The 72,089-nt window shown below is 37.9% G+C and overlaps 1 protein-coding gene across 1 annotated transcript; it reads right to left on the bottom strand.

Moving 5' to 3' along the window:
* Positions 1-8,268: 8,268 nt before the first annotated feature.
* LOC107633208 (uncharacterized) lies at positions 8,269-9,875 on the bottom strand. Its single transcript, XM_088509936.1, has 3 exons — positions 9,810-9,875; positions 9,356-9,706; positions 8,269-8,349 (listed from the first exon to the last, which is right to left on the bottom strand). Exons 1-3 carry the CDS (start codon positions 9,873-9,875, stop codon positions 8,269-8,271), a joined length of 498 nt encoding a protein of 165 aa, XP_088366062.1.
* Positions 9,876-72,089: the final 62,214 nt, after the last annotated feature.

Genomic DNA, 72,089 nt, shown 5'->3' on the forward strand with positions numbered 1-72,089 from the left:
CCAATCTCCAAGTCATTCATGCCCTATAAAGCCTGAAACACTTAACACACAGATCACGGTATCGAATGGAATAAAGGAGAATCAAAATACATAATTAAAAGTCTCTAGGAAGCAAGTTTTCAACCATGGAGTAATTTTGGGAAGAAATTGTAAATACATGCTAATCATACGAATAAGTGATAAACCCATATTTTATGATGTATTTTGTGCTCAATTTAAGTGATTTATTCAATCCTTCACCCACTTATTCATGTAATTTGCATGGTTTTACTTTTCCTTCCTTATTATGTGATATATGTGAAAAACATGTCTCCTATGCTTTAGAAATATTAAAATTAATCATCCTTTATTACCATTCGATGCCGTGATTTGTGCGTTGAGTGCTTTCAGGCTTTATAGGGTAAGAATGACTTAAAGGATGGAAAGGAAACATACAAAAATGGAAGAAAAGCACAAAAATGGAGTTTTGAAGGAAAGGGCAGCGACGCAAACGCGTGGACGAAGCCGCCGTGTGCCCAGCGCGAAAAGGCAGCGACACAAACCCGTGACTGATGCGGACGCGTGCCTTGAGCAGAACGCAAATGACGCGTACGCGTGCCTGACGCGACTCCGTGAAAGAGCAAAACTCCAGATGACGCGACCGCGTGATCCACGCGGACGCGTGACAGACGCCACGCACCAGAAACTGCAGAAAATCCCCCCAGCAATTTCTGAACCCCTTTTGGCCCAGATCCAAGTCCAGAAAACACAGACTAGAGGTTATAAAGTGGGGGAATGCATCCATTCATAACAGTCCTTCCGATTTTTCACTTTTCATAATTTAGATGTATTTTTTAGAGAGAGGTTCTCTCCTCTCTCTTAGGTTTTAGGATTAGGATTCCTCTTAAAGGAATTAGGATTTCTTATTATTTCAACTTATTATTTCAACTTCCTCTCAGGTTCATTATTTCGTTTACTTTATATTTCTCTTTTACTTTCAGATACTTTAATGCTTTTATTTAATTACTTATGTTGCCAAATTGGCTTATGAACCATTCATGTTAGGATTTTCTTTATTTGATATAAATTGAGGTATTTCAGATTTATGATTCTTATTTAGCTTTTTATATTCTTGGCTTTAATTGATTAACTGGAGGCTCTTGAGTTATCAAACTTATGGTGATCGTTAATTGTTACTTTTGCTAATTGAATTGAATTCCACTATCTCTGGTCTTTCCTTAGGAGTTGGCTAAGACTTGGGGATCTAACTAATTAGTCCACTTGACTTTCCCTTGCTTTTGTAAAGGATAACTAAGTGGGATTAAACTCAATTCTCATAAGGATAACTAGGATAGGACTTCCGAATTTTCATACATTGCCAAGAGTTTTATTAGATATTAATTTATTAATTCCTGCAATTTATTTTCCTTGTTCAAACCTTTCAAAACCCAAAAACACTATTTTCCCTAACTAATAATAAGAACACCTCCCTGCAATTCCTTGAGAAGACGACCCGAGATTTGAATACTTTGGTTTATAAATTTTATTGGGTTTGTTACTTGTGATAACTAAAACGTTTGTAAGAAAGGATGATTGCTTGGTTTAGAAACTATACTTGCAACGGGAATTTATTCTGAATTCTAAACCGTCAAGCATCCGTTCTTCAAAATGGCGCCGTTGCCGGGGAATTGCAAACATGTGCCTTATTATTAGTTATTGTAAATATTTTTTCCATAAGAACTACAGCAGTACACCTCCAAACAGATAAAATAGAGAGGCTGGTTCTTCTTGGAGAAAAACTTGACAGAGGTCAATGCTTCCTGGGTCAGAGAGTTTTACTGCAACTATTTCAAGACTTTCCTGGATGTAGTGCACCTCAGAGGGAAACAGATTTTGGTCACTGAGGAAGCCATTGAGGATATCCTCCACCTTCAGCCTAAATCAGATCATCCTGACGGTTACCAAAAGGCTGAAGAGGATACGCGCTTTATGAGATTTTACTAGGATGTTGTCAAGCAGAGAATAGCCCTTGATCCTACTGTCCCATGGGTCATGAAAAAGAACACAGTGATGCCTAAGGGAATCAAGCTGATGTATCTGATTGATGAGGCTCGGCTCAGGCACTAGATTCTGAGCAACTATGTGATGCCGAGCACTCATGAGACAGAGCTGCCCGCTGCTATGATCACCCTCATCTGGTGTGTGATGGAGGGTAAGAACCTGTATCTTCCACGTTTCATCCAGTATTACATGGCCAGGGTCCATGTGAGAGGCACTCTCCCCTTCCTTTATCTGATCACCCAGCTGCACCGTCGAGCTGACGTGCCTTGGGAGCTTGCTGATGAGAAGCCACCTACTACGGACTGCAAAAAGATTATCCCTCATAGTAGGAAATTTCAGGCTTTAAGTCACAGACCCCCATTCCTCACCGCTTCTGATGAGACCGCCACACCTTCAGCTGCCCCTTCTTCATCCACTGCTGCACCAGCTACCACCACTGCACCTCCACCTGCCTTAGAGCCCATTTACCACCTTCTGCACCGCTTATTCCAACAGCTGGACCAGATGGAGTGCCGCAACCAGCGGCGATATGCGATATCTGAGCGTCGCAATAAGCGACGCTATGAGCACCTCAAGTTGATGATCCGATCCGGCGGCGACATCCCCTCCGAGCCTGACACCCCTTCTGATACATCTGAGATGGAGGAGGATGATCACGAGGAGGAGACACCTACCTAGGCTGAGCAGGCAGGACCAGAGCTAGCTGCACCACAGCATGAGGAGCCACACCAGATTCAGGCCACAGACCCGGAGATCCCTCTACAGTCAGTGCCTCCACTGCAGCAGACAGATCCTCCTACACTTATCCAATCTGCAGACCTTCAGGCCACCACAGAGACTCCAGTAGCCCATCCTTCCGATGATGACACTTCTTCACACCCAGCTTGAGTGAGCATCGAGGACGATTCTGTATTTTAAGTGTGGGGAGGTCGCCATCCCTGGCGTATCTTTTTGGTGAACCACTACAGACTCTTTTTATCTTATTTTGTTTATTTTTCTGTATTTTTATTTTTATCTTTATTTTTATTTTTTATTTTTCAGTACTTGCACATTGTTCTTTTGCTGTATTTTTACTTTATTTCTGTATTTTGCACTTTAGTTTATACCTTAGACATTTAGTTTAGTTTGCAATTCTAAACTTATTAGTTATAGAATATGTGGATTAATTAGTATGGTATACCCTTTTAGCATATAATAGTTTGATCTAATTAAAAATAAAATGGGAGTAAGCTAGAAACTTTAGTAATTTAAAACAATCCACACACCTTGTATATATAGCATTACATGTTAGTTAGTTAACAACATTTCATCAAGGAGGAACACTAAGATTTTAAAAGCCACCCTAATATTTACATTGAGAATAATGGGAACTCTTGATTTCTACTTGCATGACATATATAACTGATATATGATTTTTGAGCTGGAGAACACACAGCCTGTGAGTTTCAATTGTATGGTTACATTCAAACCATAAATTTCATTCCTGTGTGTTTTGCCCTTCTTTTTCACTCTGATGTTCTTTACTTTATTTTAATCTATATGTCCAGTATAGAATATAGATACATACCAAGAGATGATTGAGGCCATCATTTGAATTTTTCCTCACTTATCCCAAATTAGCCTACCTTTTACATTACCCTTGTTAGCCCCTCGAGCTTTTTAATCCCCTCTTGTTCTATAACCACATTACTAGCCTTAAGAAGAAAAATAAAATAAAAGTTCCAAGTTGAATCCTTGGTTAGCTTAAGATAGATATTGTGTACAATTTAAGAGTGGGGAATATTATGGGAACATGGGATGATAGAAACAAAGTAGGAATTTAAAAAGAATAAGTTGTTTCAAAAACAAAATTTGGGAAGCATGGTCATGTGAAATCAAAACAATTGTATTACCATGTGCATAGATTTAAAAAAAAATAATAATTTATATATAATTTGTTTTTAGTATTTAGATAAGGGGATACAAAAAAATTTCCCAAATGCACAATAAAAATCAATGCAGATGGAACAAAATTAAAAATAATGCATGAGCTTGCAATACAAAGTGGGAAAATTTGGGTCAATAGATAAAGGAACTTTTAATTTATATAAAGTATGTATGTTAGGTGAGATCTTAGACTAATCAAGGATTCACTTATTAGCTTACTTAGCCTTATACATATACCCTTACCTTTACCTTGGCCCCATTACAACCTTGAAAAAGACCTCAAGATTTTTGTATGTCTGTATTCCATATTTGTTGATTGGTTAGATGAAGAACAAAGTTTTAGAAAGCAAGGATAGAAAAAGGATAGAGTGAATAACCCAATAAACACTGAGTGACTAGAGAGTAAACACAAAATCCAGTGAGGGTTCAATAGTTCATCACCATATATCTCTGCTTAATTGTTAATTGTCTTGTAAGTTTGTGAAATACTTTTACCCATCTCAATTATAAAAGTGCTTTAACAATATCTAAAGTTTGGCTATGCATATATGATTCCTTGAGGATATGAATTAATTTAACTACATGTAAGTTTTATATACAAGTGAATAAAAACTAGAATTGCATGACTCATTTAGGTAGCTTGCAGTTAGAGTAGATTACATTGCATGAAATTCCACCACCTTACCTTATTCTTTACCTTGGATTTAGCATGAGGACATGATATTGTTTAAGTGTGGGGAGGTTGATAAACCCATATTTTATGATGTATTTTGTGCTCAATTTAAGTGATTTATTCAATCCTTCACCCATTTATTCATGTAATTTGCATGGTTTTACTTTTCCTTCCTTATTATGTGATATATGTGAAAAACATGTTTCCTATGCTTTAGAAATATTAAAATTAATCATCCTTTATTACCATTCGATGCCGTGATTTGTGTGTTGAGTGCTTTCAGGCTTTATAGGGCAGGAATGACTTAAAGGATGGAAAGAAAACATACAAAAATGGAAGGAAAGCACAAAAATGGAGTTTTGAAGGAAAGGGCAGCAACGCGAACGTGTGGACGAAGCGGCCGTGTGCCCAGCGCGAAAAGGCAGCGACGTGAACGCGTGACTAACGCGGATGCGTGCCATGAGCAGAACGCAAATGATGCATACGCGTGCTTGACGCGACCGAGTGAAAGAGTAGAACTCCAGATGACGCGACCGCATGATCCACGCAGACGCATGACAGACGCCACTCACCAGAAACTGCAGAAAATGCCCCCAGCGATTTCTGAACCCCTTTTGACCCAGATCCAAGTCCAGAAAATACAGATTAGAGGTTATAAAGTGGGGGAATGCAACCATTCATAATAGGCATTCCGATTATTCACTTTTCGTAATTTAGATGTAGTTTTTAGAGAGAGAGGTTCTCTCCTCTCTCTTAGGTTTTAGGATTAGGATTCCTCTTAAAGGAATTAAGATTTCTTATTATTTCAACTTATTATTTCAACTTCCTCTCAGGTTCAATATTCATTTTACTTTATATTTCTCTTTTACTTTCAGACACTTTAATGCTTTTATTTAATTACTTATGTTGCCAAATTGGCTTATGAACCATTCATGTTAGGATTTTCTTTATTTGATATAAATTGAGGTATTTCAGATTTATGATTCTTATTTAGCTTTTTATATTCTTGGCTTTAATTGATTAACTGGAGGCTCTTGAGTTATCAAACTTATCGTGATTTTTAATTGTTATTTTTGCTAATTGAATTGAATTCCACTAACTCTAGTCTTTCCTTAGGAGTTGGCTAGGACTTGGGGATCTAACTAATTAGTCCACTTGACTTTCCCTTGCTTTTGTAAAGGATAACTAAGTGGGATTAAACTCAATTCTCATAAGTATAACTAGGATAGGACTTCCGAATTTTCATACCTTGCCAAGAGTTTTATTAGATATTAATTTATTAATTCCTGCAATTTATTTTCCTTGTTAAAACCTTTCAAAACCCAAAAACACTGTTTTCCATAACTAATAATAAGAACACCTCCCTGCAATTCCTTGAGAAGACGACCCAAGGTTTGAATACTTCGGTTTATAAATTTTATTGGGTTTGTTACTTGTGACAACCAAAATATTTGTAAAAAAGGATGATTGCTTGGTTTAGAAACTATACATGCAATGGGAATTTATTCTGAATTCTAAACCGTCAAGCATCCGTTCTTCAATAAGTGGGTAAAGATTTGATAAAACCACACAATTAAACACAATATAAATCATAAAGTAAAGGTTTATCAACCTCTCCACACTTAGACATTAGCATGTTCTCATGCTTAGTTGGAGATAAAATAAATGAGTAGGAACATGTAAAACTCATGCAATGCAATGCAACCTATATATATGAATGCAACTATATGATTCTTGTCCACTTGGTTAAAAGTAAATAAGCTCTTCAAGACAATCACAAATCAAATTCCACTAATTCAATTCTTATACAGTAACAACAGATAAAAATGCAAGAAGGTAGCTCATGAAAGCCGGGAACATAGAATTTAAGCATTGAACCCTCACTGATGATGTATGTATGCTCTAATCTCTCTAGTGTATAAGGTAGTCACTCTATGATTCTCTAATCATGCTTTCTAATTTTTGTTCTTCACCTAACCAATCAACAACATTTAATGTACCAACACAAACATCATGAGGTCTTTTCAAGGTTGTAATGGGGCCAAGGTAAGGGTAAGGGTACATATATGGCTAAGTAAGCTTATAAATTGAATCTTTAATTAACCTAAGCTTTCACCTAACACACATATATATTCTATGTAACTTAAATTTCACACCTAGCTACCTAAAATTTCCCTTTCGCATTCCATACTCATGTATCAACTTTTATTTTAATTTTATCACATGTGCATTGATCCTTGAATTTTAACTTAGCATTGGGGTAATTTTGTCCCCTTATTTATTTATTGAATATTTTTGGATTTTTTTTTAACATGAAAATAAATATAGCTTATCAATGCACATAGAATTTTAATTTTCTTTTATAGTTTCACATGAGTAGGTACCCAAATTCCCATTATATTATCATGACACATTCCCTTATTATCTTTTGTTCCCACAATTTTCCATACTCAATTAACACACAATTCTATCTTAAGCTAACCAAAGATTCAATTGGAATATATAATTATTTTTCCGCTTAAGGCTAGTGATGTGGTAAAGTACAGAACAAATAGGATTTAAAGGCTCAAAGTGGCTAACAAAGGTAACTTAAGGGGTAAGCTTAATTTGGATAAGTGAGCTAAACAAACAATGGCCTCAATCATATGCAAGCATATAAATATATTAAACATTGGACATATAGGATGAAACAAAATATAGATTACGATCATAGAGAAGTAAACACACAAGAATAAAATATTGATGGTTAAATAATGTAACCATGTAACTAAGCTCAAATCTTGCGGGTTGTATGTTCTTAACTTTTTAAACTATGTTCCAAATATAACTCACTACAAAAAAATAGGGTTAAAACGGCAGTTATTTTGGGGAATTATGGCGGTTAGAACCGCCATTATGGCCAAAACTGGTGCCTCCAAGAAATGCCATTATTCTGGGTGCCATTTTGGTTATTACGGCGGTTTTCAGAAAACTGCCGTAATAACCTGTGGATAATACGGCAGTTTTTTGAAGGTTAAAATGGCGGTTTGTAACCGCCATTATTTCCAGATAAAATGGTGGTTTTTTATATTGTTTAAAATGGCGGCTGTAACTGCCATTTTTACCAGGATGTTGAGACATCACTTCTGTTTAAAATGGCGGTTGGAAACCGCCATTTTTACCATTATAACCGCCATTTTTACCAGGTTATAATGGCATCTTTTGTGTTAAAATGGCAATTTCTAGCCGCCGTTTTTACCAGATTATAATGGCATCTTTTGTGTTTAAAATGGCAGTTTTTAACCGCCGTTTCTACCAGCGTATAATCGCATCATTTTCATTTAAAATGGGGTTTCTAACCGCCGTTTGTACCTAATTATGATGACAATTTTATGCTTTTTAAAATAAGATTGAAACTACCAATTTAAAGTGATATTTTCGAAACTTACTTTAAAATCTTGTAATAACCAGAAGGCATAATCATAAATCAAACATCATAAGATGATTTTTAATTCATACATAATCAAAAAGTCATAATCCAAGTCATAATTGAAATGTCATAATTCAAAAACAAAGTATCAAAGTAACATTTTTCAATAATACGTCTTAACATATAATTCTGAATATACGTCTTAACATATTAAGCATGGTCATGCTTCCTTGTTGCTTGCTCCAAATGACCTACTTCCTAACTCTTTTGGTGATGGAATCTCACTCTCCTGATCCAATCCCTATAACAAAAATATAATTATTATGAGCATAAGAAATACAAGAAAAGGGCATATATTGATATACATTTTAAGTCTGATTTAATTTATAAGAAAAGGCATATATAAAAGAACACACATTTGTCAAACTTTAGAGACTAAAAAATATAGTATAAAGTAAAATTAAATCTTTTTTTTTCAGTAACAGCACTCAGCACAACTTTAAAAACCTTTTTTGTACACATGACAACTTGAATAGTAAAAAAACAAGAAAGTTTTGTTCCAACTTATTGATTTCTGGTTTAGTTTTGATCCTTTAGATTTTCTCCATGCAGGGCACAGAAAAGGGATTCTTCATTGATGCCAAATTTAAATGCCAAATTCTTCAATTCTGGGTTTCCCATGCAAGAGATTAAGCCCAGTCTTGGATTTTCTTTGGTTGATGGGCTTGGAAGTAATGGTGGGCAAGTAGAGAATAATGATAATCATAATAATGGGAGGCTTTGGTTCCCTTTTGGAGAAATCAAGCATCACCACCATCATCAGCTTTCAGCGGCAGTAATTAGTTATTGGTGTTGAACTTGACCAAAACAACAAACAACAAGCTGGGAACAATTCAACTGGGTATTGGACTGGTATTATTGGTGAAGGCTCATCATGGTAATTAGTTATTAATTAAGAAGAAAATTAATGATGACAATCATGCAATGCATTCATCTGATCTTCTTAATTATATATAATCTGCTTGAAATTGCTCAGAGAGAAGCTAACACGGTAGGATGTATATGGTTATTATTACTTGCTCTTAATTTGTATACATTTTAGCTCTTGTTTAATTTGCTATTTCAACAATGTGAGGGTTTACTATCACTCTAGCATAAGCTGGCACTACTACTAATTATATCATAAGCAGCAACAAGAAACTATATCAATATTCAACATATTTGTATTCAATAAGAGACTATGAACCTAAGAAAAAAACTGATGAAGATAAAGCAAAGGAAAAAAAAGAGGATAATTGTATTTGTACCTGTGAGATTTGTTGAGTAGGGAACATTCCAGCCAATTGTATTGGAATTTTACCTCCTTCCTTAGAAGCAATATAGGAGACTAGCGCTTGCAATTGCGCTTTAACGGTATCCAACTCTTCTTGCACGTTTGGACCACAAGTAGATGATGTGCCAGCATCATTTGAAGAACCTAAATTTATTTGACTAATCCTTGTAGTGTTGTTCTTGAAAGTAATTGTTGGAACAGCTCCCATACCTAAACCTCGAACACGACCAGGGTGCTCTTTCCCAAAAACTACTCCAAGAGCATCAAGAGGAGAATTAACAGTTAATTCCATCGATTGTTGGCTGCTATGTACTTCAATCTTCTCCTACATATATAAAAAGAAAGAGAAAGAATCAAAAATAGTATTATCTTATAAAAAAGAAAGAAAAAGAAATACAAACAAGTTACTTATTGCACTTTAGTCTTACCGCTATTTCTTCAGCCTTTTCATTAACATAACTTCCATCTATTTTCTTGTGAGTGATGTCCCACATTTGAACCCTACTAACTTCTTTTCCCGTCTCTTCCGTCTAAAATTTAAGAAAAGTAGAAAGACTTGATCAAAAAATAGCAGCCTACTAACTTAGATTAGATATCCAGAAAATTAAGAGATGATGCATGCATTATATTTGAGATAGATTAGATATGCATGCATTAATTGATTACCAATTCAGTCCTTCTTCTTGCAATTGATTTAGCACCTGAAGTATGAGGAATTATTTGTTTTTGCCAAATTTCTTGATTCCTCTTACAAAGTTTCTGCAAGTTAAATTTGGACACAATTATTACATTAGTTTGTTTAGTTAATAATGGAAAACTGAAGTGAATACACACGAACAACTATGATAATAACCACTCTTCAATTGCAGAGGGCAACTAGCATAGAATATAGACGAATTTAGACCAGCTATTAGATGCATCATTCACTTCTGCATGTAAATTTATAGCAATATTCACTTCTGCATGTTAACCGCAAGAACCATCATCTTTCAAAACTGACTTAAATAGGGTAAAGATGTGCACTAACCACAGCAATTTAGGACTAAAATAAACAAAGACTGTACCACTATTTAAGACTGCCCCGCAGCCAATAGTTCAATTGTAAAAATAAAGATCAGAACCTCTAGAAACTTTAGAGACACCCAAAAATCAAAATCACTCTTCAACAACATTGACTAGTTCATATTCAATTATATATATTCCAAAGGCTGTAAAAAAGGACAACATTTAACTAGGAGAGTAATTACTTACCTAAGTTTCAGGCTTCAAACGATATTCTACGAATAAAGCCCATTGATCAGGAGCAATATCTTCTGGTGCATTATTTATGATCTCAGTTTTACTCAACCTCGGATCATAAAAATCATTCCAAAGCTTTATCCTATGTTCGCTCTATTTTTTGCCAAGCGATTGGAGCAAAAATTGTTTGGCCAAGTTATCACTCACTTTGAAGCAAAATCGAGCCTTCAATATTATAAAGAATATATATTAACCAGCAAATATAATTAAATAATGGCAAAGAAATAAGCTTTAGAGTTTGAGTAATCTTCTTACTAGGAAAAAAAATATTCCATTGATTTTCAAAAAAGCTTGCTGGAATGTCTGACCACTTGTCAAAACTGATTGGAAATGCTACACAATCAGTGGCCAATTGTCCACAAACTCCTGCAAGGAGTCCAGCTGCTTCTCCTATTGCTGCATGATGTTTATCAAAATTGACAACTATGCGCAAACCTTCTGTCAAATTATGCACATCCTTCGCTAATAAATGAAGGCGTGTACTATCTTCGTATTCATCTAAAATAGACAAATGAGTATAAATAAATGAGTAAATGAGCGACTAAAGAATAAAATAAATAAAATTCATGTTGTATGTTGGACAGCAACATAAGTAGATAAGGCAACATATATAAAGTGGACAGCAACATTCTTTTCTTCATCATATATAATATAAACTACTTCTAATAATTTCAAGGAACCAGCATGCCAATAACTAGCTAAGGGTATCACAGAATTCAATTTCTATTTTCAATCCTTTCAAACTAATTCATATATAACATCTATACATCTAAAAATACTAATAGAACATCTATACATACCTATGGCATCAATAGTCCAATAATGTTTAGATTCATGTCCACGTTTACGTTTAGGTTCGGATGGATGCTCAGATATAGTTGGAGCAACTGATGATGGCTCAGAAGAATTTGAAGCTGCCGACTTGTCTCGGGAGGAACTTGCAGCTGCTGCCAACTTGTCTTGGGAGGAACTTGCAGCTGCTGCGGACTTGTCTCGAGAGGAACTTGCAGCTGCTGCCGACTTGTCCCGGGAGGAATTTGAAGCTGCCAACTTGTCTCGGGAGGAATTTGAAGCTGCCGACTTGTCTCGGGAGGAATTTGCAGCTGCTGCCGACTTGTCTCGAGAGGAGTTTGCAGCTGCTGCCGACTTGTCTCGGGAGAAATTTGTAGCTGCCAATGTGTCTCGGGAGGAATTTGCAGCTGCTGCGGACTTGACTTGTGATGCATTTGAAGCTGCCGACTTGTCTTGTGATGCATTTGGTCATGGCTTTGTCACTTATTCTATATAAGCACTTTATGTGATACAAACTAATCAAGAAAGACAGTTTTGAATACTTTGTTCACCCTTCATACAGTGGTTCATTACCATCTTCCAACAACTTATAAAATTCTACATTTTCTCCACTATGCTCTTCATCTCCATCTCCATCTCCATCTTCATTCAAGTCAGATCCAGCGACTCCAAACGCGTCATTGAGCATTGTTACCATTGGATGCTGATATGTCGAATCATCTTGTACAATATGACTAGTTTGATAAACTTGTGACCCAACTCTAACTGCTTCTTCACCATACCAATACCAAACTTTGTAGTTTTCTGGAAATGGCTTGACTATTAAATGTTCAAAAACTTTCTCTCTTGTTTGCCACTTGCAAAAACCACACACCGGACAAGGACATTTAATCTGACGACCCGCGAGAGACCGATGCTCAAAAGCAAAATCCAAAAACTTGTTTAAACCATCTTTATACTCATGCGTGGTTCGTGGTTTTCCAATCCACGACTTATTGATTGACATGACTAAGAGGGACTACAAATAGGGATTTAAAAAATTAAAAGTCTATATATATTCTAAAGGTAAGAAAATTATTCTTGTATGTGCAAATTAGATATTAAACAAATACTTAAATAGTATTCTAAAAGAAACTATAAAAAAATTATAATTACCTCTTTCAAATGATAATTTTGTGGCTGTAACAGTGACTTTGTGAATTTTTCCTTCTCAAGTAGTTGTATATATGATCTAAAGAAGATGCTGGGTAAGTTAAGAAGCTAAAGAAGACATTACTCATCAATCTGAAAAACAGAAATAGTATATTAATCTCACATAAAAAATTATTAATTGCCTTTTAATTTTATCATTTAAAAAATGTATTTAAAAAAAAAAAAAGAAGAAGAAACAAATAATAGATTTGGAGGGAAATAAGGAGACTAAGGTACCTGAAATATCAACAACAACAATGAATAGCAAGTAAATCAATGAATGGGGAAAAAAAGTAATAGCATTAACATAGTCTATATTTAAATGAAGTGTTTAATAGTTGGAATGTCATAATTCATAGATTATCTCCTACTGTCTTCTAGAACACAAACTACTACTGTCTCCTGTTGCACATTAATAATGAGAAAAGGAATATATACATATGCATATGCTCATCTGACCCTAATTTTCGAACCTAAACAAATACATACTCTATCTATGATGACTCAGATAGGTAAGGGAGTGAACTGTAACCATATCAAACTTTTGTATGTAAGTGACTTTTTTTATAATTCTCCTTTTGTTTAGTTAATCTGCTAGGCAAAATGTTGTGATTATCTCTAATATATAAAATAGGATTCGAATTTCAAATACTTCACTAATTTAGTAGAGAGATGCTCAAATTAAATAGAATGCACTTTAAAATTGATTAGTTATTAAAATAAGTTAGTTATTTCATTTTTCTTTTTTCCTTTTTACAATATGTCATTTGAAAGTAATCAAGTTGTAGTGAGTTATTAAAATCAGTTTGCAATTGAGTGCAACAACAACAACTATAATCAATGTCAAATTTTGACTAGTTAATAAGCTCAAAAACTGCAGCACAGATTAGATTTCTCATGTACCTAGTAAACTTATTTGTTTATTTGTGTAACAAAATTACATGAAATAGAGGATATTATTTTTGATAAATTAAGTGTAAGAACATAAGGAAAACATTGCCTTTGTACCTTTATGAAAGTTTTAACATTGTGTATCATTTCCTCAATAGGCTGTATCAGTTCAGCAAACTGCAAAGTAGAGAAGGATCATATAAGGAAACTTCAAACCTAAAAGCAAAAGCAAAGCCTGAAGTGATGAGGGAAAGAGGCTCTTTTGCGAGTAAAATCCATACACCAAAAATTATAACTTGGTAATAAGGTGATCTTTCATCTTATAGTTGAAATTACCAGTTAACAAGCTCCATTATACAATGTTTAAATCAATGAGCTCCTATACAATTTAATAGAGAAACTTTTGTAAAAAAAGTATAATTCCCAAATTTCAAAACTGAATTTCTCTACCAAAAAAATTTCAAGAGACAAAAAATTGAAGTACTTAACAGTTTAGTCAGTTGTAGCATGATACTCAGTTTCACTACTTTATATTTTGCACATTAACTACTGAAAATGAATATATTGTCTGGAATTTGAATTCAGACATACTCTTCTGATTAATCTGAGCAATCCGAAAATAATTTGACTCAGACACCAATAGTAAGCTACAAGAGTTCAGTAAGAGAAGATGACATTGAAAGAGGGCGAAAAATAAAAATGAAAAAATGAAAGCCTAATTGTTTCTTTCTTGTTTTAGCACTCAAGTCTCAACTAATGAATGATAATGTTTTAGAGGCTCTTCAACCATGACTTTCTGCAACACAAACCATACCTGATTGAAATTGAAGACACAGCAGTGTGGAGCAGATAGAAAAAATTCACATTTTCAATAGAACTAAGAGGATAAAAAGAATCCAACTTGTAACAAATCAGCCAGTTCAAAAAAGTTAAATGTTACATAAACACATCCAAATCAAGAACTGGTTGAACTGTAATACTAAAAATTAGTAATCCACAGCATGATGGGACCTGAGTGGGCTACACAGCTTAAAACATAAAATTGAAGCTGCAATTATACTACTGGCAGGTACATAAAAAATCTAATTTGGACATTGACACAAATAAACAAATAAGTTCCAGCAACACAGCAACCCATCAGTATATGCAGCAACAAATTAGGATGACATTGATGTTCCAGCATATATTTAAACAGCTCTACTAAAATTTAGAGGCAAGGAAAGTCCAGAAACAATATGACAGGCACAATCAAGGAGCAGGAAATGACCATCAAAAATTACAATTTCATCAATTTTGGCCATAACCCAATTAAAAATCACAATGGTAACACATGATTAATCCAAAGAATCTAACCCGGCAAATTGACCCAAAACATAAAGGAGTTGAAGTTTAAAACCAACACAACAATGAGAAATCTGCACAATACTCCACAATATCCCAAGAGAAATCACAATGAAACAAAAGAACATGACAATAATCAGGTACACGAAGTAAGAACCACTTAAATCAACCAGGAATAAACTTAGCACATAAACTATCCATCATCAGGAAAATAAGGAAAAAAACTTAAGAAGCATATTTACCAAATATCATAACCCTGACCAATAAGTTGCTCAGAAATTCCCCAAGCAGAATGCCAGGAACAAAGTATAGGAGCAGAGGAAACCAAAAACCAAATAAAGAAAAACTCCAGCCCCAACATCATTCAAGAAGAAGAGTTAATGATCTATTTTTTCAGGATAATCTCAAGTAATAAGAACGCAATTAAACTCCATGAATAGAATTCCACAGGCATAAGCACAATCAAACAGCCAGAAATCAATGAATACAGCAAAAGACAGAGGAGAAGAAAAGAAAGGAAGGAAGGATTTTGAATCAGCCAAAACAGTGTGATTCTCTCAATGATGCAGTTTCCAATATGAGAATCTCTTGGATGATTTTGAATAAAAGGCACTTATGTACAGTCAAGAAAAGTGTGGTTACACTAAATCATGATTATAAATGCAAATAGAGCAACCAAAGTGGTTTTACAACAATTTAACAGGGTAATAACTTACAACTAATAACATGTACTATAATCAAAATCCAAAGAAAAGAAGGCAAGGAATCAGCTCATGTGATTAAAGTGACTCAATTCTTTACTAACCGCGGAAATAATTAACTAAAGTGATAGATATTATGAACAGAATCACAGAACAGAGCCCTACTTCACTAAGCTTATTCAGTGTAAACTCATTCATCAATTCACTATATTAAGAAATAGCAGGATGAATTAACTAGAAAAATCCAAAACAATAATAAGAATGGCAACAATTGAACCATTGACACATGCATCGAAGTAAATACATAAGGAAAGAGAAAGTGAAGTTACCGTCAATCCAAGATCTGATATCGTCGACTAGTTGAACACAAGACCCGATCGGCGTCAATCACCCCCACACCAACGTCAATGGAATACTTCAACACAAGCTCTGATCGCGGAGCTGCAGAGAAACAAAACCCCCCAAAAACGAAGAAATCAGTAACTGGCGGAGAGGGAGAGGTACCTAGAAAACTTGAGAGGAAGCTGCAGAGAAACAAATCAGTAACTGACGGAGAGGGAGAAGTACCTAGAGAAATCGTAACCAGTGGAGAGAGGAGAAGCCGAGAGGGAAGAACGGCGTTGTCGGAGATCGAGAGCGAAGGGAGAGAGAAGGGAGATCGAGAGCACCGTTATACTGTGTTTCGTTTAAGGCTAGGGTTGCAATTCTTTTGTTTAATATATGTGTGAAAACGGCGGTTAAAAACCGCCATAATCACCCAGAACCGCCAGCAAACACAAAGTTAATTATGGCAGCAACCAAAAATGCCATAATAACCGGGTATTACGGCGGTTCTTTAAAACCGCCGTAATGTCAATGCCATTTTAAACTCTTTTTTTGTAGTGACTTCAAGCAAATTTAACATAAAAGTTTTGATTAAAATTAGTGAAATTTTGTTCTAAAAATAGGGTCTTAGAAGAAACATATTATCTTTTCAATCAAGTAGAACATGCATGCAACTAACCTATTACTATGCAATCTATCACATTCTAAAACAAAAAAAAATTGAAAAACTAACTAAATATCCTATTTTATTGATGTTAAGGAAGAGAAATTACCTCCGGAAGTTAGGTACTGACCGACCTCCCCACACTTAAGGCTTTGCACCGTCCTCGGTGCCATCTGTCAGGAACAAAGGTGGGTTGGTAGTAGTATCTCCACAGTCAGAACCGTCATGGCTCCCTGTGCTGGTAAATAAAGTGGAGTCTGGGGTGTCTGGATCTTTGTATTTTCCCATAAGTAGCTCCTTGAGGTATCTGAATCAGCGCTTGTTACGGCTCTCTCTTAGCTTTGCTTTGTGTTCCTGCCAATCCAACCTTTCAAGTATCTGATGGAGTAGTTGAGTTGTTGTAGGTGCTTGTGGTGTTGAAGGAGGAATGTCTTCAGCCGGTTCAGTAGGCTGGCTTGTAGTAGCTACTGGAGGTCTGATATATTTCTCGTTAGGGACGTACTGATCATCCCGTGGGAGCATGGCTTTGGTGTCTCCGGCTCTGTAGGAGACTCCGGCTACTGAGACAAGATCAGAGACCAAGGCGGGAAAAGGTAAGTTGCCCGCAATTTGTACGTGTCCAATGGAATTCTGGATGTGTCTTGGTAAGTTTAGAGGCTGGTCTGTAAGGATGCACCATAGTAAAACAGCCATGTCTGCAGTGAAGGAGGACTCGTGAGTGCTCGAAAAGACGTAATGGGACATAATCTGTGCCCATACGCGAGCCTCCAAGGTAAGTACGGAAGCCGATATTCCCTTAGGATGGAAACAATGGTATCCATAAATCCATCTGCTGCCAGGTAGTGCGATAACTCTAAGAACAGCGTCCCAGTCAAGTTGGTACGTCTGGCACTTGAAGGAGGCTTCTTAAAATACGTCCAGTCCTTCTGGAGTAGGGGAGAGATCTAGAGCTCGTTAAATGGCCTCTTCTATAATGGGACTTGCTTCTGACGGACATAGACAGACTACAGGGTTGGCAGGTGGAAATTAGAGTAGAACTCGACTACCCAGGAAAGATTAACCTACCGTGGCTGTCTCTGTAGGAAACCCCATTGTCTTCGTTCAATTTGCGGCTCAACAAATTCAGCAATACGGATCGGGAGGATAAGAAGGTATTCGTTGTTGTAACTCCTTTCTTCCAGGATGGGGAACATCTGGTCACAGTAGCGGTTGGTAAATCGCGCAGTGTCCTTTGCTGGGAATGCTTTCTCTTTTTCATCAACCTTTATAATCCTCTTAATTCTTTTTTATGAGGGTTAACTGCAGTTGAGGATGGCTCTGCCACTAATGCTCTTTTTGTTCCTCTCCTCGTTGGTGGTTTGGGAGTAGCTTTCTCCTTGCCTTTCTTGGTGGCCATCCTAAAAGAAAGAAAAGAGAAAGTATGTTAAATGTCAAGGGTTAGAGCAAGGAAGAGGGCGGGAAAGGTGGTAATCAATGCACATTAAAGATGAATGATGTTAACACATGGTCATGACTATATGTGAAAAATCATCAACAAAAATATAGTAAGTGCATATGATGACAATTAAATGCAAGGTGTTTATTGACATGCTGGCAAAGTTATGAGTAGCATAGATCAAGCATTCAATGTCCAAGTTAGATTACCAAGTCTTTCAAACTAATAACCTGTTTATAATAGCAATTATATGGAATTAATATAATATGAAAAGGGTTTTGTGAAAAGCAAGCATTCAGAGTAGTAGAATAAAAGATATCGAAAAATAGTGCATAATGCCATACGGGCGTTTTCACAAACACATAACATGCATGGTAAATAAGCTATTGAAAATATTAAAATGAACATGCAAGTAACCCTAAACCCTAAACAATTCCTTAACAATCCACAAGCAAATCATAAGGAATAATAATGACCCTAATAAATTTCTAACACCAATTAAAAGAAAACGAAAGAAAAAGAAAACATGGATAATGAAAGTGAAAAGAAAAAGAAAAGAAGAAGAAAACATAAAAATAAGAAGAAGAATAGAAAAGTAAGGAGGGAAGAAGAAAAGAAAAACCTTGATAATGGTGGTGAGAGAGAGAAAGTAGAAAGTAAGAAAGAAGGCAGAAGGAAGAAAGGGGAAGAAAGAAATAAGAAGGGAAAAGAAAAAGTAGGATTTGGGGAAGAGAAAGATAAGATATTTTGGCAGATATGGATATGTTGTGCGGCGCTGATACGCGAAAATTAAGATATTAACGCGCAACCGGCAAGTATACCGGATTGTATCAAGTAGTAAAACTCACTTAGAGTGAGGTCGATCCCGCGGAGATTGGTGGATTAAGCAAATTTAGTTAAATGATATATTTAGTCAAGCAAACATGGTTTTGATTTCATGAGATTTGAATGCTTGAAAGAAATTGCAAGGAATTAAATGACAAGAAATTTAAATAACTGAAGTAGTGAAGGCAAATTAAATGACTGAAAGTAAATAACGGAAACTTAGATTGCAAGAAACTTAAATGACATAAACAGTAAATTGCAAGAAAGTAGAGTGCTGAATTGTAGAGAGCAGAGAATTAAATTGCAAGTAATTAAAACTGAATCTAAATAGAAGGAATGATAAATTGCAAAAAGATAAAAGGGAATTGGGTAATGGGTATTCAAAGAGCTAAAGAACAAAAGAGATGAGAATTAATGATGGAGAGATCATTAGGGATCAGAGATGCAAATTCTCATGAATTGATGTTGATCAATTCCTTCTCAATCATGGGTATAGATCCATGGCATATTGTGGGTAATTGAGTCCCAATCTCTTGGTAACTCAATTTCTCTCAACACAACCAATTGCCACTCTCGTGATCTAATTGCTCATGAGAAGAGATGAAGTTCAATTTCTAATCCAAGCCACACAACTTCCAGAATCTCAACTAAGGGAGGTTACATCTCACATACCAACCCAAAGTGTATTGATCAAAGAAATCATGAAAGGATGAACTCTAAACTGAATTATGTAGCTCCTTTCTCAAGTTCACCACATAATTCATATAGATTCAATCCCTCTCTCAATGGTGATTAAATCTGTGAAGAACAAGAGTTTCCTCTTAGATGAACCACTTGAATTGAGAAGGAAAAGAAAAGTTATCAACCCATTCAAATGAGCAGAGCTCCTCCCCCTAATGAAAATGGGGTTTAGTGAATCATAGCTCTAAATTCAATAACAAATGCAAAGGTAAACATTAAAATTTAGTAGTGAAGAATATTGAGGAATGAAGAAGAAGTTCTTGAAAACTCAAATTCAAAATTTCCAAAAGAAAACAAAATAGAAGATGGTTGAGAAGCAATGAAAACAGAAAAAGTCTGAGTGTAAAACGTAAAGTGACCAAGAGAGTAAAAGTCCTAAAAAATAAAATATAAAAAGTCTAAAAAAATCTCAGAGCGAGCGCCCCTAATTCTATGAAACTATGGCCTTTATATAGGCTTTCCTAAATTACAAATTGAAATGAAATTAAAAATAAATTACAAACAAAATGAAAATTAACTATTCTAGATGATTCTTGTGGCCTTGATTGGTTGAGATTTATGGGCTTTGCTTGCTTGATTTTGCTTCATGAAAGAATTCTTGTCAAACAGAGGAAACAGGACTCATTTTCATTGCTCTGGCCCAATGGCCTGGCGTGTTTGCTAATAACGCTAGCCTTGGTGCACGTTGGCAATGCGCAAGGCATTTTCCTGGGAGTGGGACATGGTGCTTGGGCGTTGTTGCCCAAGTTGTTGCCCAAGTTGTTGCCAAACACTTGCTTGTTTTTCACCTTTTTTCTATGCTTGATGTTTCCTGAACTTTGGGTTTCCATCCTTTGCCTAAATATGAACTATTATATATCATTGAAAAGCTATTAATGTCTACTTTCCAATGCAACTGGAATCACCTCATTTGGACCTTCCTAGCTCAATTTATGCTCCTTTGAAGAGGGCAAGATCAGGCTGCCTTGGTTGGGCGTTTTTGCCAAACACGCCCATGACAACGCCCACAATAACTCCTCTAGGCCAGATTTCTTGGCCTGGGCATTGTTGCCCAAGTTGCCAAGGAACACACCAGGCCATTCTAGCCTTGGCAACGTGTTCGACTCCCTTTCCTTGGCCTATTCATGCTTCCTTGAATTTCAACCTCATTTCCTTGTTTTTGGGGCCTAAGATGACTCTGATTCGAGCTTTCATTTCATGCTTCACTATAGACTATTATATATCGTTGGAAAGCTCTGGATGTTAGCTTTCTAACGCAATGGAAATCACCTCAATTGGATCTCTGTAGCTCAAGTTATGTTCCATTGAAGAAGGCAAGGTCAGGATGGCTAGCGTTGTTGCCCAAGTTGTTAGCAAACATGCCAGCAACAACGCCCTTAGTGTCTGAGGCTCTAAATAAAGCCAGCTTTTGTGTCTTCAAATGAACTCCCCTCCCATGCTATGATATATGGTTGGAAAGCTCTTGATGTCTACTTTCCAATGCCACTGAAATCACCTCATTTGGAGTTTTCTAGCTCAAGATATGCTCCTTTGAAGAGGGCAAGGTCAGGCTGCCTTGGCTGGGCGTTTTTGGTGAAGTTGTTGGCAAACACGCCACCAAAAACGTGCTCGACCTCCTCTGGCCCAAGTTCTTGGCTTTGGCGTTGTTGTGGGCGTTGCCAGGGAACACGCCACTTCATCTTCAATGCAACAACGCCTTCGAGCTCTCCTTGGCTCACTTTCTTGGCCTTGCGTTGCCAAGGAACACGCATATTCAACTTCAAGTTGGCAACGCCCAAGGTCATTTTCCATAGCCACCTTGCAGGGATCAGCGTTGTTACTGGCGTTGTTGATGAACACGCCAGTTCATCCCTGCCTGGCAACGCTCTCAAGCTCCCCTTCTTGCTCTGTTTCAAGCTTCTTTTCTTGTTCTGTTTCAAGCTTCCTGGCGTTGTCCACAAACACTCCAGAGTTGGCAACGTGCTTCCTCTGTTTCCTTGCCAAGATTGATATATCTCCAAACCTTCTTGCTCCAAATTCTTGCTCCATTGCCTTCTTTCTTCATCACCTGACATAAACCAAAGAATCTTCCTCAAAGTCTTGCCATCCTATGCAATAAATTTCAAGGGAATCATTCACATCAACTTGTTTATAAACTCCTTGAATCATTTGCATGGATTATGCGAAATTTCACCTAGTTCTTGGTTCATGAATGCATGGAGATGAAAACTCACAAAATTTCTTGTTTATTCTAGTAATAATAAATGAAATTAAACTAAAACCAAATAAACTAACTATTTAAAATTGTAAATATGCGAATGCATCACAACACCAAACTTAAACCTTGCTTGTCCTCAAGCAAGAAAAGAACTATGCACAAAGGTTTCTTTTAATCGGAACAAGTTGAGGAGTATCTTGTAATGCCTTGGTGAGTGAAGTGATTAAGTGATAGTGGGATGAACTTTGAATTATATGCTCATGTAAGGATTCCAGTGCTTATTAGTCCCTACATTTTGGAAGTCTTAGATCTTAGGACCTTCATTCAAATGATATCATGGAAATCTCTCTATAGGTAATCACCTTGAAGCAGCTTATAGTTTTTGTGTCTTGGCCTTGACTCTAGGTGTCATGTCTCAAAGCGGCTCTTTAGATAAGCTTTCAATCAATACTCCCAAACCAGTTGGTTTTAAGGTATTAGGTGTTGAAGCACCCCTTAGGATTTACTTGCTCAAGCCTCTCTCCTTGACACAATTCTACCACAAGCATTTAACTAGGATAATAACTCTTTGAGTTCTTATTTCTTTCTTTTTCTTCCTAGTAATTGATGTTCAGAGCCTTTTGCCATGTTTTTTTTACTGCTTCTTGGATCAAAAGATGTTTGAGAATCTCCACAATACTTCTTTGAACTCTATTTCCTGCCTATGAGCTCCCATGCAGGTTTTCAAAAACATGCAACCTCAATACACAATCATATAACTATAACCACCACTTTTCTTAATCTTTTGCTTGCCTCAAAACAAATTTTTGACTCCTCAATCATTCTTTTCAAAGAAATGTTCTCTGTTTGCAATTTATAGATCTTGAGTGTAAGCAAATTCTCAAGTGTATGGTGCTATGATGTATTTAGCATCTTAGTTATTGAACTTTTAAGGAGATTATGCTAAGCAGACAAGCAGGGATGCAATATTGCTCTCAATCATAACCATTTTGAATATAAGACAATCACTTGACAATACAACCTTTTGGAGTTTACTTGCTTTACTCCTTATCATCATCATTGTTGGTCTTTACATCCCTCTTTGTCTCGTTGGTTGATGATGCTTAATCCTTCCCAAGATTGAAGTGACTGCCTACAATAAACTTTGAAAGTTGCTTGTCCCGAAGCACTTGAGAGATGGTTAGCATGCAGGTATGCTTGTGAGTTCTTGACCTTAAGTTGGTGTGGGAACACCAAACTTAGTTCCTTGCCTACTTCTATATGCCAACACAGAATGCTTCTTTCATGCATGCATACTACATCATGTGCTTTAAGTCTATGAGTAAATAAATTGCAGGACTAAAAGGTAAACAAATGAAATTGCAGGCTTATTCAATTTCTATGATTGTTTGGGATTTGTGATTATTCATAATTGTCTCAAGGGTTACTTTGTTTTCCATGAATGTTGGTGGAACACCAAACTTAGTACCATGCATTCACGCTTAATTTTTTTTCTTTGTTGATACAATCACATTGGTGTAGAACACCAAACTTAATTCCTTGCAATACATAGAGGTTGAACTAACCATTTATTCTGAGAAGAGTATGAAAAAGTAGTTACCTAAGGTTGGGTTGCCTCCTAACAAGCGCTCTTTTATCGTCATTAGCTTGACGATTGTCCCCAACTTTCTTCCTCTTCTTCCAGTTTGTTAGGAGGAACGACTTCAAGGGGGGAAAGGATTCAGTTATCGTCCCCTTTCTTGGTCTCCTCTCAGCAAGCTTCCCTTTGTAAAAGGCTTGATTGAGCTTGCTTGCTGGATCATAGGTAGGATTGTTTGCAGTTGACCTTTTCTTGAATGTTGTCCTTGATATCTTAGTCACAATCCTCTTCTTGGTGCTCTTATTAGTTGCCTTTACTTTTTTTATTCCAAGACATGGTTGCTGTGTGATTATTGGAGTTTTATCTTCATCAAGAGCCTCTTGAATTGGTTGTTCCATGAGCCCTTCCTTTATGCACTTCTCTGCTTCAATTGAATGTGAATCTCCTTGATTTTCTTCCTCTATTTCTTCTTCATAATTTTCCATTAAGTCCTTTGGGAGGGAATCTTCATGTTCCATTGTCACTTCAATTAGCCTCTGTGGACATGAAATCCTTGGCTCATGTTCCTTATCCTTCATTGCAATTTCACTTGACACAGGGACCTTTTGTTCTTGTTTTTCCACTTCTTCACCCATAAATTGGTCTTCATCATCACTGTTTGATGGTTCTAAGTTCTCCCTTGTTTTCTCTAAAGGCCCATTCATCTTCTTGAGGATGATTTCTTTCCATGATTGGGGTTGTGTGTATCTTTCCACGAGTTTTCTATGTATTTCAATGGCTTGAAGGTAATCCTCATCTGCTGGTTCAAGAGATGAAGGTTGAGAGTAATTTTGGTGACATGGATGTGTTGTGGTGAAGTTGTGTTGAGGGGTGTGGAATGAGTTGTGTGATTGATGGGATGACTTGTATGGATTTTGGAGGAAACTTTGTGTTGAGGCATAATCAAGTGATGAAAAACTTTCAAACGAGAAACTGGGACGTGAAGGTGGATGTTCTTTCATTCCTTGGTGATACTCCCAGCCACCATTAGAATAATGAATTGAATCATTTTGTGGTGGTGCGAAGTATCCCATATGATTCTCTTGCTCATCTTGTGTCTCTGAAGCAAATCTCCATGAATTGGAGTGCTCAGAATTGGTATTTTCTTAGTGATATTCCCAGCCACCATTAGAGATTGGTGATGATGGGTAATATCCCATAAAATTTGTTTGATCATAAGATGAGTTGAACTCCATTTGAATTTTGTAAAATACAACACCAAGGAAAATTGAAATTCATATCTCAGAGATGAATTTCTTAGTGAGGCAATAACTCAAACACCTTAGTGTCAAAAAGAAATAAAAAAAAATTAAAAGAACTGTACAAAGCAAAAACAAAGAAAATGCTTAATCTAGACCACCATTCACTTAATCATTGTTAATCTTTGCCAATCCCTGGCAACAGCGCCAAAAACTTGATACGCGAAAATTAAGATATTAACACGCAACCGGCAAGTATACCAGATCGTATCAAGTAGTAAAACTCACTTAGAGTGAGGTCGATCCCACAGACATTGGTGGATTAAGCAAATTTAGTTAAATGATATATTTAGTCAAGCAAACATGGTTTTGATTTCATGAGATCTGAATGCTTGAAAGAAATTGCAAGGAATTAAATGACAAGAAATTTAAATAACTGAAGTAGTGAAGGCAAATTAAATGACTGAAAGTAAATAACGGAAACTTAGATTGCAAGAAACTTAAATCACATAAACAGTAAATTGCAAGAAAGTAGAGTGCTGAATTGTAGAGAGCAGAGAATTAAATTGCAAGTAATTAAAACTAAATCTAAATAGCAGGAATGATAAATTGCAAAAAGATAAAAGGGAATTAGGTAATGGGTATTCAAAGAACTAAAGAACAAAAGAGATGAGAATTAATGATGGAGAGATCATTAGGGATCAGAGATGCAAATTCTCATGAATTGATGTTGATCAATTCCTTCTCAATTATGGGTATAGATCCATGGCATATTGTGGGTAATTGAGTCTCAATCTCTTGGTAACTCAATTTCTCTCAACACAAACAATTGCCACTCTCGTGATCTAATTGCTCATGAGAAGAGATGAAGTTCAATTTCTAATCCAAGCCACACAACTTCCAGAATCTCAACGAAGGGAGGTTACATCTCACATACCAACCCAAAGTGTATTGATCAAAGAAATCATGAAAGGATGAACTCTAAACTAAATTATGTAGCTCCTTTCTCAAGTTCACCACATAATTCATATAGATTCAATCCCTCTCTCAATGGTGATTAAATCTGTGAAGAACAAGAGTTTCCTCTTAGATGAACCACTTGAATTGAGAAGGAAAAGAAAAGTTATCAACCCATTCAAATGAGCAGAGCTCCTCCCCCTAATGAAAATGGGGTTTAGTGAATCATAGCTCTAAATTCAACAACAAATACAAAAGTAAACATTAAAATTTAGTAGTGAAGAATATTGAGGAATGAAGAAGAAGTTCTTGAAAACTCAAATTCAAAATTTCCAAAAGAAAACAAAATAGAAGATGGTTGAGAAGCAATGAAAATAGAAAAAGTCTGAGTGTAAAAGTAAAGTGACCAAGAGAGTAAAAGTCCTAAAAAATAAAAAATAAAAAGTCTAAAAAAATATAAGAGCGAGCGCCCCTAATTCTATGAAACTATGGCCTTTATATAGGCTTTCCTAAATTACAAATTGAAATGAAATTAAAAACAAATTACAAACAAAATGAAAATTAACTATTCTAGATGATTCTTGTGGCCTTGATTGGTTGAGATTTATGGGCTTTTCTTGCTTGATTTTGCTTCATGAAAGAATTCTTGTCAAACAGAGGAAACAGGACTCATTTTCATTGCTCTGGCCCAATGGCCTGGCGTGTTTGCCAATAACGCCAGCCTTGGTGTACGTTGGCAACATGCAAGGCATTTTCCTGGGAGTGGGACATGGTGCTTGGGCGTTGTTGCCCAAGTTGTTGCCCAAGTTGTTGCCAAACAATTGCTTGTTTTTCACCTTTTTTCTATGCTTGATGTTGCCTGAACTTTAGGTTTCTATCCTTTGCCTAAATATAAACTATGATATAACATTGGAAATCTCTTGATGTCTACTTTCCAATGCAACTGGAATCACTTCATTTGGACCTTCCTAGCTCAAGTTATGCTCCATTGAAGAGGGCAAGATCAGGCTGCCTTGGTTGGGCGTTTTTGCCAAACACGCCCATGACAACGCCCACAATAACTCCTCTAGGCCAGATTTCTTGGCCTGGGCGTTGTTGCCCAAGTTTCCAAGGAACACGCCAGGCCATTCTAGCATTGGCAACGTGTTCGACTCCCTTTCCTTGGCCTATTCCTACTTCCTTGAATTTCAACCTCATTTCCTTGTTTTTGGGGCCTAAAGATGACTCTGATTCGAGCTTCCATTTCATACTTCACTATAGACTATTATATATCGTTGGAAAGCTCTGGATGTCAGCGTTCCAACGTAGCTGAAAGCACCTCAATTGGATCTCTGTAGCTCAAGTTATGTTCCATTGAAGAAGGCAAGGTCAGGCTGCCTGGCGTTGTTGCCCAAGTTGTTGGCAAACACGCCAGCAACAACGCCCTTAGTGTCTGAGGCTCTAAATAAAGCCAGCTTTTGAGTCTTCAAATGAACTCCAATCCCATGCTATGATATATGGTTGGAAAGCTATTGATGTCTACTTTCCAATGCCACTAAAATCACTTCTTTTGGAGTTTTCTAGCTCAAGATATGCTCCTTTGAAGAGGGCAAGGTCAGGCTGCCTTGGCTAGGCGTTTTTGGTGAAGTTGTTGGCAAACACGCCACCAAAAACGTGCTTGACCTCCTTTGGCCCAAGTTCTTGGCTTTGGCATTGTTGTGGGCATTGCCAGGGAACACGCCACTTCATCTTCAATGCAACAACGCCTTCGAGCTCTCCTTGGCTCACTTTCTTGGCCTTGCGTTGCCAAGGTACACGCATATTCAACTTCAAGTTGGCAACCCCCAAGGTCATTTTCCATAGCCACCTTGCAGGGACCAGCATTGTTACTGGCGTTGTTGATGAACACGCCAGTTCATCCCTGCCTGGCAACGCTCTCATGCTCCCCTTCTTGCTCTGTTTCAAGCTTCTTTTCTTGTTCTGTTTCAAGCTTCCTGGCGTTGTCCACAAACACTCCAGAGTTGGCAATGTGCTTCCTCTGTTTCCTTGCCAAGATTGATATATCTCCAAACCTTCTTGCTCCAAATTCTTGCTCCATTGTCTTCTTTCTTCATCACCTGACATAAACCAAAGAATCTTCCTCAAAGTCTTGCCATCTTATGCAATAAATTTCAAGGAAATCATTCACATCAACTTGTTTATAAACTCCTTGAATCATTTGCATGGATTATGCCAAATTTCACCTAGTTCTTGGTTCATGAATGCATGGAGATGAAAACTCACAAAATTGCTTGTTTTTTCTAGTAATAATAAATGAAATTAAACTAAAACCAACTAAACTAACTAGTTAAAATTGTAAATATGCGAATGCATCAGGCGCTAGCGATGCGGACGCGTGGGGTACGCGTTTGCGCGAATTGCGCTTATATGAATCGACGCGGACGCGTCAGTCACGCAGACGCGTCGGTCACGCGGACGCGTTGGTCACGTGGACGCGTGACTCGTTCTGTGCTACTGGCGCGAGGGCAGCCTCGCGCTCGCACAACTCTCTGTTCGAAACTCATTGTTTCCAAATTCCATGATGATGCGTTCGCATGGTGGATGCAATCGCGTGGATGGCGAATATTGGAAGATGACGCAGACACGTGGGGCATGCGTTCACGTGGTAGGGCCTGTGCGTCTAGTGCCATTCCAGCCCCAGTCCAGCGTAACTTACTGCCATACACCCTTTCTTACGTCGATTTTCAGGGCACGCGTTCGCGTGCTCGACGCGGACGCGTGGGAGGCATTTTTCCCACATGACGCGGACGCGTTAGCGATGCGGTCGCGTGGGACAATTTGTGCCAAAGGCACGCCTCCAGCCACGCTCTCGCATGACTCTCTGTTCGATTTCTTTTTCTTTCTTACGCACGTATGACGCGGACGCGTCGGCGATGCTGTCGCGTCGCGTGCCATTTTTTTTTATATATACAATATGCAAATGCAGATGCAAACTATAGGCACTAGTACTGAGAAGAGTTATTGAGAAAGGAAATAAAGAGATAAAAGAAAGAAACGATCATACCATAGTGGGTTGTCTCCCACCCAGCACTTTGCTTTAACGTCCTTAAGTTGGACGCTTCACTAGCTCAGTCTTCTGCTGTTGGTGGATCCTCCAAGAGGAGGATCTCTAGCTCTTTATTTTTCGTCGCCTTCTCACCATGATATAGCTTTAAGCGATGTCCATTAACTTTGATGAATTCAGAGCTGGAAGGATAACTTAGGTGGAAAACTCCGTATGGCTCGGCCTTCTCTACTCTATATGGACCTTCCCATCTTGATCTTAACTTGCCTGGCATGAGCCTCAGTCTAGAGTTGTAAAGGAGGACTAACTCCCCAGGTTGGAACTATCTCCTCTTGATGTGCTTATCATGCACAGCCTTCAGCTTTTCCTTGTACAGCCTTGAGTTCTCATAAGCTTCTAGGTGAAGGCTTTCTAATTCTTGCTATTGCAACTTCCTTTCAGCTCTGGCTTTCTCAAATTCCATATTGCACTCCTTCACTGCCCAAAAGGCTTTGTGCTCTACCTCAACTGGGAGGTGACAGGCTTTTCCATAAACTAAGCGGAAGGGACTCATCCCAATGGGTGTCTTGTATGCCGTTCTGTATGCCCAGAGTGCATCTTGTAGCCTGGTGCTTCAGTCTCTTCTATGAGGTTTGACTATCTTCTGCAAGATACGCTTTATTTCTCTATTTGACACCTCGGCTTGCCCATTAGTCTGGGGATGGTAGGCTGTTGCCACTTTATGAATTATCCCATGCTTCTTCAGTAATCCTGTTAGTCTCCTGTTACAAAAATGGGTGCCTTGATTGCTCATGATTGCTCGTGGTGATCCAAAGCGACAAATAATATGGTTTCTAACAAAGGAAACAACAGTGTTAGCGTCATCAGTGCGGGTAGGAATTGCTTCCACCCATTTAGAAACGTAATCTATAGCTAACAATATATAAAAATAACCATTAGAATTTGGGAATGGACCCATGAAGTCAATGCCCCAAACATCAAAAATTTCACAGAAAAGCATAGTCTGTTGAGGCATCTCATCCCTCTTGGATATATTACCAAACCTTTGGCATGGAAAACAAGATTTACAAAGTTCAGCAGTGTCTTTAAAAAGAGTAGGCCACCAGAACCCACAGTCTAAAATTTTTCTAGCTGTTCTTTGAGGGCCAAAATGTCCTCCACTCTCAGATGAGTGGCAGGCCTCTAAAATGGATTGGAATTCTGATTGAGGCACACGCCGTCTAATTACCTGGTCAGCACCACATCTCCATAAATATGGGTCATCCCATATATAATATTTGGACTCGCTTTTCAGCTTGTCTCTTTGATGCTTAGTAAAGTTCCGAGGAAAGGTGCGGCTGACTAGATAATTAGCTACAAGCGCATACCAAGGGACTACTTCAGATACTGCTTGGAAGTTGTCGAATGGGAAATTATCATATATAGGAGGGGAGGTATCCTTAATGTGCTCAAGGCGACTCAAGTGGTCTGCCACTAGATTCTGGTTACCACTCCTATCCTTAATTTCTAAATCAAATTCTTGTAGTAGCAGTATCCAACGTATAAGCCTTGGTTTGGACTCCTTTTTTGCTAATAAATACTTTAGAGCTGCGTGGTCTGAGTACACTACTACTTTAGTACCAAGTAAATAGGCTCGGAATTTATCCAGAGCAAAAACAAAAGCAAGAAGCTCTTTCTCAGTAGTAGTGTAATTAGACTGAGCAGTGTCTAAAGTCTTAGACGCATAAGCAATCACAAAAGGATCCTTACCTTTATGCTGAGCCAGCGCCGCTCCTACTGCATGATTGGAAGCATCGCACATGATTTCAAATGGCTGGCTCCAGTCTGGTCCTCTCACAATTGGAGCTTGAGTAAGGGCGGTCTTCAGGTTATCAAACGCTTGTTTGCAATCCTCACTGAACTCGAACTCAATATCTTTCTGCAGTAGTCTGGATAGGGGTAGTGCTACCTTACTAAAGTCCTTAATGAATCTCCGGTAAAAACCTGCATGGCCAAGGAACGAACAGACTTTCCTCACAGAGGAGGGGTAAGTTAAACTAGAAATAACATCTACCTTTGCTGGATCTACAGAAATGCCAGTATTAGACACAACATGTCCTAGTACAATCCCTTGTTTTACCATAAAGTTACATTTTTCAAAATTCAATACAAGGTTTGTACTGACACATCTATCTAATACTCTAGATAAACTATCTAAGCAAAGGCTAAATGAATAACCATAAATGCTAAAATCATCCATAAAAACCTCCATACATTCCTCAATAAGGTCAGAGAAAAGACTCATCATGCACCTTTGGAAAGTAGCTGGTGCATTGCATAAGCCAAAGGGCATCCTCTTATAAGCATAAGTTCCAAAAGGACATGTAAAAGTACTCTTTTTCTGATCTTCAGGAGCTATATGGATTTGAAAATAGCCTGTATAACCATCTAAAAAGTCATATTGGGATTTACCTGACAGGCGATCAAGCATCTGATCAATGAATGGCAAGGGGTAATGATCCTTGCGAGTGACTTGGTTGAGACGCCTATAGTCAATGCAAACTCTCCATGAATTATGCACTCTAGTTGTCAGAAGCTCTCCATGCTCATTTCTTATTGTTGTGATTCCAGACTTCTTGGGCACCACTTGTACTAGACTGACCCATTCGCTATCTGAGATGGAGTAAGTGATATCTGCTTCAAGTAGCCTGGTCACTTCTTTCTTAACAACTTCTAAGATGGTGGGATTCAGTCTTCTCTGAGGTTGATGGACAAGCTTTTCTCCCTCTTCTTGGAATATTCTATACTCACAAACTTGAGGGTTGATGCCTACTATATCCGCTAGGCTCCATCCAATTGCTTTCTTGTGTTTTCTCAGCACACTAAGTAGCTGTTCATCTTCTTGGGAAGTGAGTTCCCTTGCAATGATAACAGGAAACTTCTACTCGTCCTCAAGGTAAGCATACTTGAGGTGTGGAGGGAGGGGTTTTAATTCTAATTTTTGCTCTTGGCCAGGCTCTGGATTTTCTGGGGCTGGTGATAATGGTGAAGTGCCCTTATTGTCCTTTGAAAATGTCCCCACACTTGGACCTTGTCCTATGTACTTCTCTTCTAATTCCTCCTCGTGAACTTCAGCCACGGTTTCATCTATGATATCACACTGGGACATAGAAAGGTCATCTGGAGGGTGCTCCACAGCTCCATTTAAACTGAATTTCACTATTCTGCCATCTATTTCAAAAGAATAAGTTCCGGAAAATGCGTCCAGCTTGAACTTTGAAGTCTTCAGGAATGGTCTTCCAAGCAGGATTGATGATGGCCTTCCTGAGTCATTAGGGGGCATTTCCAGGATATAGAAGTCAATGGGAAATATGAGTCCCTTAATGCTCACTAATACATCTTCAGCAATTCCAACCACTGTAATAATGCCTTTATCTGCTAACACAAAACGAGCTGTCGACCTTTTTAGGAGAGGGAGCCTCAAAGTAACATATATAGACAAAGGCATTATACTAACACACGCTCCTAAATCACACATGTAGTCAAAAAATATCACACCTCCAATAGTACAATTAACCATACATGGACCTGGATCATTACACTTCTCAGGTATACCTCCCATTAAAGCAGATATAGAACTACTTAAAGGAATAGTTTCTAATTCATTAATTTTGTCTTTATGTATACATAAATCTTTTAGAAACTTTGCGTATTTAGGTACCTGCTGAATAACATAAAAAAGGGGAATAGTTACCTCAACCTTTTTGAATATTTTTACCATTTTGGGATCAAGTTCCATCTGCTTTCTGGGCTTCCTTGCAATTTGTGGAAATGGAATAGGAAGGGCATTTTCTGCAGCGTCTGCAACCCTTGGTGCTTCTTGCTGTGGTTGAGCTTCTTCTTCTTTAACTATGTCCTGTATGTCCTCTTCCTCTTCAGCATCTTCTACTTCCACCACCTCTTCAGCTGAGGCGTGGTCTGATGGGATTGGCTCCTCCTGATTCCTCTCTTGCAGTGTGGTTCCGGACCTTAGGGTGATGGCATTGATGCCACCCTTTGGATTGTGTAAGGGTTGAGAAGGAATTCCACTGGAGCTTGCATGTTGAGTGTTTGAAGTGAACTTTTCACGTTCTTTTGTCCTTGCGCAATGGATTGAAACACCTCGTCATTCAGAGAGGAATTAGAATAAGTGATCTGAGGGACTTGTTGTTGGTTGTGCTGTGGTCCTTGGGATTGCCTCAGGTGAGGTGCTCTGTAAGGTTGGTTCTGGTTCTGCTGCCTATTGTTGTTATTATTCCACCTCTGATTTCCTTGATTGTCTCTGCCTCCTCTGTTATTGTTGTCCCTCCAACTCTGGTTAGAATTATCTCTCCAACCTTGGTTGGAATTGTCCTGCCATCCATGGTTGTAGCTGCCACCTTGATTGTATCCTTGATTGGGGCGGTCATAGAAGTTATGAGTGGCTGCCACAGTGTTGTCTTCCTGCTGGAGCTATGGACATTCATCAGTATAATGGCTATAATCAGCACAGATTCCGCACACTCTTTGTGGAACCAACTGTTGGCTTTGCTGTGATGGAGAAAGCTGAGCTTGCTGAGCTTGTTGTTGACTCAACTGCATCTGCCTCAGTAAGTTGGTCATTTCACATATACTCTGAGTCAGAGTAGTAGTCTCTTTGCTTGAAGATACCTCTGCAACAGCTTTTGACCGGCTTTGTTTTTGCCTGTGATTCCGAGTAGATTCAGCTAAATCGCTGATCAATTGCCATGCCTCATCAGTGGTCTTGTACTTTTTCATAGACCCATTGCTAGCACTTTCCAATGTGGTCTTATCTTGAAGCCTCATGCCCTGTGTGACGTAGCTGAGCAACACTATCTTGTCAATCATATGGTGGGGACATGCTTCCAGAAGATTGTTGAAGCGCTCCCAGTATTCGTAGAGAGTCTCGGATTCATCCTGAACAATCATGAAAATGTCTTTCCTCAGTTTATCAGTAACTTCAGCTGGAAAGAATTTTTCCAAAAATTCTCTTCTAGGCGTATCCCAGTCAAAAACAGTTACTGCAGGTTGAGTGTAGTACCACTCTCTCGCCTTTCCCTCAAAAGAGAATGGGAAATCTTTTAACAAAATAGAAGTTTCATCTGCACCATCACGCCTGACAGTAGAGCAGGCTGCCTGGAAATTCCTAAGGTGCTTGATAGGCTCTTGAGCAGGTAAGCCATGAAACTTAGGCATCAAGTTGAGTAGTGCAGTCTTTATTTCAAAATCTACAACCACCGTTGGGTGATGCGCTTGAAACGGTTGCATAGTAAAATCAGGGACTCCAGCTTCCTGGATAGTAACTCTCCTAGGTGTTGCCATGTCACCTGCACGTAAATCAACCTAATCAGTAAAAAGGGAGCTTGTTTCTTCCTTACGTGACGTTTCAGATTCGCCCTCGGGGAGGACTAACCGACACCGAGCTTGCCTTATACGTGAAATAGTCCTTTCAATCTCAGGATCAAATACTGGCAAGCTTGGATCAGGAAGTGAACGCGTCATTTAATGAAAGAAACATGCAGCTCATAGTAGAAAAATAAAATAAAATGAAAATAAATAAATTCCAATCAATAACTTAGCACTCTATTGCAACTCCCCGGCAACGGAGCCAAAAATTGACGTGGCGGAAATTGGCGAGTTAAGAAATTATTATAAGAGATACGTTGCAAGTATAGTTCTTAACCAACCAAAAATTCGCTTATCAATTTAGAAGGGTTGTCACAAAAGATGTGCTATTTTATTAATCAGATATTTTCCAAAAGGGTTTGAGTTTGATAGATAGGAAATTAAATCAAAGAATTTATGTAATTTAAATAAAAACCTTGACCGGGAGTAGATTAGTCGGAAGTCCTATCCTTGTTGGAGTTCTCCCAAGATTAATTGATAATTGAAGGTTGTTCTGCTCAGTTATCCTTTACCAGATAAAGGAAAGTCAAGCAAGTTGGAAGTCAGTTTCTATTCACAAGTTCTAATCCTCTCCCTTGGGAAGGACTAGTGTTAGTGACTAGAGGGCGACCCAACGATAAACCTAATTACAATTTTACTCTTGAGCATTCCAACTCAAGGTTCTCCTTTCAACCAACTCCCAATCAAGTTATGGAACTACTCGCTCATTATGAATGTAAAATTCACGAAATAAGAAGGGGAAATAAAGAAAGACATGATAAATAATAATAATCAAAGAGACCAATTAAAAATAAAAACAGTTCTTTTATTAATAAATTCTAAAAAATAATCCAATAGTAATCCTGAACAAAATAAAGATATGAAAGAGTAAGTGACAAGTAAGGAAAACAAACTAAAATGATGAAATCTTGGCGGAGGTAATAACTCTTCTCAATATCCCAATCCAAAAAGCAATAAGAATCAAAATCCTAAGAACTATGAATGCGTAGAGAGAAAACCTAGAGGAGGAGTAAATTCAGATCTAAAAACTAAAATTATGCGGAATGAATGTAATTCCTGGTATCTGCATGTTCCCTGGCTCTAATCTGCTTTTCTGAGCCAAAAACTGGGTCAAAACATGGACCAAAATCGCCCCCAGCGAATTCTACAAATTCTATAGATCACGCACGTCACGCGATCGCGTCATTCACGCATTCGCGTCATCCAGTGTTTTTCCTTACCCCGCGTGTGCATTGTCCACGCATTCGCGTTACTCATGTAGCCTTCAGTTCACGGGTTCGCGTCAGGCACGCGACCGCGTCACTCTGATTTCTCCATTTCGTGCGGTCGCATGAGCCATGTGTCCGCGTCGCTTCTCGCTGGTCATCTCCTTAATTTCTTGTGTTCCTTCCATTTTTACAAGCCTCCTTTCCAATCTCTAAGTCATTCATGCCCTATAAAGCCTGAAACACTTAACACACGGATCATGGCATCGAATGGAATAAAGGAGAATTAAAATACATAATTAAAAGTCTCTAGGAAGCAAGTTTTCAACCATGGAGTAATTTTGGGAAGAAATTGTAAATACATGCTAATCATATTTATAAGTGGGTAAAGATTTGATAAAACCACACAATTAAACACAATATAAATTATAAAATAATGGTTTATCATATTCCAACTCAAGTGTCTCCTTTTAATCAACCCCATGTCAAGTTGGGAGTCTACTCTATTGACATGGATACCATCTTCGTTGTTGGGAGTTTGGAATAGAAAAGAGACATGATAATTTAAATAAAATAGGGATTAAAAATTAATTAAAGGTAAAAGTAATTTTCTGTATTAATAAATCCAAAATAATCCAATTGTAACTCTAAACAAGAATTAAGAATATGGAATAATAAGGGAATAAGAAAACAAACTAGAATAGTAACTTAAACGGAGGTGATGACTCTTCGCAATATCCAAATCCAAAGCAAAAGCATAAACTATAAAACTATGAATGTAAAAGAAAACCTAGAGGAAGTGTGATTTCTCTCCAGATTCAGATCTAAAATCTCTAAAACTATGCTAATGAGAATGTGTGTTGAGTCTCTGCATGTTCCCTGGCTCTAGTTTGTGTTTCTGGGCCAAAAACTGGGTCAAAACCCGGCCCAAAATCACCCCCAGTATTTTCTGTTATTTCTGCAGATCGCGCATGTCACGCGTACGCGTCAGTCACTCGTACGCGTTGCTGGTTGTCTTGGCATGTCATGCATACGCGTCATCCACGCATACGCGTCTTTGTGCAAATTCCAATCCATGCGTACGCGTCAGGCACACGCACGCGTCGCAGCCAATTTCTCCATGTCGCACGCACGCGGGAGCCATGCGTGCACGTCGATGCTCGCTGGTTATCTCCTTAGTTTCTTGTGTTTCTTCCATTTTTGTAAGCTTCCCCTCCATTCTCTAAGCCATTCCTACCCTATAAAGCCTGAAACACTTAACACATAGATCACGGCATCGAATGGTATAAAGGAGAATTAAAATACTCAATTTAAAGACTTCTAGGAAGCAAGTTTTCAACCATAGAACAAAACAAGGAAGGAATTGTAAAATCATGCAAATCATATGAATAAGTGGGCAAAGACTTGATAAAACCACTCAATTGAACACAAGATAAACCATAAAATAGTGGTTTATCAAACTCCCCACACTTAAACATTAGCATGTCCTCATGCTTAGCTCAAGGAGATAAAATAAGTGAGTAGGGAAAAGTAAGACTCATGCAATGCAATGCAACCTATGAACGTGAATGCAACTATATGCTAAGATGTTTCCATCTACTTGGTTAAAAGCAAACAAGTTCTCTAAGACAAAAATAATTCAAATTCCACTAATTCAAATCATATGATGAAAGACAAGTAAACTTGTGAGAAGATAGCTCATAAAAGCAGGAAATATAGAATCAAGCATTGAACCCTCACTGATAGTATATGTGAACTCTAATCACTCAAGTGTATAGGGTAATCACTCTAGTCTTCCCTAGTCATGCTTTCTAAACTTTGTTCTTCACCTAACCAATCAACAAATATTTAATGCACCAATGCAAATATCATGAGGTCTTTTCAAGTTTGTAATGGGGCTAAGGTAAGGGTGAGGGTATATATATCGTTGAGTGAGCTATAAATTGAATCCTTGACTAACCTAAGCTCTCACCTATACACACACTCTATATACTTTTAAATTCATGCCTAGCTACCCAAAATTCCCACTTTTGCATTACATACTCATGCATCAACTTTTCTTTTAATTTTATCACATATGCATTGATCTTTTTATTAACTTAACTTACCATTGGGGTAATTTTGTCCCCTTATTTATTTATTTATTTATTGAATATTTTTGGATTTTTTATATAAAAGTAAACATAGCTTATCAATGCACATGGATTTTTTATTTTTCTGGTCTCACATGAGTAGGTACCCAAATTTCCAATATTTTATCATTTAAGCATTGTACACTTTCATTAACCCAAGTTCCCACAGTTTTTCCACACTTAGTTGATACACAATCTCTATCTTAAGCTAACCAAAGATTCAATTTGGGGTAATTAATTTGTTTTTTTGCTTAAGGCTAGTGTTGTGGTAAAATATAGAACAAATGTGGATTAAAAGGCTCAAGGTGGCTAACAAAGGTAATCGAAAGGGTAGGCTATTTGGGATAAGTGAGCTAATAATCAAATAATGGCCTCAATCATATGCATGCATATAAATACATTAAACATTGGACATATAGAATGGAACAAAATAAAAATTACAATCATAGAGAAGAAAACACACAAGAATAAGATATTATGGTTAAATAATGTAACCATGTAATTAAGCTCAAATCTCACAGGTTATGTGTTCTAGCTATAATTCATATTCCAATTTACAATCTTCAAACAAGTTTTAACAAAAAAAATTTGATTTAAATTAGTTAAATTTTTCAAAAATAGGGTCTTAAAAAGAAACTTATTATTTTTCAACCAAATAGAACATGCATGCAAAAACCTATTACTATGCAATCTATCCTATCCTAACAAAAGAAAAATAACCTATTGGTGTTAAGAAAAAGAAAAATTACCTCCAGAAGTCAGGTACTAACCGACCTCCCCACACTTAAAGCTTGGTACCGTCCTCGGTGCGATCAGTCAGGAACAAAGGGTGGTAGCAATATTTCCACAGTTGGGATTGTCATGGCACCCTGTGTTAGTAGATAAAGTAGAGTCTGGAGTGTCTGAGTCTTCTTCAGGTGGGTGGTTGCCAACAATCAGCTCCTTGAGGTATGTAAATCGTCACTTGTTACGACATTCCCTTCGCTTTGCCTGCCGATCAAGCCGGTCTAACCTTTCTAGTATCTGTAGGAGCAGTTGATTTGTTGAAGGTGCTTGTGATGTGGAAGGAGAAGGAATATCTTCGGCCGGGTCTGCAGGCCGGCTAGTAGTTGCTGCTGGAGGTCTGATGTACTTTCCATTGGGGACAATCTGATCATCCCGCAGAATCATGATTTTGGTGTCCCCAGCTCTGTAGGAGACTCCAGCTACTGAGACTAAATCTGAAACCAGGGCAGGGAAAGGTCGGTTACCCGCAACCTGTACATGTCCCATGTCATGCCGGATGTGTCTTGGTAAGTTGAGAGGCTGGTCTGTAAGTATACACCAGAGGAGAACAACCATGTATGCAGTGAAGGAGGACACGTGAGTGCTCAGAAAGACGTAGTGGGACATAATCTGTGCCCATACTCGAGCTTCCAAGGTGAGTGCTGAAGCCAATATGCCCTTAGGTCGGGATCGATGGTATCCATAGATCCATCTGCTGCTAGGTTGTGCTATAACTCTGAGGACAGTGTCTGATGGGTGAAAATTAGATTCCACACCAAAACTCATCGGCAAGTGTACTAGGTCGCATCAAGTAGTAATTACTCACAAGAGTGAGGTCGATCCCACAGGGATTGATGGATTGAGCAATTTTAGTTAGGTGATAAATTTAGTTAAGCGAACAGTTGATGAATTGAGTGATTTTGATTGATAGAAGCTAAATTGCAAGTAAATAGAAGTGCAGAAGGTAAATCGACTAAATCTAAAGGTGCAAAAAGATTAAATTGCATGAAATTTAGAGTGCAAGAAAGTAAATGAACTGAAACTTAAATTGCAAGAAAAATAAATATCTGAAACTTAAAGTACAAGAAATGTAAATTTGCTGAATCTAAATTGCTGAAAAATATAAATTGCTTGAAGAGTAAAAGGATTTGGGTGCTGGTATTTGAAATTGAACAAGAAATTGCAAACTAAAGTAAATCAGAAAGCTCTGAGATGCAAGAATCCAGATCTAGGTAGCAAGAACAGAAATGGAAAACTGCTTTCAGGAACCAAAATAGCAAGAAACTTAAATCAATTATGAAATTCTAAAACAAAAATTGAAGATCGAAGAAGAGCAATGAGATTAGAAAGCAGATCTAACTCTCAATTACTCTCTTGATCAAGCAGAAAATAAATTGCAAAGGAAAATGAAAGTTAAAATAGCAGATGAAACTCAGATCCAAATTCAATAAAATTCCTCAACCTCAATCTAAAAAAAAACCCAAAACAGAAAAGTAGAAGATGCAGATGAAAGAAATTGAAAACAGAAAACTAAACTCAGATCCAATTCTTGGAACAATTGAGAAGAGAGGTAAAAGATGATTCTCAAACTTAGAATCGACGAAGCTCTTCAATCTCAATTCACATTCTAGGAACAGATAGTGAAAGTTGCAGAAGAAAAGAAAATGCAGAAAGAAAACCAGATCCAATTCCCAAATCCCCAATTCAAAATCAGAGATAAAACTAAAATTTAGCTAAAGGTAAAACTAAAAAATGAGCAAAAAGTTAAAAGTAAAAATGAGCAGAAGGTCCTCTACAAATCAAATTAACTCCTATATATACACTTTCTATTTTGGTCTTCAAAGCTTGGAGTGGGCTTTTCCAAGTTGGCCTTGAATGAGAAATGGATTTGAAGAAGGATGAGTCCGATTTGGCTTTGGTTCAATTGAAGTGATCTGGTTTGACTTTGGTTTAAGGTGGTTTGGTGTGTGGAATCCTCCCAGGGAAGCGCTCCGCTTGGTATAGTGAGCATAGCGCTCACTCTTTGCCTTGGTGTGTGCCAAGCCTAGCCCATAGCGCTCACTTTTTGAGCGCTTCACTCACTCTTTGAGCGCTATACTCTTGGTTGGTTGATTGTGTGCCTTGGTTTCTTGGATTGGCACGAGAAAGTGAGAAGAAGAGAGCGCTGCGCTTGAGTTTTGGAGCGCTACCCTTGGCCTTTGCTTGGTTCCCCTCTTCGAACCTTGGCCAATGCATTGTGCTTCCTTGCTTTGCTTGGCCTTGTGCCTTGCTCCCTTGCCAAAGACTCACAAAAAAGTGAAGAGAATGGAGCACCACGCTCAAAGTTTTGAGTGCTCCACTTCATTTGCTTGGTTCCCCTCTTCGAGCCTTGGTGAGAGCATTTGCTTGGTTGATTTTTGGGCCTTAAAGATGCCTATCACTTGTACTTAAATTTCATGCTAAATATAGATTGTTATATATCATTGGAAAGCTCAGAATGTCAGCTTTTCAACGCAACTGGAAGCGCATCAATTTGACATCTGTAGCTCAAGTTATGGCCCTTTGAAAGAGGCATGGTTATGTTGTCAAAAAGCCCAAAAAAGTGAAAAAATTTGAGCGTAGTGCTCCCTTTAATGAGCGCTAGCCTTTGTTTCTTTCATTCCTTGGCTTTATGGTCATGGGTCATGCTTTTATAAGCGTAACCTAAGGTTCCAAAGCGTCCCCAAACTTTAAAAGTGTGCCAAAATTTCTTCTTTTCACCATTTCTTCACCTACAAGCAACCAAACAACTAATCAAAGCTCCACCAAAATCACTAGATCTTTGCATTATTTATAAAATCAATGAATTCTAGCATAAAACCTATAATTTTGTGCAAAATACATGATGTTAGATTGCTTCAAGAAAACCATGAAAATTCACTCCAATTACTTACTTATGGTGTAAGAAAGTGCATAAATTCTAATGAAACTAATGAAAAATTCTTGTAAAACTAGTATAAGATGACTTGTCATCAGTGTCCCAGTCAAATTGGTATGTCTGCCGCTTGAAGGAGGCTTCTTGGAATGCGTCCAATCCTTCTGGGGCAGGGGAAAGATCTAAAGCTTGCTGAATGGCCTCTTCAGTTATGGGGACTAGCTTCTAACAAACATAGACAGACTGCAGGGTTGGCATGTGAAAATTGGAGTAGAATTCAACTACCCATGAGAGATTAACCTGCCGTGGCTGTCGCCGTAAGAATCCCCATTGTCTATGCTCAATTCGGGGCTCTACAAACTCAACAATATGGGTAGGGAGGATGAGTAGGTGCTCATTGTTATAGTTCTTCTCAGCCAAGATGGGGAACATCTGCTCACAGTAGCGGTTAGTGAACCGTGCAGTGTCCCTTGCTGGAAAGGCTTTCTCTATTTCATTGACCTTAATGATCCTCTTGACCCTCTTTGTTGGCTGTTTGACTGCTGTTGAGGATGGTTCCGTAGCTAGTGCTATTTTTGTTCCTTTCCTTGCCGGTGGCTTAGGAGTAGCTTTCTCTTTACCCTTCCTGGTGGCCATCCTGAAAAGGGAAAAGGAAAGTAACATGTAAAGTCAAGGGTTAAAGCAAGGAAGAGCATAGTACAAGTGATAATCAATGCCAAGGTAAAGAAGGATGACTTTTGTCATATGGTCGCGACTACATGTGATCAGTTCATCAATGGAAATATAGCAACTGCATATTCTGACAAGATGCAAGATGTTTATTAGCATGCCGGCAAAGGCATGAGTAGCATAGATCAAGCATTAATTGCCCAATTTGATTATCAAATGTTTCAAACTAACAATATGTTTGTATTGACAATTATATTCAATCAATAAAATATTGAAAGGGGTTTTGTGAAAAACAGGCATTGGAGTAGAAGGATGGAATATTTAAAACTTCACAATGCCATACGGGCTTTTTCACAAACACTTAGCATGCATAGTAAATATGTTATTGAAAGTATTAAATTTGAACATGCAAGCAACCCTAAGAATTAATATTAATTGTCAAACTGTGCCTCAATATATTCACAAGAAAAATATAGAAGAAAATAATCATCCAAATAAATTTCTAACACCAATTAAAAGGATGTCAAAAGAAAAAGAAAAACAAAGAAAACATAGATAATGAAAGTAAAAAGAAAAAGAAGAAGAAAACATAAATAAGAGTAATAATGGAAAAGTCAAAAGGGAAGAAGAAAAGAACCTTGATGAAAAAGATGAAGAGGGAAAGAAGAAAGGAAAAAGTAAGAAAGAATAAAGAAGAGAAAAGGAAGAAGAAAAAATTAAGAAGGGAGAAGAAAGAATTAGGATTGGGGGAGAAAAGATAAGAATTCTGGTGCAGATCTAGTTAAACTGTGTGTCGCATGCGACGCGGACGCGTGCATCACGCGTTTGCGTGAGTTGCGTTATTTTCAAGTGACGCGTACGCATGGCCTGAATTGTGCTGTTGGCACGAAGGCAGCCTCGCACAGGCACAACTCTCTGTCCCATACGCACTATTGCCAAAAATTCAACCGACGCGAGCGCGTGAGGGACACGCACGCGTGGATGGCCTGGAGGGGAAAATGACGCGTTCGCGTCAAGGACGTACACGCGTGATGTTGCTCCTGCTCCTAGCACCATTCCAGCATCAAGGCATCACAATTCTCTGCCCAAACCTTGTTTACGCCGATTTTGCAGGATCACGCGTACGCGTGGGTGACGCGTACTTGTGGAAGGCTGATTTTGCAAGTGACGCGGACGCGTCAAGGATGCGTTCGCGTGGGCGTATTTTTGCCTAACGCATGCCTCCATCCATGCTCCCTCGCAACTCTCTGTTTCTTTTCTTCTTTATTTCGAATGCACGTATGTCGCGTACGCATCAGTGACGCTTGCGCATCACGTGCCATTTTTTTTATATGCAGAATGCAGAATGCAGCATGCAAATGAATGTGTAGAAATTATGAGAAGAGTCACTAAGAAAAATAAAGTAGAATAAAATAAAATAAGACTAAGACTAAAACGGAACGATCATACCATGGTGGGTTGTCTCCCACCTAGAACTTTGCTTTTACGTCCTTAAGTTGGACGGTCTTCAGGCTCATTCTGCTTCTGTTGGTGGATCCTCTAAAAGGAAGACCTCTATCTCTTTGTGTTCCTTTATCTTCTCACCATGATAAAGCTTTAAGCGATGTCCATTGACCTTGATGAATTTAGAGCTAGAAGGATGACGCAGGTGAAAGACTCCGTATGGCTCTGCCTTTTCTACTCTGTAGAGACCTTCCCATCTTGATCTCAACTTTCCTAGCATGAGCCTCAGTCTGGAGTTATAAAGGAGAACTAACTTCCCTGGTCTGAACTCTCTCCTTTTTATGTGCCTGTCATGCACAACCTTCATTTTCTTTTTGTATCGCCTAGAGTTGTCATATGCTTCTAGGCAAAGGTTCTCTAATTCTTCTAGTTGCAGCTTTCTTTCAGCGCCAGCTTCCTTAAATCCCATGTTGCACTCCCTCACAGCCCAGAAAGCCTTGTGCTCCACCTCTACTGGAAGGTGGCAAGCCTTTCCGTACACTAAGCGGAAGGGGATCATCCCAATGGATGTCTTGTACGCTGTCCGATACACCCAGAGCGCATCAACAAGTCTGGTGCTCCAGTCCTTCCTATGAGGCTTAACTATCTTTTTCAGAATGCGTTTTATTTCTCTGTTAGATACTTCTGCTTGTCCATTGGTCTGGGAATGGTAAGCTATTGCCACTTTATGAACAATCCCATGCTTCTTCAGTAATCCTGCTAATCTCTTGTTACAAAAGTGAGTGCCTTGATCACTCATGATTGCTCGTGGTGATCCAAAGCGACAGATAATATGGTTTCTAACAAAGGAGACAACAGTGTTAGCATCATCAGTATGGGGAGGAATTGCTTCCACCCATTTAGAAACATAATCTACAGCTAACAGTATATATAGGTAACCACTAGAGTTTGGAAATGGACCCATGAAGTCAATGCCCCAAACATAAAAAATTTCACAGAATAGCATAATCTGTTGGGGCATCTCATCCCTCTTTGATATATTACCAAACCTTTGGCATGGCGAACAAGATTTACAAAAGGCAGCAGCATCTTTAAAAAGAGTGGGCCACCAGAATCCACAGTCTAAGATTTTTCTAGCTATTCTTTGAGGGCCAAAATGTCCTCCACTTTTGGAATTGTACATCTCCTGAACCCAATGAATCCCCCATTCTCTGATCTACCCATTCTATTTACTTTCTGCTCTTTAATTTCATGCTAATTGCTAATTCCCCCTTCCCATTTAATTTCTTGCAATTTAAGCTTCTGCACTATAATTCCGTGCAATTTAATTTTATGTTCTTTTAATTTCTTACAATTTAAGTTTCCCGCCAATTTTACTTTTTGCAATTCCAATTTCACTTCCGATTCCGCTTAACTAGTATAATTCTCCAATTAACGTTGCTCGATCTACCAATCCCTGTGGGATTCGACCTCACTCTTTTATGAGTTTTTACTTGACGACAATCTGGTGCACTTGTCGGAAGAAAATTTGTTGAGAGGCAAGTTTTCGCGTATCAGATAACATTTGATGGATGATCAATTGTTGGGTTTGGACTATACTTGCAACGTCAATCCTATTTTTAGCGTGAAAATCTAAACCTATGCTTTTAGTCGTTTATCAATTTACCTTCTCTTTGTCTGAAGGTTTGAACTTCCACTCTGATTTTGCTCATCTTTTGAGGAGGAAAGAATTTAGCCAAGAAAGCATTGACCAGCTTTTCCCAAGAGTCTAGGCTCTCTTTAGGTTGAGAATTCAACCATATCTTAGCTCTGTCTCTTATAGCAAAGCGAAAGAGCATAAGTTTGTAGACCTCAAGATTTACTCTGTTGGTCTTAACAGATCACAAATCTGCAAGAATTCAGCTAAAAACTGATGTGGATCTTCCAGTAGAAGTCTATAGAACTTGCAATTCTGTTGTAGAAAAGAGACTAACTGAGGCTTAAGCTCAAAGTTATTAGCTCGAATGGCAGGTACAGAGATACTTCTGCCATAAAAGTCAGAGGTAGGCATGGTGAAGTCACCAAGAACCTTTCTTGCATCTCCTTCATGTTCGGCCATGTGTTCAGCTTCTTGTTCAAAATTTTCTGAGAGGTTTCTTCTAGACTGTTGTGCTTTAACTTGTTGCAAGCTCCTCCTAAAAGTCCTCTCAGGTTCAGGATCAAGATTAAAGAGAGGTTCTTTATCCTTGTTCTTGGTCATAAACAAGAAAAGAAAAAACCAAGGACAGAGGAGAATGGGAGTTCTATGTTCAAGAACAGAGGACTCCCTGTGAGATGTGAAGAAAGAAGAGAAAGAAGAATGAAGATAGAAGAAGTAGAAGAAGAATTCGAATAAAGAGATGAGCAATTCGAAAATTAGAAGTAGAATAGGTAAAGAAGAATTAAAATATTTTTGTTTTTATTTTATTTATTTACGTAATTCGAAAATAAAATTTAATAAATTAAAAAGAATTGAAAGTTTGTTAATGAATTTTGAAAAAAGAAGAAAGAGAAATGGAGGAAGGATTTTCGAAAGTTAGGAGAGAGAATAATTAGTTAGAAAGTTTTGAAAAAGAAGAGAGAGAAGATAAGTAACTAATTAAGAAAAGATTTGAAAATAAGATAAGATAGGAGATTAGAAAAGATTTAAATTTAAAAATATTTGAAAAATTCAACAAGATAAGATAAGAATAAAAAAGATTTGAAAAAGATTTGATTTTAAAATTTAAGAAAGATAAGATAGAGAAGATAAGATAAGTTAGGTAAGAAAGATAAGATAAGAAAGTTAAGAAAAGATAAGTTTTAAATTAAAAAGATTTGAATTTTAAAATTTGAAATTTGAAAAATAAATTTTGAAAAAAGATAAAAGATAGGATAAGATTTTGAAAAAGATGTGATTTTTGAAAAAAATTTGATTTTGAAATTTAAAACTAAGATAAGATAAGATAATAATTTGAAATTAAAATCTGAATTTTTATTGTAATTTTCGAAAATTTAATTAAAATAAAGATAGAAAAGATATTTTTTTATTTTTGAATTTTGAATTTAATGAAGAAAGAGAAAAATACAAAAAAGACACCAAACTTAAAATTTTTTTATCTAAAGCACCTACTATGTGAAAAATAAAAGGAAAAACACAAAGAGACACCAAACTTAAAAATTTTAAGATCAAAACAAGAAGAAAAACAAGAACACTTTGAAGATCAAGAAGAACACCAAGAACAAAACTCAAAGAATTCAAAGAGCACAAGAACATGCAAAAGACACCAAATTAAAAATTTTAAAAACCAAACACGCAACTTTAAAAAATTTGCAAGAAAAACACCAAAAGATATCAAACTTAAAAATTTTAAGATTAAAACAAAAAGAAAACAAAAGAACAACTTGAAGGTCAAGATGAACAACAAGAACACTATTCGAGAAATTCAAGCTAATAAAGCCAAACAAGGGACACCAAACTTAAAATTTTTGAAACCTAAAGATAAAATTTTCGAAAATTATAAAGAAAAGACACAAGAAGACACCAAACTTAAAGATTGACACAAGATTAAACAAAAGAAAGTATTTTTGAAAATTTTTTGAAAGAAAGGCTCGAAGAATTCGAAAATTTCAACCAAGAACACAAACAAAAGACTCAAACCAAAAACAAAGATTAAACAAAGAAAAGAAAAATTATTTTTGAAAAAGATTTTGATTTTTCGAAAAAAAAGAAAAAAAATAGAAGACTCTAACAAAATTAAAGACAATACCTAATCTAAGGAACAAGATAATCTGTTAGTTGTCCAAACTCGAACAATCCCCGACAACGGCGCCAAAAACTTGGTGCACGAATCCCCACACTTCGTACAACTGTACCAGCAAGTGCACTGGGTCGTCCAAGTAATACCTGAGCAAGTCAGGGTCTATCCCTGAAGGATTGTGGTTTGAAGCAAGCTATGGTTATCTTGCAGATCTTAGTAGGGCGGATAGAAGAGTTGTTGGATTTTTGAGATCTGAACTAGGTTGATATGTATATAATGATAAGAAGATGGTTAAGGCTTGGAGATGCTTTGTCCTTCTGGATTAACTCTGCTCTTACTGTCTTCTTCAATTGTGAATGATTTCTTCCATGGCAGGCTGTATGTGATCAATGCCGTATGGTCGCAGTCGCCAATCTCCTCCAAATCTGAACCATAGAGTTAGTGTGGATCCATTCTGATTGAGGGTGAAGCTCCTGCAGTCCATTCTCCTCAATCATCCTACTCAAAATGCCACAGACAAGTTCAAATCTTCCGGATCAAAGAATGCTGCACCTTTAGGTTCTTGCCTCTACCACAGAGACCCTAATCTCCACAAACCTCGGCTAAACTGGTGTCTCAAGAAGTCCCTAATAAAGTCGTTGATTAGTCGTCTAAGAGATGTATAATCAAGCTGGTGTTTGGATGCTTTCCAGATACGTATTCACACGAACCCAAGAAGAACACGGGTGGTTATCAGGCACTCGTTTTTAGTATGTGACGGAGGAAAAATGTCGGTAAAGATTTTCACAAAAATTATCGCGTTGCAAGTATAGTTCTAAACCGACAATTAAATGTCAATCAATATTTAAATTGTTTGTCACTTAAACAAACCCAATAAAATTAACCGAAGTATTTAAACTTCGGGTTGTCTTTCAAGAAATTGCAGGGAAGTATGTTACTATTGGTTATGGAAAATTATTTTTGGGGTTTTTAAATGTTGAACAAGGAATATAAATGACAAGGAAATAAACTAACAACCAAGGAAAGTCCTAGCAAGGATTGAGAATTGGAATTCCTATCCTCATTATCATTATCAATTGTGATGGTAGTTGCAAATTGCTCCCACTTAGTTAACCTCTAACAATTGAAGGTAAGTCAAGTGAGCAAATCAACTTGAGTTCACAAGTCCTAATCAAAGACTAGAGTTAGTGAAGCTCAAGCCAACTAGCAAATTTCAATCACCACAACAAGAGACTTTGACAATTCAAGAGTCTCCAAATTACTCAATCCAAGCTAAGAATACAAAAATCTAATTTAAAATCCAACCAAGAATTTTATCAAACACTTGGTAGGCACAAAATAAAAGCATAGAGAATTAATAAGAGATAATAAAGTCTAAGATACCCAATTGCAAGGCAACAACAACCAATAATTAAAGAAAGAACAATAACATAAAAATATGAATTGCATTAATCTAAATCAAAGGAAGCAAAAGTGAATCAACAATGAAATAACAAATGAAAGCAATAACAAATAAACTAAAAGAAATAAGATCCTAGAATAAACAAGAATAAAGGAGAACTAAATTAAAGCAAAGTGAAAATTTGAATCTAAGAAGAAATAGGACTAAAAACCCTAAAACCTAGAGAGATGAGAGAGCCTCTCCCTCTATATGAATGCAACTACATGCAAAATGCTTTTTCTTACTTGGTTAAAAGTAAATGAATCGCCAAGAACAAATATAAACTGGATTCCACTAATTCGAATCATAAAATGAAGTACATGTAGACCTTCAAGAAGAAAGCTCGTGAAAGCTGGGAACAAAGAATGGAGCATCGAACCCTCACTGGTGTATACACTCTAATCGCTCAAGTGTTTAAGGTTCGATTCTCTCAATTCTCTACTAACCTTGCTTTCTATGGCTTGCTCTTTTTCTACCAATCAACAAAAATTTAAAGCACAAATATATATATCAAGAGGTCTTTTAAGGGTTGTAATGGGGTTAGGGTCAAGGTAGGATTGTATTTGGTCAAGTGGACTAAAATCTGAATCCTTGATTAACCTAAACTTCTCATCTAACTTAAGACAATCCATGTAATCAACATACAAAATCTAACTACCCATTAACTATGTTTACCACATATTCATGCATCCCAATTTTTGAGGACAACTCACATGCATTGCTATCACCATTTACTTTGGGGCATTTTGTCCCTTTTTTATTGCTTGCTGTTTTTCTTTTCTTTTCTTCTTTTTTTTCTTTTTATTTTTTCTTTTCTTTTTATTTTTTTCTTTTCTTTTATTTTTCTCAATGCATATGAGTAAGGTATTGACTGCTTGAACATGTCATCGACATTCTTTTCACATTTTCACAAAAAAATCTAACATACTCAATTCCCAAACCAAATGTTTTCAAACCCAATTTTCTCACACTTAAATCATGAACACTCTCACTAGTCTAAGCTACCCAAGGATTCAAATTAAGGTCATTATTATTTTCTGCTTAGAGTTAGTGATGAGCTAAAGTAAAGAATAAATGGGGTTAAAAAGGCTCAACATTGGCTTGCAAAGGATAATAAAAAGGGTAAGGCCATATGGGTATGTGAGCTCAGTGAAACAGAGGCCTCAATCACATAAGTGCATGCATACATCAAACAATGGAAATATAGAATCAAGCGAGACAAAGATCATAATTATAGAGAGAACAACACACACCAAAACAAAGTATTGGTTGATAAAATGCAACCAATCAAATAGGCTCAAAATCTCACTGGTTTTGTGTGTTTGAGCTCTAAAACCATGTTCCAAAATAAAATTTCTTCAAATAATTTCAACAAAAATTTTAATTCAAATTAGTGAAATGCTATAAAATAGTTTCTTGGAAAAGAATTCATCACTTCAACTAAGTAGTACATACATGCAAGCAACTAACTACACATGCAATCTATAATGCAATGCAACAATAACTATAAAGAAAATTTAAAATTGGTGTTGAAAAAAAAGAAACTAACCCACGGATGTTGGTATCGACCTCCCTACACTTAAAGATTGCACCGTCCTTGGTGTATGCAAAGATGTGCAAGTGGACTAGTGGCTACAACTGATGCTTTTCCACAAAAGATGGCACGGAGAGACTTGTTGTGCCCTAGTTAGAAACTTTTTCTTTTCCCTCTTGGTGGCCAGCCTGAAAGGAGAGATGAAAGAAAGAAGAAGAAGAACCCACAAACAAAGATATACAAAGAAATAAAACATGGGTGTGGTAATGCCAAGTAATAATGAGGTTCTCAACTACATGGTAGCTACAACATGTGAGTGAGAAAATAATAGAAGCGAAAGACATTTCAAGTAACTAGTACACAAGTCAAGAAGCACCCAAAACAATGCAAGAAATATGTAACAGTTGAGTAAGAACAGTCAACACCAATAGTATAATACCAAACTTAGAAAAGAAAATAAGAACAAGCAACAAAGTTAAAATGTAATAAATGAAAGTATGCAAATGAAAAAAAATGAGAGAGAATAAAGATAAGAAGGGAAAGGAATGAAGAAAAAGAAAGGTAGAAATAAAGAAGAATGAGAGAAGAAATAAGAAGAAATGAGAGAAGAAAGATGTAGAAAGTAAAAGATGACGCGACGCATAAGCGTTGCCCACGCGTACGCGTGTGTTGCAGAATAAGGATGTGACGCGTACGCGTTAGTCATGCATACGCGTGAAAGTGAATTGTGCTCTGCGTACAACACTCGCACAGTGGCAGCCCAACTCTCTGTTTGTAGTACTAGATGATGAGCGGATAATTTATACCCTTTTTGGCATTGTTTTTAGGTAGTTTTTAGTATATTTTAGTTACTTTTTATTATATTTTTATTAGTTTTTATTTAAAAATCATATTTCTGGGCTTTACTATGAGTTTGTGTATTTTTCTGTAATTTCAGGTAATTTCTGGCTGAAATTAAGGGACCTGAGCAAAAATCTGATTCAGAGGCTGAAAAAGGATTGCAGATGCTGTTGGATTCTGACCCTCCTGCACTCAAAATGGATTTTCTGGAGCTACAGAACCCCAATTGGCACACTCTCAATTGCGTTGGAAAGTAGACATCCTGATATTTTCAACAATATATAATAGTTTATACTTTTCCTGAGATTTGATAGTCCAAACCAGCATCCAAAGTCAGCCTAAAACTTTCTAGCGTAAAATACCAGAACTGGCACCTTTTTCGGCGTTAAACGCCCATTCTGGCACTTGGGGTGGTGTTTAATGCCAACTTTGGGCATATGAACGTGAAAGCTTGAAAGCTCAGCCCAGGAACACACCAAGTGGGTCCCAGAAGTGGAATTCTGCACTATCTGCACTTAGTTACTCATTTTCTGTAAACCTAAGTTACTAGTTTAGTATAAAAACTACTTTTAGAGATTCACTTTACATCTCATGACATTTTTACAATTCATATTTGTATTTCTGACGGCATGAGTCTCTAAACCCCATAGGTGTGGGTGAGGAGCTCTGCTGTGTTTCAATGGATTAATGCAATTACTACTGTTTTCTATTCAATCATGCTTGATTCTATTCTAAGATACTCATTCGTACTTCAATCTTGAGAAGATGATGATCCGTGACACTCATCATTATTCTCAATTATATGAATGCGTACCTGACAACCACTCCTGTTCTATCTGAGATCAATGTAGTCACTGGGCGACAGCTTGAATGCGTATCTCTTGGGTCTCTGATCCATGGACCGAATCCATGAGATCAGAACCTTCGTGGTAAAGGCTAGAACCGATTGACAGCAGTCCTAAGATCTGTAAAGTCTAAACCTTGTTTGTGGTATTCCGAGTAGGATCTGAACGGGGATGACTGTGACGAGCTTCAAACTTGCGAATGTTGGGCGCAGTGACAGTGTACAAAAGGATAATGGTCCTATTCCGACGCTAGTGAGAACCAATAGATGATTAGCCGTGCAGTGACAGCGCCTGGTATTTTTCATCCGAGAGGATCATATAGCCTGCCATGGAAAGAAGCTGTGCGTGTTTGGAGAAGAAGACAGTAGGAAAGTAGAGATTCAGATGACAGAGCATCTCTGAAACCTCAACCTGTTTCTCATTACTAAATCACAAGTACTATCTATTTCACGCTATTTATTTTTCCTAAATAAAATCACTCTTATTATTAATGTCCTGACTAAGATTTACAAAATAACCATAGCTTTTTTCAAGCCGACAATCTCCGTGGGATCGACCCTTACTCACGTAAGGTATTACTTGGACGACCCAGTGCACTTGCTGGTTAGTTGTGCGGAGTTGTGAAAAGTGTAATCAAAATTTCGTGCACCAAGTTTTTGGCGCCGTTGCCGGGGATTGTTCGAGTTTGGACAACTGACGGTTTATTTTGTTGCTTAGATTAGGAAAAATTTACTTTTTTGGTTTAGAGTTACTAAAATTGAGTCTTCTATTATTGTTTTTGGTTAAAAATTTTAAAATTCTTATTTTCTTTTTCTAATTTATTTTCAAAAATTTTTAAAAAAACCAATAACTTCATAATTTAGTCTTCTGTTTGAGTTTAGTTTTATGTTTTAAGTTTGGTGTCCTTTGTGTTTCTATTTTCTTAAAATTTTTTTCAATTTGTTCTTGGTGTTCATCTTGATCTTCAAAGTGTTCTTGGTGTTCATCATGATTTTCAAAGTTTTCTTGTTTGTTTTCTCTGTTTTGATCTAAAAAATTCTAAGTTTGGTGTCATTTTATTGTTTTTCTCTTTCCTCATTAAATTTAAAAATATCTTTTCTCTTTATTTTAAATTGAATTTTCGAATATTACTTTTAAAAATTCAGATTTTTATTTTAAGATTTTTATTTTATCTTATCATAGTTTTAAAAGTTCAAAATTCAAAATCTTTTTCAAAAATCATATCCAAAGTTTTTCAAATCTTCTTAATTAATTAATTAATTACTTTAGTTTTCGAATTTCTTTTTATTTTTCTTCAAGTTTTCGAAATTTATATTTTATTCTCCAATTATTTTATTTTATCTTATATTTTTTATTTATTTGGTTTGTTTTTAATTAAATAAAATAAAAATAAAAATATATTTTATTTGCAATTCACATCAATTCCCTTTTCTCCATCATGGATCTAAGTGGAAATGAACAGTCCAGAAGGACTTTGGGGTCATATGCTAACCCCATTACTGCTGCATACGAGAGTAGTATCTGTATACCCCCCCATCAGAGCAAGCAGTTTTGAGCTAAATCCTCACCTCATTATTATAGTGTAGCAAAATTGTCCGTATTCCGGTCTTCCACAAGAAGAAGCTACTGAGTTTCTGGCATAGTTTTAACAAATTGCTGACACAGTACGTGATAAAGAAGTGGATCAGGATGTCTACAGATTATTACTATTTCCATTTGCTATAAAAGATCAAGCTAAGAGGTGGTTAAATAACCAACCCACAGCAAGCATAAGAACATGAAAACAATTATCAGACAAATTCTTGAATCAATATTACCCTACAAAAAGGATGACACAACTAAGGCTGGACATCCAAGGCTTTAAAGAAGAGGATGATGAATCCCTTTATAATGCTTGGGAGAGGTACAGAGGGATGCTAAGAAAATACCCCTCTGAAATATTTTCAGAGTGGGTGCAGTTAGACATCTTTTACTATGGGCTTACAGGAAAAGCTCAAATGTCTCTAGATCACTCAGCTGGCGGATCTATACATATAAGAAAGACAATTGAAGAGGCTCAAGAGCTCATTGATACAGTTGCTAGAAATCACCATCTATACTTGAGTAGTGAGTCCTCCCTGAAAGAAGAGGCTAAAGCAGTATCCACTGAACTTAGTCCTCAAGAACAAGTTGCTGAACTCAATCAGTAATTGCTTATTATAACAAAATAGTTCGTAGAATTCAAAGAGGTGCTCCAAGATACTAAAAATGCCAACCAAAATATGGAAGCATAATTGGATCAGACAAGACAGCAACTATCTAAACAGATAATAGAAGAATGCCAAGCTGTTCAATTAAGGAGTGGGAAAACACTGAATGTATCAATCCAAGGTAGCAGGAAGCCAAGAAAGGAACAGCTAATAAAGGATAACCAAACCACTACCCAAAATCCCTCTGAGGACAGTAAGAGCCCAGAGAGGAATGATTTTGGCGTTCAAATACCAGAAAAGGGTGAAAAGGTGGCGTTAAACGCCCATGGGATGGCCAGTTCTAGCTTCTAAATGCCAGAAAAGGGTGGCAATCTGGCGTTAAACGCCCAAGCAGCCCCCAATTCTAGCGTTCAAATGCCAATAAGGGGTCAAACACCTACAAGTGCTGATAACAACACCCTTAAGCAGGCTTCTCCAACCACTTCTGTAGGAAATAAACCTGCAGCAACTAAGGTTGAAGAATACAAAGCCAAGATGCCTTATCCTCAAAAACTCTGCCAAGAGGAACAACATAAACAATTTGCCCGCTTTGCGAACTATCTTAGGACTCTTGAAATAAAGATTCTGTTTGCAGAGGCACTTGAGCAAATACCCTCTTATGCTAAGTTCATGAAAGAGGTCTTAAGCCATAAGAAGGATTGGAGAGAAACTGAAAAAGTTTTCCTCACTGAAGAATGCAGTGCAGTCATTCTGAAAAGCTTACTAGAAAAGCTTAAAGATCCCGGAAGCTTTATGATAGCATGCACATTAGAGGATGCTTGTACCAAGACAGCTCTATGTGACCTTGAGGCAAGTATCAACCTATTACTTACATCTACTATCAAAAAGCTTGGTCTCACTGATGAAGTTAAACCAACCCGGATATGCCTCCAACTTGCTGATGGCTCTGATATGGTAGAGAAGTTTCTGGAAGTCTTCATGGATGACTTCTCAGTATTCGAAGACTCATTCAGCTCCTGCCTTGACCATCTAGCACTTGTTCTAAAAACGTGCCAAGAGACTAACTTGGTTTTAAACTAGGAAAAATGTCACCTTATGGTGACTGAAGGAATTGTCCTTGGGAACAAAATTTTGAACAAGAGAATAGAGGTGGATCAAGCTAAGGTAGAGGTAGTTGAAAAATTACCACCTCCTGCCAATATTAAGGGAATCAGAAGCTTTCTGGGGCATGCAGGATTCTATAGGAGGTTTATAAAGAATTTTTCAAAAATCGCAAAACCTCTAAGCAATCTGCTAGCTGTTGACACGCCATTTGTCTTTGACACGGAGTGTCTATAGGCGTTTGAAACCCAGAAAGCTAAGCTGGTCACAGTACCAGTCATCTCTGCAGCACACTAGACATTACCATTCGAACTAATGTGTGATGCCAGTGACCATGCCATTGGTGTAGTATTGGGACAGAGGCATGACAAGCTTCTGCACGTCATTTACTATGCTAGCCGTGTTTTGAATGACGCAAAGAAGAATTACACAACCACAGAAAAGGAGTTCCTTGCAGTGGTTTATGCCATTGACAAGTTCAGGTCTTATTTAGTAGGATCAAAAGTGCTTGTGTAGATTGACCATGCTGCTCTAAAATATCTACTCACAAAGCAGGATTCAAAACCCAGGCTCTTAAGCTGGGTGTTGCTTCTGCAAGAGTTTGATATAGAAATAAGAGACAGAAAAGGGACAGAGAACCAAGTAGCAGATCACCTGTCCAGAATAGAACCAGTAGCAAGAGCATCCAACCCTCCTACTATGATCTCTGAAACCTTCCCGGATGAGCAACTCTTTGCCATTTAGGAAGTACCATGGTTTGCAGACATTGCAAACTATAAAGCTGTGAGGTTCATACCCAAAGATTACAGCAAGGTGGAAACGAAAAAATTGATTTCTGATGCAAAATACTACTTGTGGGATGAACCATATCTCTTTAAGAGGTGTGCAGACGGAATGATCCGTAGATGTGTGCCTAGAGAAGAGGCACAGAAGATCCTATGGCATTGCCATGGATCACAATATGGAGGACATTTCGGAGGTGAGCGAACAGCCACCAAGTTTCTCCAGTGTGGCTTCTACTGGCCTACTCTCTATAGAGACTCTCGAGAGTTTGTACGTAACTATGACAGTTGCCAGAGAGCTGGTAATCTACCTCACGGTTACGCCATGGCTCAACAAGGGATCTTAGAGATTGAGTTGTTTGATGTACAGGGTATTGATTTCATGGGGCCTTTCCCACCATCATACTCAAACACTTATATTCTGGTGACAGTAGACTATGTATCTAAATGGGTAGAGGCAATTGCAACAGCCACTAATGATACTAAGACAGTGATGAAGTTCTTCCAGAAGTATATCTTCAGCAGGTTCGGTGTCCCCAGGATACTAATCAGCGATGGAGGCACTCATTTCTGCAATAAACATCTTGACTCTGCTCTGGTCCGATATGGAATTAACCATAAAGTGGCAACTCCATATCATCCACAGACAAATGGGCAGGCTGAAGTCTCAATTAGAGAACTAAAGCAAATCCTGGAGCGGACTGTAAATTCTCGTAGAAAGGATTGGGCAAGAGGTCTGGATGATGCTCTGTGGGCATACAAAACAGCATTCAAAACTCCTATAGGGACCTCTCCATACCAGCTTGTGTATGAAAAAGCCTGTCATCTGCCAGTGGAACTGGAACACAAGGCCTAATGGGCAACCAGATTCCTAAACCTTGATACTAAGGTAGCTGGAGAGAGGAGATTACTCCAGTTGAATGAGCTGGAAGAATTCAGACTCAATGCTTTTGAAAATGCCAAAATTTATAAGGAGAAAGCAAAAATATGGCACGACAAGAGGCTATCATCTAGAGTCTTTGAGACAGGACAGAAAGTCCTGCTGTTTAACTTTAGGCTCAGATGGTTCCCCGGGAAATTGAAATCCCGGTGGAGGGGCCCATATGTGATCATAAGTGTGTCACCATATGGCTATGTAGAACTTCAAGATATTGATTCTGACAAAAAGTTCATTGTTAATGGACAAAGAATCAAACACTATCTCGAAGGCAATGTTGAGCAAGAATGCTCAAAGCTGAGACTAAGTTAAAAGCTCAGTAAAGTCCAGCTAAAGATAGTAAAGAAGCGCTTGCTGGGAGGCAACCCAGCCATTATCAATAATTAGATGTTTGTAACAGTTAGATAAGTCTTTTTTATTTTGTTTTCCTTGTTAATTAATATGCTTTCGGTGAAAAAGTCAAAAAATGGAGGTTCAAGACATAAAACAGAGAAATCACAGAGGAAAGGAGCTCACTGGTGTCAAAACACCAGTAAAGAGGCAAACTGGGCGTTAAACGCCAGAAAGGCTACCATTCTGGGTGTTTAACGCCAGTGAAGGTATCAATCTGGCCGTTAAATGCCAGAATAGGCAGCATTCTGGGTGTTCAGAAAAATGCCCAATGAAGAAGGATTTCTGGTGTTTAACGCCAGCCAGGATACCTGGCTTGGCGTTAAACGCCAGCCAGGATACCTGGCTTGGCGTTAAACGCCCAAAATTGCCACCAGATGGGCATTAAATGCCAGAATGGATATCATTCTGGGAGTTTAACGCCAGAACAGACAGGGGAGAGGTAATTTCATTTTCAATTCAAATTTTTTCGAATTTTCTTGTTTTAATTCAAAATTTTCTGCATCTAAACATTACAAATAATCAATTTCTAACTTCCATTAACAAAAATTCATAATATTATAAATTCCTTTTAATTCTCCTTCAATTTCTCTTCAAATCTTTTCAATTCATTTATATTATCTTTTATTTCTTTGATGCATAAACAAAAATTCAGATTTAACTTCCTTATATCTTCTTCATATCTTTTAAATTTTGAAAACTATCTTCTCTTTTGCATATCATGTTTATCTTGCATCAATCATATCTTTCAATCATATCTTTTTCTAAAATTTCAAAACCATACCCTCCCTCCCCTCTATTTATACATTCGGCCATCACCCCTCCTCCATCATTCGAATCATTCTCTCCATCTACTCATCTTCTTTCTTTGCTTTTGCTTGAGGACAAGCAAACCTCTAAGCTTGGTGTGATTTTCCATGATCACTGACTAAAATCATGGCCCCTAAAGGAAAACAAACCACTCCAAGAGGCAAGAAAGAAAACAATCCAAAATCACAATGGATGCATGAGAGGTTCTGCACCAAAGAACATGCAGATCATTACTTCAAAATAGTGTGCAGAAGATTAGTGATCCCGGAAGTCAAGTTCGATCTGAAAGAAGACAAATATCTGGAGATCCAAGAGCAGATTCGAAATAGAGGCTCGGAAATCCTAGCTAATCCTGAGATGAATGTGGGAAGAAACATGGTCTATGAATTCTATGCAAATCTGTAGCTGACAGATACGCAAAAAATGGAGGGAACTGCCTTCCACACTTTTCGAACCATGGTCAGAGGGAGGATTATCTACTTCCATCTTGACAAAGTGAGAGAAGTCCTCAAACTTCCTCAACTGCAGGATGATCCAGAATCCTTTAACAGGAGAATGGCTAAAGATAAAAAGTTGGATCAAGTTCTAGAGGACATATGCCTCCCTGGAACCAAGTGGATAACCAATTCAAAAGGTATCCCAAACCAACTGAAGAGAGGAGACCTCAAGCCAGTTACTAGGGGCTGGCTAAATTTCATTGGGCGATCCATACTTCCCACCAGTAACTGCTCTGAAGTCACTGTCAAAAGAGCAGTGATGATCCATTGTATTATGCTGGGAAAAGAAGTGGAGGTCCATCAATTAATTCCTTGTGAAATTTATATAATTGCAAACAAGGAATCCACTGAGGCCAAATTGGCCTACCCAAGCTTGATCAGTCTGTTATGTAAAGATGTGGAAGTACAAATAGGTGTTGATGAGTATATCCCAGTCGAACACCCAATCACCAAAAGGGTGATGGATGGACCTCAAGTTCAAGACAACCTCATCAAGAGGAGGGCGCATGAGCTCCTCCCAGAAACTTCTCAATTTGACTATTGGGCCCGTTTAGAAGTATCTATCAACAATCTGCAAGAATCTATGGATCAACTTAAAGAAGAGCAGCAGAATCAGAACAGCATGCTCTGCAAACTACTCAGAGAACAAGAGAAGCAAGGGCGTGAGCTACAGGAACTAAAGCACCAGAAGCTGTCCCTTGAAGAGTTGGACGTCCCACAAATTGAAGGAGCACCCACTCCTCAAAATCAAGGTTGTTGAGTCCTAACTCTGTGATAACTTTTGTTATTAGAGATCTATTTTAAGAGTTACATGAGCATTAGTATTAGAGTCATTTATTTTTATATCTTTAATTTCCTTTCTTTTATTATTATTTATCTGCTTTTATGCTTATTTCATGTCTTATTTTTATTTCATAATAAATAAAGTGTAGAGTCTATGTCTTAAAGCTATGAATGTCCTATGAATCCTTGGTGCACAAATTGTGAATCACACTTTTCACAACTCGTAGCACTAACCAGCAAGTGCACTGGGTCGTCCAAGTAATACCTCACGTGAGTAAGGGTCGAATCCCACGGAGATTGTTGATTTGAAGCAATCTATGGTTATCTTGTAAATCTTAGTCAGGAAGTCAATTATGTTTATCAGTTGACTTGCGAATAACCAAGAGAGCATAAATTAAAGGTTACTTGTTATGTAGTAATGGAGAATATGTTGGAGTTTTGGAGGTGCTTTGTCTTCTGAATCTCTGCTTTCCTCTGTCTTCTGATTCACGCACGCACGTCCTCCTATGGCAAGCTGTATGTAGGGGATCACCGTCATCAATGGCTACATCCCATCCTCTCAGTGAAGAATATGCTCACATGCTTTGTCACAGCACGGCTAATCATCTCTCGGTTCTCGATCATACTGGAATAGGATTCTTCATCCTTTTGCGTCTGTCACTAACGCCCAGCACTCGCGAGTTTGAAGCTCATCACAGTCATTCGATCATTGAATCCTACTCGGAATACCACAGACAAGGTTTAGACTTTCCGAATTCTCATGAATGCCGCCATCAATTCTAGCTTATACCACAAAGATTCTAATTAAGAGATCTCAGAGATACTCATTCAATCGGATATAGAATGGAGGTGGTTGTCAGGCACACGTTCATGGTTTGAGGAAGGTGATGAATGTCACGGATCATCACCTTCATCACAGTTAAGCGCGAAGGAACATCTTAGATAGGAACAAGCGTGTTTGAATGGAAAACAGAAATACTTGCATTAATTCATCGAGACACAGCAGAGCTCCTCACCCCCAACAATGGAGTTTAGAGACTCATGCCATCAAATAGTACAAAGTTCAGATCTAAATGGTCATGAGATCCAAAATAAGTCTCTAAAAGTTGTTTAAATACTAAACTAGTAGCCTAGGTTTACAGAAAATGAGTAAACTCTGATAGATGGTGCAGAGATCTACTTCTGGGGCCCACTTGGTGTGTGCTGGGGCTGAGACTTAAGCAATTCACGTGCATAAGGCTGTTTTGGGCGTTCAATGCCAGGTTTGGATCCATTTCTGGCGTTGAACTCCAACTTTTGATCCTTTTCTGGCGCTGGACGCCAGAATTGGGCAGAGAACTGGCGTTGAACGCCAGTTTACGTCATCTATCCTTGTGCAAAGTATAAACTATTATATATTGCTGGAAAGCCCTGGATGTCTACTTTTTAACGCAATTAGAAGCGCGCCATTTCGAGTTCTGTAGCTCCAGAAAATCCACTTTGAGTGCAGGGAGGTCAGAATCCAACAACATCAGCAGTCCTTTTTCAGCCTGAATCAGATTTTTGCTCAGCTCCCTCAATTTCAGCCAGAAAAATACCTGAAATCACAGAAAAACACACAACTCATAGTAAAGTCCAGAAATATGAATTTTTCCTAAAAACTAATGGAATTAAACTAAAAACTAACTAAAACACCCTGAAAACTATATGAAATTAACCCCAAAAAGCGTATAAAATATCCGCTCATCACAACACTAAACTTAAACTGTTGCTTGTCCTCAAGCAACTAGACAAATAAAATAGAAGACTAATTGGTTGAGAAGCAATAATATCTCAGAGTTTTTGAATGAAGCTCAGATTCTAATTAGATGAGCGGGACTAGTAGCTTTTTGCTTCTGAATAGTTTTGGCATCTCACTTTATCCATTGAAGCTCAGAGTGATTGGCATCTATAGGAACTCAGAATTCAGATAGTGCTATTGATTCTCTTATTTCAGTGTGATGATTCTTGAACACAGCTTCTTTATGAGTCTTGGCCGTGGCCCTAAGCACTTTGTTTTCCAGTATTACCACCGGATACATAAATGCCACAGACACATAAGTGGGTGAACCTTTTCAGATTGTGACTTGGCTTTGCTAAAGTCCCCAATTAGAGGTGTCTAGAGTTCTTAAGCACACTCTTCTTTTTGCTTTTGACCTTGACTTTAACCGCTCAGTCTCAAGTTTTCACTTGACACCTTCACGCCACAAGCACATGGTTAGGGACAACTTGGTTTAGCCGCTTAGGCCAGGATTTTATTCCTTCTTGGCCCTCCTATCCACTGATTCTCAAAGCCTTGGGATCCTTTTTATTACCCTTGCCTTTTGGTTTTAAGGGCTATTGGCTCTTTGCTCTTGCCTCTTGGTTTTAAGAGCTTTGGCTTTTTCTGCTTGCTTTTTCTTTTTCTTTCTATTTTTTTTTTCTGCAAGCTTTGTTCTTTGCTGCTTTTTCTTGCTTCAAGAATCATTTTTATGATTTTTCAGATTATCAATAACATGTCTCTTGTTCATCATTCTTTCAAGAGCCAACATATTTAACAGTCTTAAACAACAAATTCAAAAGACATATGCACTGTTCAAGCATTCATTCAGAAGATAGAAAGCATTGCCACCACATTTAACTAATTAGTATTTCTCTTATTAAAACTCAAAATTTTATTGCCTCTTATTCAAAAGATCTACTATTTTATTCATGTTTGCTGATGATGAGAAAAATAAACTATAGCTTAATTGGAGATAAAATCAAAATAGATACTAATTGCTACTGTCTGACTCCTAAGGTAAAACTAAAATAAGAACAGTTATCACAGAGTTAAGGCTAAGATTAGAACTCAACAACCTTGAGGTTTGGGAAGTGGATGTTTCTTTAGTCTGTGAGGTGCTTAGTCCTTCAAAAGAGAATTTCTGGCGCTTCAGTTCCTTTAAGTCATGCCCTTGCTCCTCTTGTTCCCTGAGCAGTTTGCAGAGCATGCTGTTTTGATTTTGCTCTTGGATCTCCGGATATTCATCTTCTTTCAGATCGAATTTAACTTCCGGGATCACTGATCTTAGACCCATTATTTTGTAGTAATGGTCTGAATGTTCCTTGGTTAAGAACTTCCCTTGATTCCAAAGTGGTTTTGGAATACTCTCTTTCTTGCCTCTTGGAGTGGGTTGTTTTCCTTTAGGGGCCATGATCTTAGTGATGACGGATAAGCACACCAAACTTAGAGGTTTGCTTGTCCTCAAGCAAAAGAAAAGAAAGGAGATGGGTAGAAGGAGAGCTTGTGTCCAGTGGTGGATGAGAGGAGGGAGGGTGGGATTTTCGAAAAAATTAAAAAGATAAGATAGAAGATATGATTTTAAAAAGATATGATATGAAAAGATGTGAATTAAGATTGAAAAGATAAGAAAGATTTTTGAAAAAGATAGATCTAGATTTTGAAAATGATAATGTGGAGATTTGAAAAAGATATTGATTAGTTGAAAAGATTTTAGAGTGAAAAAGATAGATTTGTTTTTAGAAAAGGTTTAAAAAGAGTTGGATTGAATTTTCAGAAGGGGATTTGTGCTTATGGATTAAGATACATTTGATATTTTTAAAGAGGGATTTTAGAAATCAAGGTTCTTAACATGTTTATGCAAGAAATCATGAATTGAAAACATGGAATTTTAAAATTAGAATGAAAAAATATGAAGAAAAATGATTTTACCTCCTTCCCACCATCCTAGCGTTTGAACGCCCAAACACTGCCTGTTTTGGGCGTTCAACGCCCAAATGCTACACACCTGGGCATTCAATGCCCAGTTGTTGCCCTTTTCTGGCGTTGAACGCCAGATTGCTATCCTTACTGGCGTTCAGCGCCCACTGGATGCCCCTTTTGGGCGCTGAACGCCCAAAATGGGCTCTTACTGGCGTTTTCTTGCCAGTGAGCTCTTTTTCTCTGTTTTGTGTGAAGATTCCTTCTGTAACCCTGTGAATTTATAAAATTGATTCTTTACCTTAGTATCAATGAACTTTATATAAACAAATAAAAATAAAAATAGGGCAAAATGCTTAGAGGATTGATGCCCCATGGCTGGGTTGCCTCCCAGCAAGCGCTTCTTTATTGTCTTTAGCTGGACCTTGCTGAGCTTTTAATCTAGCTTCAGCCTTGAGCACTCTTGCTCAATGTTGCCTTCAAGATAGTGCTTGATTCTCTGTCCATTGACAATGAACTTCTTATCAGAATCAATATCTTGAAGCTCCACATAACCATATGGTGATACACTTGTAATCACGTATGGTCCCCTCCACTGGGATTTCAATTTCCCGGGGAATAGCTTGAGTCTAGAGTTAAACAGCAGAACCTTCTGTCCTGGTTCAAAGATTCTAGATGACAGCTTTCTGTCATGCCATTTTTTTTATTTCTCTTTATAAAGCTTGGCATTTTCGAAAGCTGTGAATCTGAATTCCTCTAGCTCATTTAGCTGGAGCAATCTCTTTTCTCCTGCTAATTTGGCATCAAAGTTTAGGAATCTGGTTGCCCAGTAGGCTTTATGTTCCAGTTCCACGGGCAGGTGACATGCCTTACCATACACCAGTTGGTATGGAGAGGTCCCTATAGGGGTCTTGAATGCTGTTCTGTAAGCCCACAGAGCATCATCCAAGCTCCGTGCCCAATCCTTTCTACGGGTATTTACTGTTCGTTCCAGGATTCTTTTTAGTTCTCTATTAGAGACTTCAGCTTGCCCATTGGTTTGTGGATGATATGGAGTAGCCACCTTGTGGCGAATCCCATATCGAACCATGGCAGAGTAAAGCTATTTATTGCAGAAGTGAGTGCCCCCATCACTGATTAGTACTCTAGGGACACCGAACCTGCTAAAGATATGTTTCTGGAGGAACTTCAGCACTGTTTTAGTATCATTGGTGGATGTGGCAATGGCCTCAACCCATTTTGATACATAGTCAACTGCCACCAGAATATAAGTGTTTGAGTATGATGGTGGGAAAGGTCCCATGAAGTCAATTCCCCATACGTCAAACAACTCAATCTCCAAGATTCCTTGTTGAGGCATGGCGTAACCATGAGGTAGATTGCCAGCTCTTTGGCAACTGTCACAGTTACATACAAACTCTCGGGAATCTCTATAGAGTGTGGGCCAATAGAAGCCACATTGGAGGACCTTGGTGGCTGTTCGCTCACCTCCGAAATGGCCTCCATATTGAGATCCATGGCAGTGCAATATGATCCTCTGTGCTTCTTCTCTAGGCACACACCTACGGATTATTCCGTCTGCACATCTCTTAAAGAGATAGGGTTCATCCCACAAGTAGTACTTTGCATCAGTGATTATTTTTTTCTTTTGTATCCTGTTGTACTCTTTGGGTATGAACCTTGCAACTTTATAGTTTGCAATATCGGCAAACCATGGTGTTTCCTGAATGGCAAATAAATGCTCATTCGGAAAAGTCTCAGAGATCTCAAGAGAGGGGAGGGGCTTCCCTTATACTGGCTCTATCCGGGACAGATGATCAGCCACTTGGTTCTCTGTCCCTTTTCTGTCTCTTATTTCTATATCAAACTCTTGCAGAAGCAACACCCATCTGATGAGCCTGGGTTTTGAATCCTGCTTTGTGAATAGATATTTAAGATCAGCATGGTCAGTATACACAATCACTTTTGATCCTACTAAGTATGATCTGAACTTGTCAATGGCGTAAACCACTGCAAGCAATTCTTTTTCTGTGGTTGTGTAATTTTTCTGGGCATCATTTAAAACGCGGCTAGCATAATAAATGACATGCAGGAGCTTGTCATGCCTCTATCCCAGTACTGCACCAATGGCGTGATCACTGGCATCACACATTAGCTCAAATGGTAATGTCCAGTCTGGTGCAGAAATGACTGGTGCTATGACCAGCTTAGCTTTCAGCGTTTCAAACGCCTGCAGGCACTCTGTGTCAAACACAAATGGCATGTCAGCAGCTAGCAGATTGCTTAGAGGTTTTGCGATTTTTGAAAAATCCTTTATAAACCTTCTATAGAATCCTGCATGCCCCAGAAAGCTTCTGATTGCCTTAACATTGGCAGGTGGTGGTAATTTTTCAATTACCTCTATTTTTGCTTGATCCACCTCTATTCCCTTGTTGGAGATTTTATGCCCAAGGACGATCCCTTCAGTCACCATGAAGTGACATTTTTCCCAGTTTAAAACTAGGTTGGTCTCTTGGCATCTTTTCAGAACAAGTTTCAGGTGATCAAGACAGGAGCTGAATGAGTCTCCATATACTGAGAAGTCATCCATGAAAACTTCCAGAAATTTTTCTACCATATCAGAGAAAATAGAGAGCATGCATCTCTGGAAGGTTGCAGGCGCATTACACAGCCCAAATGGCATCCTTCTATAAGCAAACACTCCAGATGGACATGTGAATGCTGTTTTCTCTTGATCCTGGGGATCTGCTGCAATCTGGTTATAGCCTGAGTAGCCATCCAAAAAGCAGTAATACTCATGACCTGCTAGTCTTTCTAACATTTGGTCTATGAATGGTAAAGGAAAATGATCCTTTCTGGTGGCTGTATTGAGCCTTCTGTAGTCAATACACATGCGCCACCCTGTAACTATTCTCATAGGAACCAGTTCATTCTTTTCATTATGAATCACTGTCATGCCTCCCTTTTTTGGGACGACTTGGACAGGGCTCACCCAGGGGCTATCAGAAATAGGATAAATAATCCCAGTCTCTAGTAATTTGGTGACCTCTTTCTGCACCACTTCCTTCATGGCTGGATTTAGCCGCCTCTGTGGTTGAACCACTGGTTTGGCATTATCCTCCAATAAGATTTTGTGCATGCATCTAGCTGGGCTTATGCCCTTAAGGTCACCTATGGACCACCCAAGAGCTGTCTTGTGTGTCCTTAGCACTTGAATAAGTGCTTCCTCTTCCTGTGAATTTAAAGCAGAGCTTATGATCACTGGAAAAGTGTCACCTTCTCCCAGAAATGCATATTTCAAGGATGGTGGTAATGGCTTGAGCTCGGGTTTAGGAGGTTTTTCCTCTTCTAGAAGAAATTTCATAGGCTCTTTCATGTCCTCTGAGTCCTCCGAATCAGGCTGAACATCTTTAAAGATATTTTCCAACTCTGATTCGAGACTCTCAGCCATGTTGATCTCTTCTACCAAGGAGTCAATAAGATCAACTTTCATGCAGTCTGTTGATGTGTCTGGATGCTGCATGGCTTTGACAGCGTTCAACTTGAACTCATCATCATTGACTCTCAGGGTTATTTCCCCCTGTTGGATGTCAATGAGGGATCGTCCAGTTGCTAGGAAGGGTCTTCCTAGAATGAGAGTAGCACTCTTGTGCTCCTCCATTTCCAGCACAACAAAGTCAGTGGGGAAGGCGAATGGCCCAACTCTGACTATCATGTCTTCGATCACGCCTGATGGGTATTTAGTGGAGCCATCAGCAAGTTGGAGACATATCCGGGTTGGTTTAACTTCGTCAGTTAAGCCAAGCTTTCTGACAGTGGATGCAGGTATTAGGTTGATGCTTGCCCCAAGATCGCATAAAGCTGTCTTGGTATAATTATCTTCTAATATGCATGGTATCAGAAAACTCCCATGGTATCAGAAAACTCCCAGGGTCTTTAAGCTTTTCAGGAAAGCTCTTCAGAATGACTGCACTGCATTCTTTAGTGAGGAGAACTCTTTCTGTTTCTCTCCAGTCCTTCTTATGACTCAAGATCTCTTTCATGAACTTGGCATAAGAAGGTATTTGCTCAAGTGCCTCTGCAAATGGAATCTTTATTTCAAGAGTCCTGAGATAATCTGCAAAGCGAGCAAATTGCTTATCCTGCTCCTCTTTCCGGAGTTTTTGAGGATAAGGTATCTTGGCTTTATATTCCTCAACCTTAGTTGCTGCAGGTTTATTGCCTACATAAGTGGTTGAAGAAGCCTTTTTAGAGGGGTTGTTATCAGCATTTGTGTGTGTCTGATCCCTCACTGGCAATTGAGTGCCAGAGTTAGAAACTGGAGTGACGTTAGACGCCAACTCCTTGTCTGTTCCTTGTGTCTGAACGCCAGAACTGTGCCCATTTTGGGCGTTCAGCGCCAGATCTTGCCCAATTTGGGCGTTCAACGCCAGATCCTTGCCCATTTCTGGCGTTGAACGCCAGTTTTGCCTTGTTTCTAGCGTTGAACGCCAGTCCTGAGCATGGTCTGGGCGTTCAGCGCCAGCCTTCCACCAAATTTATGGCGTTTTAGTTCCAGAATTACTTTTCCCTGGGCTCTTACTGTCCTCAGGTGAATTTTGGGTGGTTTGCTCATTTCTTAGCTTCTTGCTGCCTTGAGGTGGGGTATTTAATGTTTTCCCACTTCTTAATTGAACTGCTTGGCATTCTTCTGTTATTTGCCTTGACAGCTGCTGCTTTGTTTGCTTAAACTGTTCTTCCATATGTATATTAGCTATCCTTGTCTCTTGTAGTCTATCTTTGAATTCGGCTAACTGCTTTGTTAGGAAGTCCAATTGCTGATTGAATTCAGCAGCTTGTTTCACAGGACTGAGTTCAGCAGTTGCTGTTTTAACCTCTTCTTTCATGGAAGGGTCACTGCTTAGGTACAGATGCTAATTCCTGGCAACTGTATCAATGAGCTCTTGAGCCTCTTCAATTGTCTTTCTCATATGGATAGATCCACCAGCTGAGTAATCTAGAGACATCTGAGCTCCTTCTGCAAGCCCATAGTAGAAGATGTCTAACTGAACCCACTCTGAAAACATTTCTGAGGGGCATTTTCTTAGCATCTCTCTGTATCTCTCCCAGGCATCATAAAGAGATTCATTATCTCTTTGTTTAAAGCCTTGGATGTCCAACCTTAGCTGTGTCATCCGTTTTGGAGGAAAGTATTGATTCAGGAATTTTTCTGTCAACTGTTTCCATGTCCTTATGCTGGCCTTAGGTTGGTTATTTAACCACCTCTTAGCTTGATCTTTTACAGCAAATGGAAACAGTAATAGTCTGTAGACATCCTGATCTATTTCTTTATCATGTACTGTGTCAGCAATTTGTAAAAATTATGCCAGAAACTCTGTAGGTTCTTCCTGTGGAAGACCGGAATACTGGCAACTTTGCTGCACCATGATAATGAGCTGAGGATTCAACTCAAAGCTACTGACTCCAATGGAGGGTATGCAGATACTACTCCCATATGAAGCAGTAGAGGGGTTAGAATATGACCCCAGAGTCCTCCTGGACTGTTCATTTTCGCTTAGGTCCATGATGGAGAAAGGGAGATGATGTAAAATAGAAAAAATATTTTTATTTATTTATTTATATATTTATTTCGAAAATGAAATAAATTAAAATAAAATAAATAAAAATTGAGTAAAGATTTTCAAAAAACTGAGGAGAGAGAAAGTGGTTAGGAAGTTTTGAAAAGGATATGATGATTTTGAAAAAAAAGGTTTTAAATTTTGAAATGAAAATCTGAATTTTAGAAATATATTTCAAAAATTTGTTTTTAAAATAGAGAGAAAAGATATTTTTGATTTTTAAGAGGAAAGAGAAAAACAATAAGATAGCACAAGATTTAAAATTTTTAGATCTAATGCTCCTTATTTTCGAAAATTTTGGAGGGAAAACACCAAGGAACACCAAACTTAAAAATTTTAAGATCAAGACACAAGAAAAACTCAAGAACACTTTGAAGACTCACAAGAACATAAGAACATGAAGGACGAACACCAAACTTAAAATTTTTAGAAAACCAAAATAAATTTTTGAAAATTTTAAGAAAAATCAACAAGAAAACACCAAACTTAAAGTTTGGCACAGAATTTAGTAGAAAAATTATTTTTGAAAAAGATTTTAAAAAGAAAATAAGGATTCTAAAATTTTAACACGATAATAATAAGAGACTCTGAACAAAAAAGGAGAAATTTTTCCTAATCTAAGCAACAAAATAAACCGTTAGTTGTCCAAACACGAACAATCCCCGGCAACGGCGCCAAAAACTTGGTGCACAAATTGTGAATCACACTTTTCACAACTGGTACCACTAACCAGCAAGTGCACTGGGTCGTCCAAGTAATACCTCACGTGAGTAAGGGTCGAATCCCACGGAGATTGTTGATTTGAAGCAATCTATGGTTATCTTGTAAATCTTAGTCAGGAAGTCAATTATGTTTATCAGTTGACTTGCGAATAACCAAGAGAGCATAAATTAAAGGTTACTTGTTATGCAGTAATGGAGAATATGTTGGAGTTTTGGAGGTGCTTTGTCTTCTGAATCTCTGCTTTCCTCTGTCTTCTGATTCACGCACGCACGTCCTCCTATGGCAAGCTGTATGTAGGGGATCACCGTCGTCAATGGCTACATCCCATCCCCTCAGTGAAGAATATGCTCACATGCTCTGTCACAGCACGGCTAATCATCTGTCGGTTCTCGATCATACTGGAATAGGATTCTTCATCCTTTTGCGTCTGTCACTAACGCCCAGCACTCGCGAGTTTGAAGCTCGTCACAGTCATTCGATCATTGAATCCTACTCGGAATACCACAGACAAGGTTTAGACTTTCCGGATTCTCATGAATGCCGCCATCAATTCTAGCTTATACCACAAAGATTCTAATTAAGAGATCTCAGAGATACTCATTCAATCGGATATAGAACGGAGGTGGTTGTCAGGCACACGTTCATGGTTTGAGTAAACTCTGATAGATGGTGCAGAGATCCACTTCTGGGGCCCACTTGGTGTGTGTTGGGGCTGAGACTTAAGCAATTTACGTGCATAAGGCTGTTTTGGGCGTTCAACGCCAGGTTTGGATCCATTTCTGTCGTTGAACTCCAAATTTTGATCCTTTTATGGCGCTAGACGCCAGAATTGGGCAGAGAGCTGGCGTTGAACGCCAGTTTACGTCATCTATCCTTGTGCAAAGTATGGACTATTATATATTTCTGGAAAGCCCTAGATGTCTACTTTCCAACGCAATTGGAAGCGCGCCATTTCGAGTTCTGTAGCTCCAGAAAATTCACTTTGAGTGCAGGGAGGTCAGAATCGAACAGCATCAGCAGTCCTTTTTCAGCCTGAATCAGATTTTTGCTCAGCTCCCTCAATTTCAGCCAGAAAAATGCCTGAAATCACAGAAAAACACACAACTCATAGTAAAGTCCAGAAATATAAATTTTTCCTAAAAACTAATGGAATTAAACTAAAAACTAACTAAAACACCCTAAAAACTATATGAAATTAACCCTAAAAAGCGTATAAAATATCCGCTCATCAATCCTTCACCTTTCTTAAATGAAAATGTTTTTAATTGTAGAAGAACAAGAAGTACATGGATTTCGAAATTTAACTTGAAATTAGTTTAATTATGTTGATGTGGTGGCAATACTTTTTGTCTTTCTGAATGAATGCCTGAACAATGCATATTTTTTATAGTGGAGTTTATGAATGTTAAAATTGTTGGCTCCTGAAAGAATAATGAAAAAGGAGACATGTTATTGATAATCCGAAAAATCATAAAATTGATTCTTGAAGCAAGAAAAATTAGTGAAAAAAAAAGAGAGAAAAAGAAAGAAAAAGAAAAAGCAAGCAGAAAAAGCCAGTAACCTTTTAAACTAAAAGGCAAGGGTAAAAAGGATCCAAGGCTTTGAGCATTAATAGATAGGAGGGCCCAAAGGAATAAAATCCTGGCCTAAGCGGCTAAATCAAGCTGTCCCTAACCATGTGCTTGTGGCGTGAAGGTGTCAAGCGAAAAGCTTGAGACTGAGCGGTTAAAGTCGTGGTCCAAAGCAAAAAGAGTGTGCTTAAGAGCTCTAGGCACCTCTAACTGGGGACTCTGGCAAAGCTGAGTCACAATCTGAAAAGGTTCACTCAGTTATGTGTCTGTGGTATTTATGTATCCGGTGGTAATACTGGAAAAAAAATCCTTAGGGTCACGGCCAAGACTCATAAAATAGCTATGTTCAAGAATCAACATACTGAACTAGGAGAATTAATAACACTATCTGAATTTTGAGTTCCTATGGGTGCCAATCATTCTGAACTTCACAGGATAAAGTGAGATGCCAAAACTGTTCAGAATCAAAAAGCCATTAGTCCCGCTCATCTAATTAAGACTAATCTTCATTGATGTTTTTAGAATGCATTGTATATTCTCTTCTTTTTATCCTATTTTGTTTTTAGTTGCTTGGGAACAAGCAACAATTTAAGTTTGGTGTTGTGATGAGCGGATAATTTATACCCTTTTTGGCATTATTTTTAGGTATTTTTTAGTATATTTTAGTTACTTTTTATTATATTTTTATTAGTTTTTATTCAAAAATCACATTTCTGGGCTTTACTATGAGTTTGTGTGTTTTTCTGTAATTTCAAGTAATTTCTGGCTGAAATTGAGAGACTTGAGCAAAAATCTGATTCAGAGGCTGAAAAAGGACTGCAGATGCTGTTAGATTCTGACCCTCCTGCACTCGAAATGGATTTTCTGGAGCTACAGAAGCCCCATTGGAAAGTAGACATCCTGGGCTTTTCAGAAATATATAATAGTTCATACTTTGCCTAAGATTTGATGGTCCAAACCAGCGTCCAAAGTCAGCCTAAAACTTTCTGGCGTAAAAAGCCAGAACTGGCACCTTTTTCGGCGTTAAACGGCCATTCTGGCACTTGGGGTTGCGTTTAACGCCAACTTTGGGCATATGAACGTGAAAGCTTGAAAGCTCAGCCCAGGAACATAATAAGTGGGTCCCAGAAGTGGAATTCTGCATTATCTGCACTTAGTTACTCATTTTCTGTAAACCTAAGTTACTAGTTTAGTATAAAAACTACTTTTAGAGATTCACTTTACATCTCATGACATTTTTACAATTCATATTTGTATTTCTGAAGGGATGAGTCTCTAAACCCCATAGGTGGGGGGTGAGGAGCTCTTCTGTGTTTCAATGGATTAATGTAATTACTACTGTTTTCTATTCAATCATGCTTGATTCTATTCTAAGATACTCATTCGTACTTCAATCTGGAGAAGATGATGATCCATGACACTCATCAATATTCTCAATTATAT

Source organism: Arachis ipaensis, chromosome B3, assembly GCF_059453495.1.
Source record: "Arachis ipaensis isolate K30076 ecotype BB chromosome B3, ASM5945349v1, whole genome shotgun sequence".
Classification (NCBI taxonomy): Eukaryota; Viridiplantae; Streptophyta; class Magnoliopsida; order Fabales; family Fabaceae; genus Arachis; species Arachis ipaensis.

What these genes read in the sequence shown, in the direction of transcription:
- LOC107633208 (XM_088509936.1), bottom strand. Translation starts at nt 9,875, where the DNA reads ATGTGGGACATCACTCACAAGAAAATAGATGGAAGTTATGTTAATGAA. An exon ending in AAAAGGCTGAAGAAATAGCG is followed by an intron (nt 9,707 to 9,809) that starts GTAAGACTAAAG and finishes TTATATATGTAG; the next exon opens with GAGAAGATTGAAGTACATAG. An exon ending in CTACTCAACAAATCTCACAG is followed by an intron (nt 8,350 to 9,355) that starts GTACAAATACAA and finishes TTTTTGTTATAG; the next exon opens with GGATTGGATCAGGAGAGTGA.